Genomic DNA, 72,089 nt, shown 5'->3' with positions numbered 1-72,089 from the left:
CAATCCGGGTGAAGCGTCTTATCCCACTAAGCCACGAGGCGTCATGTGGTTATATGGTTACCACCCAACGTAGTAGTGGTTTATCCTCTGTCAACAACTTTCAGATTTGTTGTAGCTATGCAGAACCCACATCTTTTTCTTCTTTTTTTCCACAAACGATTCGACCTGTCTTTACGTAAAATACAAGCTGGCTCATATTCAACACTCACCATTCAATCCTCTGGGCGATATCTCATGCGTTGGGGGGACTGCACATTCAGCATTATCAGTGCTTATCCTGCATTGTTTTTTCGTTGCTACTTCCACAGCTACACCCACGCCCACACCAGCAGATATAGCCGTCCTTGTAACATAACGTTCCACCAGGTAATTTTTCTAGTGAAACGCTATTTAAGGACCCCCCCCTCCCCTCCGTATTATCATTATTATTGTTATTATTATTATTATTATTATTATTATTATTATTATTACAGGTATTATTATTTACTGTTGAAGGCTATTCTTAAGAATCTTCTATTTATAAAACAGCTTTATCTTTTCACCTTAACGTGGCCATGATTTTCGTCTTGTTGCCGTTCATATCGCAGAATATGATTACTACGGCTCTACATACTATCCATAGCACTTCTTCGTGATTAGCTTCATATTCTAATTACTCTTTTGGTACAACTCGGTACTAAAAATGTGGAGATGGCGAGATTAGGTTTGCTAAGTCTATAACTCCTTCCCACAGCACTTCTTCGTGACTAGCATTATATTCCAGTGTCTTTCTCCTGTCAGAATAAAGTGTTCAAGATGGAGATGTCAGTTTTAACAATGCTCCGGCTCCACATCCTTCACATAGCACTTCTTCGTGACTAGCTTCATATTGTTGTGTTGTACTCTTGTCACAGCTCAGAATTCAAGATGGAGAGGGCAATTTTAGGAATGTTACGACTATAAATCCTTCTTATAGCACTTCTTCAAGACTAGCATCATATTCTATTGTAACTACTCAATACTCTAAGATGAAGATATGACAGTTAGGGACCAGATTAAAGGTATAAAAAATGCCATAATCCCCTCATGCAAGAAGACTGGCGGAGAGAGAGAGAGAGAGAGAGATGCAATCAAGGTGAACTGAAAAGGAAACTGCTGCACAAACCTCATTTTTTACACTAGGCCAAGCCATACTTTGTAGCCTAGATTGGATACAGGGAAAGGATCGGGGTTTTTGTCGACGCTGTTCCTAGTACATTATCTCTCGTTGCTATAAGGTGGTGGTTTTTTTCCCCCGAGGGTCCAAATAGTGTAGATGGAAAGGGTAATGAGACCACCAGAGATTTTATTGTTTGTCTCTCATATTGGGGAAGGATGAACTTCTTTAGCTATGATATTCTTGGTACAAAATAACTCATGCTTCACGTTCTGTAAATTGGTGTTCCTTCTCTCGCACTTACATTTACCGTGGATGGAAAGTTAATGAGCAGATAAGAGTTACCAGACTTCGCGGTCCGGTTGGATGGTAGGAAAGTTATCGGTTTTTGCCTACAATGTTGCTAGTACAGATGTATATTTCCCGTTGCTAAAAAGTACCGTCCTTTCTCCCGAAGTTCCGTTTAGCGTAGATGGAGAGGCTAATGAGAGCAAAGTGTCTGTTAAAAGGGAAATACTGATCATATTAAAAATGCCATTTGTAATTTTCAGCATGAGACTCTAATTGTTTCTTTTTTTATTGTCTGTCTTTTTTGTCGTATATTGTTCTGAAATGGATTTTAGCAAGAAAACTGTTGAGTGAAATGAACTAAATCAGCCTAGCGTATTAATTGTGTGTGTGTGTGTGTGTGTGTGTGTGTGTGTGTGTGTGTGTGTGTGTGTGTGCGCGCGCGAATAATATAACATATTCGATCCGGATTAGACCAAACTTTGTGGAGTTGACGGTCAGCCCTGATTTTTTTTTCTTTTTTTTTTTCGTTTTTTTTTATTGGGCAAAGGACAAGGTCAAACGGTAAGGTCAGAGACATGGTTTTGAGCTGATTTAGTCCAACCATGACGGAAGTTTTGAAGGTAAGGAATTTGAGAACAATCAGTCAAAGGTCAGAGTCAAATGTTCTACCTCATAACTCAAGTTTTTATTTGATCTGGGTCAAACTATGCGTAGTGGTAAGTGTCAGTCATAGGTAGAAAAAAATAGGTTAAAGGTGAAGGTCAGAGGACAAGGTCAATATAAGCACTTTTAATCAGATTTGAACCAGACTTAGTGGAACTGTGGAGGGTCAGGCATTGGTGAATCATTCGAGTTAGAGAATACTCGGTCTAAAGTCAAGGGTCGACCCTTAAAGCAATTGTTGGAGGCGGAAATTGTACTGGCGGAGAGCATCTTGTCTTCATTTTTATTGTCTATTTGCAGACGATTTTATTCAGCTTCGGGCATACCTCTTGTTGTGAAGGAGATAACCGTGACTACCCCAGACCTCTCCTGCTGGAAATCTCTCCCTTGTCAAAAAAAAAAAAAAAATCGAGAGGAGATTCAAGAGTAAATAAAGCAATATGCATTCGAGTGTGAGGGGTTAAGATGAACAATGATGTTAATCTATCCTACAGTGACTAGACGTATGCATGGCAAGTTTTAAAATCATATACTACGACATGAGTTTTGGCATATAAAACCTAAAGCTGCAAAGTAAAATTTTTATTTAAAGGAAGGATGGAAATAAGAATATGCCGAACAAAATAGTTAGTGTGGGCACACACCAAAATTTCCTCTGAAAAATAAATATGCGAAATGTAAAGTGATCCAAATCCTTCATTCTATCATCCAGTCTTTTTTTGCTCCATCAGGAGCGTAGTGGCGGTGGGCTATGCTACTCAGTCCCGACACTTAGGCAAGGTTGACAAGGCTCACTTGCCCGAGTGGCAATATGTGAGCAGTAAACCACAGCTTCTAGATGGAAACCCTTATGGACTCCATCCGGTTGGAGCACCTTTACCCACCACCCAACGAGGTGTCATTTGGTTCTATAGCAATCACCCAGTGCGGTAAATGGTTACCTGGGTTACAGAAACCATTTGGCTTGTCACCCAGTGTACAGTCACCTAAAGGCAGCGCCACATGCAAGTGAATGGGTGGAAGACGCCCTCATTTACCACAGGTCATAATTTTCTTTTTTATAGAAGATAATGAGATTCCTTAAGCAGGTAAATATTTTGTATGAAAATTGAGGCGTATGTCACTCCCAAGACATCACGTTCAATAAGCATGCTCTGTCCACCTTCCCTTAACCTAATATTATTATGTCGCCATTTTGAATGCAGAACTGTTAAAAGAAATTGACACTGTAATATGATGTTAGTTATGAAGACATGGTATCATTGGAATGATGAGGATGCAGAGAGGAAGTATTTTTTTACTCTACAATTTGGCTTTGGGGAATAAGCAGCTAAAGGATGAAAATCTCTACCAAGCTGAAGTAGAGGGACTATAACTGATAATGTCACGAGAGACAGCTGGAGTGAACGAGGCATGTTTCACCAAACTGCTGCCTCGTGTTCAGCTGTCTTTTAGCTTGGTGACAGCACAAGGTTCTCTTATTGCTACAATGACTCGATTATAAGCGATACTAAATAACTTTATCTGAAGGTTGCAAGTGCGTAGTACTAGTAGTAATACCGGTAGAAGTAGTAGTAATAGTAGTAGTAGGTTCATTTGAAACGTGAACCTGGTGACTGCAATATTTAGTTGATTTTCTCACACAGTTCACCGTCCTTCTTTCGGGAGACAGGGAAGTTGTTGAGGGAAGATTGTATAACCAGGTAGTTGAGCGACCTGGTTATATCGGTGCCACCACATGAAGGCGTCCCTCTCCAGCACTGGTAGCAGACATAAATATGTCATCGGGTCTAAGAGTTTAAGGATCTGAACGCGTTAATACTGCGCCTTTAACTCCCCCATGTTTGGTACGTACAACGCTAGTATTTCAATTCCAGTTAGCGTGAAATTATGAGTGATGGAGGGTGACAGGCAAGCAGCTTTATTCACTTGAGATTATAACCTGAAAACCAGAAAGAGGTAAATAATGTAGCTATTAACTCTCTCGTTATCGTGGCAACTTTTGTATTTCAGTCCAGGCAAATGAAAACCATGCCTGTGGTGGAGGATAATAAGCATAATTTTATTCACCAGAGTACATCAGAATAACCCGAGTGTCAGTACTGTCTCTATTATACCTCTGTCATAGTCGGTACAACTCCAGCATTTCATTCCAGCCAGCGTGAAATCGTGAGTGTGGTGGAGGCAGCAGACAATCACCAGCGGACTGTACTCGTGCATGGGCGAGCACTGGACAAGCTGACAAGGCCCGGGCATCAGTGGCGGAATTTGCAGGACAAACGTCACTGGTTCTGCCCGATAATGGAAAACAGTGTAGTGTGTGGCGGTGTGCAAAGGGATACGGGAAATGTTAGCCCTTTCCCTGCGAGTACGCCCACCGTCCTTTCAATATACATAGCGCTGCCTATAGGTGATTCTACACTGAATGACAAACCAAATGGTTGTGCCTGTAACTCAGGAAACCTTTTGCTACATGGGTGGTGACCATGTAACCAAATGAAGTCAATAGTTCTTTCACTGTAAATTGGTTCAGACTTTCGTCCTTTTGCAGCTTATTTCACTCATTTCAACTGAAGATAAAGACAATGCTACGGCTCAATATCCATTTCCGTAACACTTCTTCGTGACCAGCATCATATTCTAACAGTAATCTATTGTCACAACAGCATTCAGCATGAAAAGATGGCAGTTTTAGGCCAGGTTAAAATAAAAACAGTTTAGTGGTCTAGTGGATTAAGGCAGCCTAAACTGACGGGGCTCGTAAAGATTGATATCCGAAGGAAGGGTGGGGTTTATTGCTCAAACAGTGCCACTCAGGGACGAGCGAGGCTGGTTACCCTTCCCTTTAATGTCGGGACAAGAGTGACCTAACCTTGGGGCCCATATGCTCCAACTGGATAAAAAAAAAGATTCAGTGATCGATAGCAGTTACATAAAAAGACAATTTTTATTTAAGCTTAGCGGAATGTCATCGAAGTGGAGAAATTTTCACGTTTTGTCCTCGTTCACTCCACTTTTTTGTGTTCAGCCTTTGTTCGCTTCTGTTCTTTACCCTTTTCAGCTTTGTTCATTATTACTCAGTTCTTTACGTTTCGTCTTCTTTAGCTTCATTGTTTTTCTTTGTTCGTTTGCTAATCTTCAATTTGTTATCGCTTGTCTTTACGTTTCATCTCTGTTCACTGTTTTTCCTTTTTAACGTTCTTTTTGTTCAGTTCTTTACGTTCTGTCTTTATTTATGCCCCCTAGATGTATCTTTCTTCACGTCTTTTCAGGTTTTCATGAGCTTTCTTTTTTCATTCGTTAAATTATGTTGTTTTGTTCAATTCTGTCCAGTTCTAAAGCGTTCCAAGATCACTGCTCAGAGTTCTTCTTGTGTCTTTGTTCACGTCTGTTCAATTCCTTATGTTTTGGTTCTGCTAACTTGTATAAAATAAAAGGGATGAAGTTTAAATAATACTCTTTTTACTCTAACTTTGCCTATAATTGTCATCTCTCAATCTCGAACGCTGAACTGAAACAAGAGATAAACAATAGAATGATACTTGTTGCGGGGAGGCGTTATGTATTGGATGTAGAGCTGTAGTGTTGTCTTCTGCCACTTAACTACGTGAAATAAACCAAATCAATGACGAAAATCTGGCTCAAGTTATAGAAAAAGGAGTATAGACAGAGAAGCTTAGTTTAGGTGTGGGGTAGAAGTGATCAGGATATCAACTGTGACGCCAGAGTGAAAATATCCGTCATATCACACTGCAGTCATCATTATCATTATCATCATCATCATCATTATCATCGTTATTTTTATACAGTGAGGAAAACCGTAAACGCATCAGTACGAGAATTATCTTCATCATTATCATCATCGTCATCATAGCTCCTGGGAAACTAATAAACACACTAATACGAGAATCGTTATCATCATCATCATCACTCTTGGGAAACTGTTAAACACGTTAATACGAGAATCATCACCATCGTCATCATCATCATCACCCTTACATCATGGTGAGGGCAGGATCCAGATACAGATAATAAAAACATTGTTCTAACACCACCATCAGCAGCAGCAGCTACTGTACATTCATCCTGTATAGGGTGGTGCAATCTAGAAAAAGTAAAAGTGAAAAACAAAAAGGATTCAGAACTATCATCAAAACTCCGGGTCAAAATAGGCCGCGTCTCCCATTCAATCATCGTTGAAGCCTTAAAATTTGTTCACCGCCGAAATAACAAACGCGGCCGGTGTTCTGGAAATATCTGAAATAACACGCTTCAACCCCTTCACAAAGATTTTTAATTTTTTTCATTTCTTCCAGCGTGCGATTTTATTTCAATAGGGGAGACTTCTGGGGGGATTAGATATAGCCTTGACTGACTCTGATGGCACTGATATACCTGGGAGGCTCCACTGGCTGGTTATACAAATGTCCCTAAGTTCCCTGATCCCCAGAAGAGGATGGGGGACTGCAGGAGAAAGGCAACTTTGGCCAGCTGTCCACTGGGTTCACGTCAAGTTAAGACGACATTATGATTGTTACTACTACTGCTACTACTACTACTACTGCTACAATTACTACCACCAACAGAGGTCTCCCCGCAGCTGGTTAATGCTTTTCAGTGGTAGCAATCATGCTCTTCCCCCCCCCCCCGCCTCCCCAAATCATGTGGGTAAAGGTAATACTGCGATCCGAGAATTAACACCTTCGAATTGGGTCCAGTTTGGTTAAAATAAGTATTTTAGGTAAAATTGGGTCTACTCGGGTCAAATTAAGAGCAGTTAGGTCAAATTTGTCCCAGTCATGATCATAGTAAGTCCAACTACATCATATTAAGTCCAAACAAGAAACGATGCCAAGGTACATCAAACCCGTCCCCTGCAGTCATTTTAGTACTAACGTATAAACACAACAGGATATCTACTCAGAGATGTCACATGTCAAATATGGAGTAAATCGAGTGTGTATTGACGATTTTGTGCCCACCCACCTGACACAGACCCTCCCTACCTCTAACTGAGGGGTGACCCCCCTGATGTAATGAGGCATGTTATAGGATGCAGATTTGAATGATGTACCTTTAGGTTTTGGTTTCATGTCGATATGACGAATTTGAAAGGAGTTATGGCGATTTTTTTTTTTTTTTTCACATTTTGGGGGACCTACAGCCTGGGTCTTGGCCCAGTTCGGCCTAATATTTAATCAGGTGATCAGATGGTCATAGCCCATCATCCCTGTAGTTTTAGTCAGAACTGTACCAGTATTTTTCGCTTAAAGTTGTTAAGAGACAAACAGACGGACAGACAGACAAACAAACAAACAGACAAACCGGGTGAAAACAATACCCGTCCCCGAGCCCCTCCGGGGCGGGGACGGGCAAGAAACCCAATCAGGTGTAGTTAGGTCAGTTTATGCCCAGTTAGGTCAATTCATGTCCAGTTAGGTCAGTTCATGTTCAGTTAGGTCAATTCATGCCCAGTTAGGTCAATACATGTTCAGTTAGGTCAATACAAGTTCAGTTCAGTTAGGTCAATACATGTTCAGTTCAGTTAGGTCAATACATGTTCAGTTCAGTTAGGTCAATACATGTTCAGTTAGGTGAATTCATGCCCAGTTAGGTCAATACATGTTCAGTTAGGTCAATACATGTTCAGTTCAGTTAGGTCAATACAAGTTCAGTTCAGTTGGGTCAATACATGTTCAGTTTGGTCAATTCATGCCCAGTTAGGTGAATTCATGCCCAGTTAGGTCAATTCATGTTCAGTTTGTTCAGTACATGTTAAGTCAATTCATGTTCAGTTAAGTCAATACATGTTTAGTTATGTCAATATATGTTCAGTTAGGTCAATACATGTTCAGTTAGGTCAATACAAGTTCAGTTCAGTTAGGTCAATACATGTTCAGTTAGGTCAATACATGTTCAGTTAGGTGAATTCATGCCCAGTTAGGTCAATACATATTCAGTTAGGTCAATACAAGTTCAGTTCAGTTAGGTCAATACAAGTTCAGTTCAGTTAGGACAATACATGTTCAGTTTGGTCAATTCATGCCCAGTTAGGTGAATTCATGCCCAGTTAGGTCAATTCATATTCAGTTTGTTCAGTACATGTTAAGTCAATTCATGTTCAGTTAAGTCATACATGTTCAGTTAGGTCAATTCATGTTCAGTTAGGTCAATTCATGTTCAGTTAGGACAGTTTATATCCACTTAGGTCAAGTGACCACTTGCGAGTTTTAAGCTACAATGAAGTTGTAAATATCGAGAGTAATAATATTCGCAATATCACAATAACTCACATCAATAATAAATAAAATTGTGTGAAAATAACTTTGATATAATGTTAAGTAGTTGCATCGATTTAGCGATAATTAAGGAAAACAGTAAAGGTTTGCTCAAACACTATGAAAAGATGGAGGGTCTTCGATATCGCATTTACTCATTTACGAACAAATAGAAGCATTATATTTTTCAGCCAGTACCTGATGTTATGTCTATTTAAGGAGATTTCTGCTAAAAATAAGAAAATTATCGTTACCGATAGTTTCGATTTTGTCCGTGCCCGAAACGCGCATGTGGTCAATTCAACATCCAGTCAGTTCGGATTAGTTCGGATTAGATTCGTTCATGTGTATTTGCATTAGTTTACAACCATACTAACCTCTTCAGCCCTAGGGCGCCTTTTGTATTATGTTCATGCTCTCCTCAGAAGATTTTCTTCAACGTTAAATATATTTTTCGGCCTGGAGAGGCTATATATAGCCTTGAACAACCCGCTTTAATCAAGTGCTTATATTTAATAAACTAGTCACGGAAAAGAAAGAATACAATGAAAAATTACGTCAATAACTTACCCAGGTCTTTCTGGCCTAGCAGACCTGTCTACCACAGGTAAGGAACTGCTACTGTGGGGCTGTCCAACAAGTAGAGCCGTGTAGGGATCCGGCGCCCCCTTATGGTAGACAGCACCTTACCAGGATCGAACCCGGGTCCTCATCCATGGAGAGATGCTGCGAAACATAAGGAAGATTGGCTCCTGGGTGGATGCCGCAGCAACTCCACCCAGGGTGCACAGTGTCATCACAAGTAGGCTCGTCGTCAGCGTTGCGTCATCGTAGTGAAGAGTGATGTCCGCCTACATACATTTCTCTTTCTTCCACGTTCAGACTTATGGCGCAGTTCAGGCTCATATATGTCAGTTCGATCAAATCCGGCCAATTTAAGGCCATTAACCCTTTTCCGTCCAGCGCCAGAAATATGAATCATTTGGGCACATTTTCAAAATTTCTTTCCTTTACTATTTTGTCTTTTATGTTTCATTTTTGGTTCTGTTAGACGATTTTTTTTTTCTTTTTATATTATGTGCGACTCTATGCATAGCCTTAACATCCCGTTCCCTGTTACCCAGTAGTCGTACCACGCCACACGCATCCACAAGCCACCACTTCGGCGCTAACGCCCACCTTTTACACTGAACACAAGCAAGAGGTGTCTCATATTGGACTGGTGTGTTGGTAGTGGTGATGCATTTACATGTCGGGGGGTGGTAGATCAGTAAAGGTTAGGTTAACGAAATTCAAACCCGTAAACTGTTCCCCGCTCCAGCCGGCATTCGAACCTTGGTCCTGTTGAGACTGCAGGCCACCTCTCTACCGACTCGGAAACGGCCTCCCCACATTTGATATATTTGCATCTTAACGGAAAGAATCCCCAGCATGTTAAGCTTTACTGGGTAATGTGGGGTTTAATAAGGATTTTATGGTAACCATTCTAATCCTATATAGTCTAATTTTTCTTCGGTTGGGGGGGGGGATGATGTATGTAGCAGGGCAGAAACTGAAAAAAAAAAAAAAAAAAAAAGGATTTCGATTAAACTTGGCAGGATGGATGCAACTGGGTCACAGATGGCGAGTTTCAGTTTCATGTCGATTAACACTTCCCAAATAGGGTTGTTTTGACCACTAATTGTGTCCTATCGCGCCTCGAAGCACTTGCTCCTGCGTCGATGCATAAATAGTTGGTTTCAAGTAAAACAAAGTATGATACAGAAACGGCACTCATTTAGGCAAGTGATGAACGGCCCGATAGGTCCGCGAACTGCCTGTAATGTATATAGCCAGACTCCTTTAGGACGTTAGAAGTGGCCACAAACAAATCGCCTTCATGTCACCCTGTCCCGTGCCACAAGGCTGCTCTACCTCCAACTCACGTTCCACTGTCATGTACTGTACCTCTCAACCCAACCTCCCATCCATATCTTGATCTTCCCCTATCCCTTCCCCCTCAACCTCTCTCAAATACAATTTTTAAGCCAATTTTTCATACTCTATTCTCTTTAATAAAGCTGTTGTTAAAAAAGGTCTGTGTACTCACCGACATAGTAAGCTTCAATGGGGAGGCATGAAACTCACCTAGGATTTCATGGTAATTTTTCTAATAATACAAAATAAATGTTAATGGTTCACCAACGTGATAAGCTTCATTGAGGTGATATGGAATTCATTATAGATACCTTGGTAACTGTTCTGGTAACTGTAGGGACATAGGAAGAGATGTACTGAGTTGAGGTTGTGTCAAGGAACACGAGTCAAAGTGTTCTTCCTGACCTGTTTCGCCACGAGAGTTCTTCAGAGGAATGACTTCACTCGGGCTAACTTAACCTCATATAGGTACCTGCCGCGACATGTGAATCCCTCCTAGTCAGTCCTGTTAACATTTCCTCATTCAGACGATAGCAAAATATTCATCGCGGAACATCGCGAGGTATAGATCATTTAAAATATTATCGGATCCTTCCCGTGCAATATTCTTTTTATTTCAGTCATTTTATCGTCTGTACGTGCTGAAGGTTTCAACCAAGGTCTTCTCCAAGAACAACAAGAAGGATAATGAAAGTAAGCACTAACTGATCTTATATACAATCAAGGACAAAAGCTAGCCTATTATTTCACACTATCTATTTCACACTTAGTGCGTGCCCGTCAGTTTCCTACCTGACGCATCATATCAAAGAGAATCCCCAATGGGCAGAGAAACATTCCAAGCCTCTCAAGTTAGGAATATTAGCTGGCACAGGAACGTGAGAAGTAGAAGGAAAGTGAGAAGCAGAAGAGATGAAATGTGAGGGAATTATACCAAAACTCTCTCCGCTTAGGAATATTAGCTAGCAAGGGAAATTGACGGTAGAAGAGAAAAATATGAGACGAAACAGCAAAAATCTCCCAGTATAATAATATTTGCCAGCGTTAGAAACTGAGGATAAGAACAAAGGAAATATGAAGCTAACTTTTTTTTTCCTTGTAGCACCTTATTCCACCTTATATGTTTGGACTGAGCAGCCTAGCGCAGGGCCCCCACGCTCCTGAAGGGACAGAAAAGGATTTGTTGTTGGATAGATGGATGGAAAAGGAAAACGCAGTAGAATTATCATCAAAGTGTCCCACAAGAAAGATCCACACACTCCCATTCACTCCACTCAAGCCTTGGAAACTGTTTTGTTGTAGAAGTAGTGGATGGACAAGGAAAATACAGACGTAGAATTATCATCAAAGTTCCCAGAAGAATGGACAAAACAGCTCCATGCACTCACCATTCAAGCCTCGGATTTTGTTCTGCGGTAGAATAACACAGTGCACGTCCAGCAAACAACAGAAAAACACTTTAATAATTCATTCGGGGTAAAACACTGTGGAAAATGAAAATCGAGACTGAGTAGCATTACTGCGACAAAAGTATTCGTGTAATGAGCCTGTTTTAGTACGATGATGTGTGTATTCGTTAAAATCCCGTAGGGGGTCCATACATTACGTCCCTCTTCCACTGCGATTGGCAGATTTTTTCTTTTGCGGGGATGGACCAGTGAGTATTATCAGTATCTACCCTACAATATTTATCTCCTATTCGCGCTGCGACACCCAGGCCCACACCAGCAGACTGCACCGTCCCTGCAACACACAAGATATCACCAGGCGGGTTTCTAGTGTTCGGTATTCATGACCCACCAAATTTTTCAGTCTTGCTACCTCCAGGCGATATTATTTAGCTGTAAGAAGTTCTCTCGTGCTACAGAGGATAAATAATACCTTCCATTACATATTTCAGCATGATGACTCCATTTCTTGAATTTAGTCTTGTCACCTTCCGACCATTTTATTCAGCTTTGGAAAGGCTTTCTTGCCAAAGTGTTAAAAAAAGTCATTAACGCTAAAACCTCGAGGAAGGAGTTATCTATTTTACTTTCAAGCTACACTTTTTATTTCTATTTTTATTTTTTTTTTTTAATTGCCACTGCGAGGAATCCCGATCCGAAGGTTATCTCTCTGAACACGGAGACGCCTCTTACACCCACGCTCGTGAAACAAGGCGAGAGGCTGGTATTGTGCTTTTAGCGGTGTGTGTGTGTGTGTGTGTGTGTGTGTGTGTGTGTGTGTGTGTGTGTGTGTGTGTGTGTGTGTGTGTGTGTGTCCTTTAATATAATCAAAGTTTTTGTCCGATTTTAACCATACTTTCTGGAAGGGTTGAGGGTCAGCCAATCAATAAACCTATTGTTATCGAGAACAGTAAGTCATTGGTCAGGTCACAGTGCTAGGTCAAACTCCCTGGTATTAAAAACAATCTTTAGCAAATTTTGGCCAAACTTAGGGAAGGCGATGATGATAAGACAGGAATGAAGTGGTTTAATATTGAGAACGATCAGTAGCGAGTCAGGGTTAAAGGGGAAGGTCAGACTTTGACGTGTGTGTGCATACTGAATGCTCTCTCTTGTCTTTAGTTTAATCTTGCCACCAATAGTCGACTTTATTCAATAAAATAATTCATCAAGTAAAAAGTGTAGCAAGGCAGTGTAATTTCGCGTCGTTAAGGAAACGTTTAAAGCCAGCGTTTTTCTTCCTAATCTTACGCACTCAGGGGCTCACACACGGTGCTTAAATGTTAGATAAGGAGCGCTCTGAATGTACATGTATATATAGTACATGACTCATATATGTAAAAGATCTTAGCCAATTTTCACCATAAACAATTGTCAGCATTAGTAAAGTCTATACATCTATCTAACAAACTATCTGTCCGTCTGTCTATCTTTCTGAAGCTAGACATACTCCATTAGGAGTGACTGGAAAGATCGCCCCCATGTCACCCTTTCTTCTGCCATTAAGCTGCCCTCTTTCCAGCTCACACTTGTTTCTCATCTCTCCACCCCATCCATCCTTCTCATCCTCAGTCTCCCCCTTCCTAGGCCATCATTCACCTCTCACACATGTACTCTTCTACTCAGTTTCTCATTTTCCCTCTCCTCCTAACGGCCAAAGCATCTCAAGACTATTTCTCTTAACGTTTTCAGTTTCATCTGTATCAACATCACAATGCTCTTTCACTCCCACATTTGTCTGGCTCTCCGTGTAACTCCAGATGCTCTTCTCAAATAACTCATTTTGTTACTTCTCTCACCCTAGATTTATGTCCTAACAGGGTAAAGTGTTATAAAGAAATACAATAGTTGGTCATATTATTCACTTCGACTTTCTCTCCAGTTTGGTTGCGAAGTTTTTAGTCGCTTGGAGATATAGAGTATAAATGATCAATCTTGAACGCTGATGTGCTAGAGGCGGACGCCTCCATGTAGTGACACAGACACAACCGAGCTGCTCTACTGCTCATAATACTAACATCCCTCAGCTTCCTCCCTGTCTCACGAAAAGATGATGGTGAACTGCAGGAAGAGGATAACTTTAGCCTGCAGTCCACCGGGTTCACATTTAAACGAATCTGAGGTTGCAGCTTCTACTACTATTACCACGACTACCATCATTGCTGCTACCACTGCAGCTACTGCTACTACTACTATAACCATTCCCACCACCACCACCACCACCACCACCACCACTACTACTACTACTACTACTACTACTATTACTATTGCTACTATTACTACTACTATTACTGCTGCTGCTGCCACCACCACCCTCACTACTGCCACTACTACTACTACTATCACAACTACTTCTACTGCACACCACCTATGTCCGGGAAACTTTATGTACATAGCCACAGCTCTGTGAGGAGAAACAGAGAGACCATTAAGCTGAAAAAAAGTAATGCAGGAACCGGGCAGATATTCTCGTTACATTAAAAGCAAGGGCGGGGGCGAGGCGGGTGGATGCTCATTTAAAGGACGCAGTGCACCACCTTGATGGCGCCATTGTTTGTGCAAATTGTAATAACCAACGGGAGAATGGAAGGCGAAGGACTAATTATTCGGGCCAGGCGCGTAATGACTTTGCTGTATTCTTTGTGGGTTGATACAGAGAGGAGATGTAGGAGGCAATACTATGCCCACACGCTCTCGCTTTGTGTGTGTGTGTGTGTGTGTGTGTGTGTGTGTGTGTGTGTAATATCATTCTCTGCTACTCTGCACGTGATAATTGTGGTACAATAGCATTTCTCTTCCCGCAACACAGAAAAGATCTTATTATCACATCAGCTGCCAAAGGTTTCCACAGCCCCATTCCAGCAACATGAGAAGCATCCAGTCCTTTTGTTTCTTCCCGTGTGTGTGTGTGGCCATTATCACATTGTTCCTTTGTGTGATTACCCCACAAACACAGGAATACTACACTTACGTAAGCTGTCACAGTGTTATTTCCTCTCTTATATATCATGCGCTACCTTAGTCGTGTGTGTGTGTGTGTGTGTGTGTGTGTGTGTGTGTACGCGCGCGTGCGCGGACTTGATTATCAATCCTTATTGTTATGCTAAATATGAAGACAGCTAGCAATGACTTCCGAAACACAGTATTGCGATCTTCATTGTCCAACTGACTTCTTAAAATAAATATTGTGTAAGGGATTCATTAGTGTGTAAGTTTCATAATTGTTCGCCCTAAACGTGGATCAATTTCTCTGTTCACAACTTCACAGTCAGAGGCAAAAGTTATTTCTGAGACCTTGTAGCAGAAGGGGTGCAGTCAGGGTAAGAAGTTGTGTTAGAGAGTCAGTGATGGTAGAAGATACCTACCCCTTATAACACAGCTTTTGACTCCGACTGTGCGTTAATTAGATACAACTATGAACCCAAGCTGAACCTCCTTCATACACAACTACTGACACCGACTGTACAGGCTAGTATTAAAGTCTATTTGCCTGGCCTGCCTCTGTTTTTGTCACTGGGTTAATAGACGTTTGAACATGGAGAAGGGGGTTGAATCGCGTATTCCCAGCTTTCTGTGAGTGTTAATATGCACGTTTTTCCAGTCCGTCTCATTCAAGCACCTATGAATTCGACAGTGAGAAAGAGACAGGAGAGGGGAAGGGACATTTATATTTAACTGTTCGTGACCCAGATTATTCATGACTGTTCAGGACGCTCCCTAACACTTTTTCCTAAGCGACTTATTTTGCTTATTACACCTATTCTATTCTCTGTGTTGCATAAATCATTCCAATATCGCCATTCCTTGCATAGACAGCGTGCAGGAGGATATTAACCAGCCGTATCCAAAAATAAATCGCTAAGGGAAAGGTGTTAGGGTCTTTTCTTACCCCACGAGGATACGGACCAAAGAGACTGACTTCTCACCTTTTCGGAAACAGCCAGTGACCTTTTTTTCCACCTATTGGTCACTATATCAGGCGCTGCAGGGGTGACCGTTGTGTTGCGTGTGTGTTATTGAGGTGCTTGGGTGTTGCAGTGTTTTGCGGTTGACAGAGGTGTGTGGGTGTTGTGCTGCGTGGGTGTTATTGTGTTGCATGGGTGTTTGTGTTGCGTAGGTTGTTACTGTGTTGCATGGGTGTTTGTGTTGCGTAGGTGTTACTGTGGTGCATGGATGTTTGTGTTGCTTAGGTCGTTACTGTGTTGCATGGGTGTTTGTGTTGCCTAGGTTGTTACTGTGTTGCACGGGCGTTTGTGTTGCGTAGGTGTCACTGTGTTGCATGGATGTTTGTGTTGCGTAGGTGTTATTGTTTTGCATGAGTTTTGTGTTGCATAGGTTGTTACTGTGCTGCATGGGTGTTTGTGTTGCGTAGGTTTTACTGTGTTGCATGAGTGTTTGTGTTGCGTAGATGTTATTGTTTTGCATGGGTGTTGCTGTGTTGTATGGATGATTCAGTTTTGACTATGATGACTGTGTTGCGTGGATGATGAAGTGTTGCGTGGGTGATACTCTTTTGTGTGGGTGTTACTGCGTACCGTGGGTGTTAGTGTTGTGTGGTGTTCCTGTGTGTTGCGTAAGTTTACTGTGTTGCGTTGGTATACGAGTATGTGTTGCGTGGATGTTTGTGCTTCGTAGGCGTTTTTGTGTTGCGTTGATGTATGTGTTGCGTGTGTATTTGTGCTTTGTAGGCGTTTTTGTGTTGCTTTGGTATATGTGTTACGTGGGTGTCCGTGCTGCGTAGGCGTTATTGTGTTGCGCTGGTGTTATTGAATTGCGTGAGTGTTAACCGTGCGTGGGTGTTACTCGATGAGGGTAATAGGCAGAGATTGCAAATATATAACAACAACAAAGATCTGAAGTGTTGAACAGTTTTTGAGTCTATGGGTATCACTTATTGTGTTGTATTTTCAGATCTGAACAAATAAATAAAAAAACATTGACTGAACGATTAATAAAAATGTTCTGTCTTTACTGTATTTTGCTGAACCACGAATCTCTCTCTCTCTCTCTCTCTCTCTCTCTCTCCTGCAGATCTCAGAAAACTTATATCTGAACAGTTATATAAGTAAATCAATAAACACAGACTGAACGATTAATAAGAGTGTTCTGTCTTTACTGTATTTTGTTGGACCACAACTGTCTCTCTCCTGCAGATCTCAGGAAACTCAAAATTTGCCGAAGCTTTAAAACTGATGCTTTATCCACACACTCATTCTTTCAGTTTTCTTCTATTCAATAATTCTTTGGTGCACTGAGTTGTAAAGAAATACGCATATTGTAAACTCTCTTTTTAAAATGTAAGTCTGAATATTCCTTTAATTGGGATACAAGACAGAGTCTACACATGATCCTGAGGGAACCCAGAGAGAGAGAGAGAGAGAGAGAGAGAAAGGTAAACAACAATTGATCCAGACTTTGATGAAACGGATCTAAAACTTTTTTATTATTTTCCAATGACCACGCACGTATTTAAAATATACAGTAACGATGACTCTGACTACATCTATCTGTCTATCTTCTATCTATCTGTTTACCTATCTACGTGTAGGCTTATCTCTCTGTCTGTGTGTCTCTTTGTCTATTTATCTATCTGTCTATCTATGAATACAGTAAGCGTTATACCTGTAATGATTTTAATGACAGCCATTGAGTACAAGGATTCATTAATATGATAAAAGTCATACAATAAAGAAATTTCAAATATTTACACCCGCTCGAACGATAGCACTGTGTTCGTAAAATATTGTTCGGCGAGAGCGGGCATGGTTGTGTGTGTGTGTGTGTGTGTGTGTGTGTGTGTGTGTGTGTGTGTGTGTGTGTGTGTTTAAACTCTGGACACAGGCCTAACAGCCCTTTCCTTAACATACAGCAGTCCTCCTACGTGCACACATCTTCACCTGTCACCTCATCGACACAAATGCCCACCGTCCGTACTAACCATATGCCAGCACTGTCTCATTTAGGACTAGTGCATTGGTGTTCGCGGGGGTAATTTTGTGTCGTGTCGATGCGTCTCGGTGGTGCAGTCGGTTAGAACGAAAACCAATTAATCAATCAGAGTCCTGCCCATGCCAGGGATTGGATTCACGTCACTTCATACAACAGACAGCCTCTCTAACCACGCAGGCAGCAGCTCCTCATCTTCTGTGTGAATATCTTGAACAACTTAGACCCAGTTATAACCTTGATTGTCGGAAATGTTGAGGGTCGGTTATTGATTTTTTATTTTTTATTTTATATATATATTTAATTATTTATTTATTGAACAGTAGGCCATAAGTCGGTGCGGCATGACCCGGACAACTTAAACAATTTTGATACTGTTTAAATAAAACTTCAGGGAAGGGTTAAGGTGAGGCAAGGATGAAGTGATTCGATTTTGAGGCCAACCAACCCAAGGTCAGGGACATTGAGTAAGGTCAGAGTTTCGCCCCAGTAACTAATACGGTTTTTATTTGAGTTGAAGAGAGTCAAGTGGAAGTACTATCGTTAGCTAAGGACGAAGAAATTCGATTTTAAGATTAACAAGCCAAAGATCAAGATTAACTCAGTGTTGATCCGAGTTGGGCCAATCTTTTTGGAAAAGATGAGTATCAGGAAATGGTGAAATAATTCCATTTTAAGAACAATCAGCCAAAGATCAAGGTTGCCGGGAAAAGTCAAATATTCCGCTATTGAACCAGCTGAAGGGTGCGGGCGTTGCGCTTTCTTATCACTGTTTGTAATACAATTATTCTACATAGCTGTTAGTAAGAAAACAGAGAGAGAGAGAAAAAAAAAGGGCAACGCCACGCTGTTGCAACCCTGCATCTGACCAAGCACATACCCTCCGCCTCCCTGAACACTTAACCAAGGGTACGGCGGCCCTCACCCCCAATCTTTTCTTTTAATGGAGGGTGTAAAGAGGACGCCTTGAGGACATATAACCTGGGCCCCTCAGATTCCTTGCGCAGGTTGCATTAAAATGTATGGAAAAATTATTTTTCTTTTTTGCTTTTTCATTTTTAAGAAAAAAAAAACTACTTAAGACACAACATTCTACCTATAAAAAGGGACCAGTTCACTATAAGACACATAACTATGTGATTTTTCATGACTCTAAAGCGAATACTTTCTGAGTTCTGGCCCGGCAACGAAGTCTCTGTGCACGGCCAGCCGCCCTGTCGCCGGACGGACACCTATTGATTCCAGTTATAACAACACCCTCCTCTGACTTCGTTAGGTGGAGGGTAAAAAGAGATGGAAACGTGGGTTGTGGACTCCCTGAACCCTACCTCTGGATCCGCCCCTGTGGGGAATGAGACAGAGATGTGCAGGTGTTTTAAAGATGAGTGGAGTGGAATATCACGACAGCTGACGTAACACAGTTGTGGGAGTCTTGAAGTGCCTGGAGTCAGTATGAATAATAATGACCAAAGTAATTAGCAAAGACACCACAGAATAATTACGTAACTTGAATTAATGCAGAGAGTTTAAGATCCTTTTAAGGTGGAGAGAGTATTATTTCTCTTTACAAAGGAGAGCTTCAGATCCCTTTACAATGGAGAGTCTCATTACCCTTTGCAATGGAGAATTTCAGATCCCTTTACAGTGGGGGTTTTTAGATCCCTTTACAATGGAGAGTTTCAGATATCTTTGCAATGGAGTTTTAAGTCTCTTTACAATGGAGAGTTTCAGATCCCATTACAACAGAGAGTTTCACATCCCTTTAAAACAAACCATCTCTCTCAATCCTCTCACCACAGTAGTGTACAATAATTTTTACTGTGTCTTTGATAGTTTCACACGATTATATATATATCTTTCTCTTCCTCTCCTGAAGGGTTAGATATAGCCCTTATTAACCCTTTGCTTTACTGCACTCTTTTTTATGTCTTGTCCTCATATTACCATCTCTCCGTCTTGAATGTTTGACAGTAGAGTAACACACACACACACACACACACACACACACACACACACACACACACACACACACACACACACACACACACACACACACACACACACACAAATTGTACTAGTTATGAAAAAGTGCTATGAAAAGGATGTACAACCGTAATACTGTTTCTTTCCTACCAATGAGCTACGTGAAATGAGGGGGAAAGAGATGAAAGTTTGGGCAAAGTCAAGGCAAAAGAAAAATATAAACATAATTTTCAGACTGAATATATTACTTATCCATTCAGCTCTCTCTGCTTTAGGGCATTTTAGTCAGCTTTAGATAGATTTTTCCAGTTGGAGGATTTACGTGTACCCATCATTTACTCCTTCCTTGTCTCCTGCAGTAACAAATTCAGCCAAGATCGAGAAATGACTGCATGTGTGTTTAAGGGACTGCAACTTTGTGATCAGCGTTCTGGTTAGCTCTTGTCCGTTACCTACGGTGTTGAGAAAGGCTTGCTGAAGTGAATCATTTCTGTTCTTCCTGCAAAAACCAAGTCCCTTTTCCCTGACCTTCCCCCAGAGACAAAGAAACAGGAATTCTTTATATTTTCCTTGTCCCTTCATTATACCATCTTTCTTAGTTTGTCTGTGTCCTTCTGTCTATCGCCAAATGTCCTTATCCCGTAGGTAGAGGCGGCAGACAAATCGCCTCCATGTCACCATGTCCTCTACCACCTGGCTGTCCTTCTCTCCAACTCACTCCACCCTCTCTCATATACTTCCTCACCCTATCTCCTCCATCCCAACCTCAGTCTCCCCCTCCCCCTCCTCCACTCCACCTCATTAACATACGCTCTCTGTCAGTTTTCCACTTTCCATCCTCTCCATGTGGCCAAACCAAACCGTCTCAGAAGTATCTCTCCAAATACTTTCTAACACATTCACATCAACACCACAGCGTTCTTTCACTTACACATTTGTCTGTCTGTTTGCCTGTCTATCCTCTCCATGTACGGTAACCGCACATGCTCCTCCCAGGGGAAAAAATGAGTCTGAATCAAAGAAAAAGGGAGCTCTTGTGCCTTTGTAGCCTTGATTAGGGCAGGTATATTGAAGAAAATAGTCTTGAGGAAAACAAATCTTAATTATTTCGTAGATTATTACCATCACCATTCATATCTATCGTCATCGTCATTTATAACTATTATCATCATCATTTACAACTATCATCATCATCATCATCATCATCATCATCATTCATAACTGTCATCATCATCATCATCATCATCATCATCATCATCATCATCATCATCATCATCACCATCATCCATACCTCTTTTCCTGCCCAAGGTTGGGATGAGGGATAGTCCAGAGATAAAGAAAAAAATAACTGACAGAAGGAGAAGCTAACCCAAAATTCCAAAGCTAAACGGGCCACACTGTCATTCATCTACCATTCTAAGCCACGGAATCCTGACTCTTTGTTCCGATAGTGAATTAAGCATGAGTGAAAATCAACGTGTTCCTGGTTAAACTGGAAAGAACCATTACCCTGTTCCTGGAGTGACAAGTCTTGACTGGCGATGGGAAGATTTTGCCCTCTCCTTTCCCTACCGATAATTCATTTTACAACAAATTTAGCTACAAGAGGGAGTCCGAGTACAATCATAAGCCTGTCTGAGGTAAAGTCCTCCTTGTCAGACTGTAGGGAACCATTGTCTTGATCATTCAGTAGCGATGTCTTGGTTGCTGTAGCTAAGATTTTGTATTCTTCTTTCCCTATCAATGATTTTTCAAACGACAGGTCTTAGTTACAGCGGAGAAATGATCATAAACTTGTCCGAATAAGCATCCTCCTGGTTAGATTGTAGGGAAACACTGTCTTGATCATCCAGTAAAAGTATCTTACATGCTCTAGGGAATATTTTGCATTTCCCTTTCCTTACTGATGCTTCCTCTAGCATCAGACTTCGTTATAACAGGGAAATGAATGTAAGCCTTTCTGAATTAGCGTCCTTCCTGGCAGAATTTAGGGACCCATCAGAATGTCCTTCTTGAAGCATGATATCTCAATCAGTCTGTGAATCAGCGTCAAGGTCAGCTTTTGTCATATTGTCTTTGTTATGCTGATGGTACTATGAACACCTTGCAGGAAATAAATCTTAGATAGCACAGGAAAGTGATAGTAAGTCTGTGTCTCTCCATTTTAGTTACGACCGGAATTTGATCGTAACTTCGTGATGTGTCCTGATGGTAAGTGTGTGTCCTTCCATTTTAGTTACGACCGGGATTTCATCGTAACTTCGTGATTCAGTGTCCTGGCCCGATCTCGTCCTCCGTATAGCCTTCACGACAACAGGCATATTGAGGGGTAACCATGGCAATAACACGGCCTGCTCACCACCTGATCTAATTGCGTCCCCTCTGCTCGCCCCTGTCGCCCACTTAGCCCCTCTATGGCCCACTTAGCCCCTGATTATGTACACTCCACACCAATAACTCCTCCACGTGTCTGGCCTTCACGGGTAATGAAACCACTCACAGACGCAGATGATTACTGATTATACGAAAGAATTATACCCTAACTGTGATGTCTATCTCTTTGTCGATATCTATATATGTCTGTATGTACTGATAGTTCTGTTCCTGTCCATTTATCTGTCTGTATGTATGTCAATCCATCTGTGTAAATAAGTCCTCTCAATGAAATTTTGTGGTAGGGCTGGCTAAGGGTCATGAGAGAATTGATCAAATTTGGGAGCGGATCTGGGACCTGATTCGGATCCTGCGTATCCCGCACAATATATCCAAAAGTTCTTCATCAATTTCAATGAAATTTTGTGCAAGAGTGAGCCATGGGTCAAAAAACAATTGATTAAATTTGAGGGCGTATCCGGATCGTATGTATTTTGCACAATATCTTTACGGATCCGGATCCTTCTTAATGACAATGACATTCGGAGGTATGCGCTCTCTGAATGCTTTTTATTTTTTTTATGTGACTGAGTTTGGCAATTGGATTGACAATCCTATCCCTAATGCCCAGCACAGACCTTCAATTGTCCACCATTTGGGCATTATTACATACCGTTCTCAGTGAAGATACACCAAGTCTGTCTCATTCAGGCCTGCTGTGATGGATTAGCAGGGACGATTTTGTGATGGGGTCAGTGTTGGAGGGTCGTGGAAAAATATTAATGTTTCTTCTAACGAAATTCATATTAACAAATTGTTCCTGACCCCAGCGTGGGATTGAACTCGCGTCCCTTCAAACAACAGATTACTCCTCTAACTATTATCTCTCGTAATACATTGAAAATGTTTATTCAATGAGGAGAAAGAAGCAACATTCAGAACTCTTTGATTATTATTCCGCTCTGTGCAAAATTAACACCCACATATTGGAAACGTGTTTACTGAGAGAGAGAGAGAGAGAAAGAGAAAGAGAGAGAGAGAGAGAGAGAGAGAGTTCAAACTATCGGACTGGAGGAAATAATAAAAAATAACAAATTACATTCATCTCTCTCTCTCTCTCTCTCTCTCTCTCTGTGTATATATATATATATATATATATATATATATATATATATATATATATATATATATATATATATATATATATATATATATATATATATATATATATATATATATATATATATATATATATATATATATGCAAACCTGTGGTTAGTTTGCATACATATCTTCACGGTGAGGTGAAGTCTCTGCATATATATATATATATATATATATATATATATATATATATATATATATATATATATATATATATTAGGGTGTCCAGAAAAATCGAACCTTCAGGAACTTGAAGGGCAAAGTGCTTATTCAGTTCTACTACTGAATCCTTTGCAATTTTTTTTTTTTTTTTTTTTTTTTTTTTGGCGTTATCAAACCCATGCCTCATTTCAACGCAAGTTCTAATGCAAGTGGTAACTCCAGCCTTGATCGCAGCAGGGCTTGACGTGGGGGAACTCACGTTGTCTGTCGGATCTCTCGACTCTGTTCGGAAGGAATCAAGGACTAAGATCGCTGAAAAGATCAAAAAAGAATTCCAGCCACAAACATCCTTGAGTCTCCATTTTGATGGAAAGCTCCTTGCCCAACATCGATGGTAGTGGTCGCAGTGATCGCCTGGCGATTGTTGTTACAGGGACTAGTACGGAGAAGATCCTGGCGATCCCTAAGATCCCTGCTGGAACGGGTGAAGCAATGGGAGCGGCAGTGCTAAGGACTCTAGATGAATGGCCGGAAGTGAAGCCCTGGATCGCAGGGCTCTGTTTTGATACTACAGCATCTAACACAGGGGTTCACAGAGGCGCTTGCTTTGTCAGTGAAAGAGGTCTCCAAGTCCCGCTGTTGTTCTTGGCATGCAGGCACCACATGTGTGAACTCATAGTGGCAGGAGTCTTTTGTCTCTTTTTCTCTTCTTCTGGTCCTGAAATTCCTCTCTTCGGTCGCTTCAAAGAGTTCTGGAGCAAAATTGACACAGATTCCTTCGATCCCTACAATGATGACCTCGATGAAAAATCTCAGTCGTGGATTGCCAACAGAGCCGAGGACATTGAACACTTCATACTCAGCCACATGGATCGTGCGCCACCCCGTGATGATTACCTTGAGCTCCTCCAGCTATCTTTGGCTTTCCTTGACAAGTAGCCAGCACAGATGACCATTCACCATCCAGTTGCCTATCACAGAGCATGTTAGGTGGCCATAGGCCTTTACTACCTCAAGCCCTTCCTTCTCAGAAATCAACTGAAGGATGCAACCTCCTTCCCCTTCGCATGGCATCAAAAGGAGGCCATTAAAAGCATCTGTGTCTTCCTCCTCACCATCTATGTGATGCATTGGTTTGAAGCCCCAAATGCTGTCGACGCTCCGATCAATGACCTCAATCTCCTGAAGATGATTGAAGAATTCAAAGAGGTGGATCCCGTTGTAACAAAGAAGGCACTGGACAAAGTCAAAAGCCACCTCTGGTACCTCATTGAGGACCTGGCTCCACTAGCCATGTATTCTGACAAAGTCTTTACTAAGGAAATGCTGAAAAATATGACCACAGCACTGCCGAGGAAGAAGAGTCTGCACCGTTTGAACATGGAGACGATTGATAATGCATCAGATCTGAGAATCTCTAAGTTTGTCACCCAGAAGTCGAAAAACCTCTTCCAGTGTTTGAAACTGGATACTCCGACAAGCATCAATGACCTCTGCCCCATTCTTGATGTCGTGGCCCACCTCAAAGTGGTCAATGACGTTGCTGAGCGGGCAGTCAAACTGGCAATGGACTACAACAGCGGTCTGATGAAGAATGAAGAAGAACGACAGCTGATCTTCCATGCTGTGCAGCACCACAGTGCCCTCTACGACTCGACCAAAAAATCCCACATGTAATAAACTGATTATGCTTGTTGTATAGCTCAAAAATATTGTTTCTTTTTGTACCACATTGTTTATTTTTACCTTTCTTCTCGCTACCCTTCACGTACTCAGATCATTTAGATTTACAGAATACAGGGGTAGTAAGGCACGACTTTGCATTGATAAAAAAACATTTTTTTTTGCTTGAATGCTTTGTTTGTAAAGTGGAATCGATTGCATATTTTGCCCACCTAAATATCCTTTTTTTTTTTTTTCTCCCTATAAGTGCTGAGCATCCTATATAATATAATATATATATAAATATATATATATATATATATATATATATATATATATATATATATATATATATATATATACAATACCGGTATATATACTAGCGGGGGTACCCGGCGTTGCCGGGCCAAAAAGGCAAACACTCAAATCCTATTAATTTGTTCAATCTTTCTTTCTACTCCAGAAAGACCATGTACCTCTAATGCCTTTGAAGAGGGATTATTAGAGGTCCAGAAACTTTTTATTTCAGCTTTCGCAGACTAACGCACAGTATTTATGCGCAATTGTTTACTATTCCCGGTGACCTCAAATGACCTCCGACCGATGACCTGAAGTGACCTCGGAGGTCAACCTCACGTAGCCTGTGTCCGAACTGGAGGTCACGTGAGTCTCCATGCCAAAAAATAGGCTGCAAGAGTACCCGGCGTTGACCGGGCCAAAAAGGGGAGAACACTCTACAGGTGACGTTTAATGACCCAGATCTGAGTTTTGACCCGCCTAAAACTATCCTTGGGTCACCCTGAATCAGAATATATATGGGTCTGGGGGCCTTCGGCCCTTGGTTTGAGACATCAAAGGCAAGGCTGTAATGAATCGACTAATAATATTTCTTCGCATCCCTAAATGATTTTATTCAGTGTAGATGAAACTTGTAGAAATGAAGGGGTTAAGATGCAGCCTTCACCAACACTTCTCACTACTGGGATCTCTCCTAAGCTTAATTAAATCGTCTTCTTGTAGCGGGAATAAAAAACTAAAAACTAAAAATACTGAAGGTGTTAAAATCTCATCACCCACTGCTACGGTTTAAGTGTAAAAGAACTTCTGACCACCACCGTACAAAGGGGATCAGAGCTGAATAAAAGGGTGGTAAGTTCCAGAAAAATGCTTCGTTATTCTAGATTTAACACTGTGTCATCCGCTTTTGCCACGGTACAGGAATCACTGACTCCAGTTTACAGAGGGATAGATGGATAGATAGATAGATGGATAGACAGATAGACATATAGATAGGTATATAGATAGATGGATAGATAGATGAATCCATTGGTAATAGGAAAAATAGCGAGATAGCAGATAATACATAAATAGATAAATAGACACGTACATGAGTTGATAGCTGGCTGAGGTTACGGTTAGTGTGAATGGATGAATGGGTTGCCTCTACGATATCACCCCATTAGCCATTGAGCGCGAGTGGGGGGGCCCTTCCAGTCACCTGCGCGAGCCTACATAAGGTTCCAGCTCGTCCGGTCGTCCCCCTAGGCTTCAGTTGCCCTCCTGACACAGTGGAAGGTGTACGTCGATTGCTTCGGTGATGCAGGTTCCGAGATCTCTTGGTTGAAAGAATGCAAACTACAGCTAAAAATACACTTGTCACGAGTTGTTCGTGTGATATTAGAGGAACATATCATTAATAGCTGAGAATGGAGATTTAACCAGTTTGATAGTCCAGAAAAGTATATAGAAACACACTAAGTGCAATATTGTGGGCGCAAGCACTATAATCGCTTTGCTGTCACGATTACACCGATAGACAGCGTCGCACGGATAAGTTTTAGAGGTGGAATGTAGAAGTTGGAATACTGAACACTTGCACATCTGAAAAGCTACCGTGATATATTACTGCTTCCGTAGTAAATAAATGTAACCGTAATAAATGAATGTAGCTTCAAAACAAATGATGCTGTATAAAATTAAGAAATGCATGAAAATATTAGGCTTCTGTACTAAGTGAATGCACCCGGAGGAAATGTTACTGCACTAAATAAATAGTTATACAATATCTACGCTGTCCCACTGAAGGAACATTATGAAATATTGAACGAAATGATACAGTAGATAATAACTGCTGAACGAAATGAATGTGACTTAAGGAAACATTACTGTTCGAAATGGCCCTGTTACAATTTGTGCGAAGTAATGTTAGTATGTTAAGTATGTGTCAACGTATAAATTATATACTAAAAATACGATACGGTAGGAAAAAGGAGCAGTAGGCGGGTTTATCCACACTAGGCGCATTTGTCCAAGGGCACGACTGAACATTGAGAATGAGACAAATATAGCAAACCTAAGCACCGGATCCGTAATCGTTCAGTACGGGAGTCGCTGCGGGGCTGAATAAAATCGTCCGGAGGTAGAAAAGACCAACTAAGACAAGAAATTAGACGTTTTTGAAGTTTAAGAGTTACTGGCGATCTCGTCTATCTTATTTAAAACCTATAATTTTTCAAGAGTTAAATAAAATCTTCTGAAAACCATGAACAATATAGTAAAATAAAAATAATAGCAATTTAAGAGTTAATGAAAACTGTCTCACACGTGTTCAGACCGAGAGACCATTCTGAAGCAGAAATAAGTAAAAGAAAAAAAAAAAAAGTAACTTTCAGAGCTCTGGAAAGCAGGCTGATGGAAATGACGTCAACTCCTTCACAACAATGAGATCTTTACTAAACAGAGTAAAATCGCCTGTAGGCAGGACAAATTATAAAGGAAATAGATGTCTGCTAAGCTAAATTAAATCGTCTGGAGGTAACAGAAATAAAAATATTAAGACTGGAGCGACAGTTGCTGGAGTGTGTATAACCTCTTCCAAACAAGGGATGTTTCCAGTGCCTGAATTAAATCGTCTGAAAGAGTATATAAGCGTCGTCTGTGGTGGCAGAAAATCGTCTGAAATGCTGAAAAATCGTCTGAAGGTGTAAACGAGAAAAACCAGTGAAAGGATAATTGATAATCGTCTGAAAAATCGTCTGAAATAAAAAAAATCGTCTTAAATGAAAAACCTGAAGTGAAAAAATCGTCTGAAATATAAATAGCCTGAAATAAAAATCGTCTGAAATAAAAATCTGGGGAAAATCGTCTGAATGAATAAAATAGTCGGAAAGAATAAAATCGTCTGAAGGAATAAAATCGTCTGAAAGAATAAAATCGTCTGAAAGTGAAAGAAAGTCGTCTGAAAGTAAGAAAATAAAAATAATCTGAAAAGGCCAAGGAATATTTTGTTTAAACTGAGAACGAGATCTCTCTCTGAAACTGAAGGAAATCGTCTGATGGTAACGAGACGAAACTAAAAGACACAAAACTTTGCTGAGAGTATGAGGTAACAGTGGAAGGTGCAAGGAGGGGGTGTGGGTAGGAAGATGAGATGTCCTTCAGATGAACAAAATCGTCTTGTGTGATTGAATCGTCGCAAGTATCCAATAAATCGTAGGGGTAACTCGTGATACATATACGATCTTTGTCAACTAAGAATTCTCGGCTGAATAAAAGCGTCTGGTGTCAGGCTGAACAAATGCCTAAAGTGTCTGAAACAAATAAATCTGATCTTTGTGGTGGCCAAAGGATCGTCTCAAATGTGAACACTGGACTGCAGACGTAACATCGCCCACCTACAGCTCACCTTCCTCCTTTCGTGTACAGGGAGGGAGATTAGGGACGTTTGTGTAACTAGGCAGTGACACGCCCAGCTATATCGACACGACCACCTGAAGGCATCCTAGTGAAGGTTAATCTCTCACAGCCATGATTTCACTTAGTTGAACAAAATCATCCTATGTGGGACTAAGTATAAGGCCTAAGTGTGTCTACTAGATCGAAATGGTTAATCAGTGACTACCTTCATTTCTCTCAGTTGAGCAAAATCGTTCGGAACTGGACGAACTGTAAGGGTTATGGGTGGGTGCCAGGTCGAAATGGTTAATGTGTGAGAAGTAGGGTTCCTCTGAACTGATCAAAATCGTCTGGTGCTAGGCAGAATTTAAGGCCTAAGTGAGTCTACAACATCAGAATGATTACGCTTGTAAGCTAGACATCTTCTCAGCCGAACAAAATCGTCCGGTCTTAGTCTAAATAAATGCCTAATGTCTGGGAAATCAGTACGGTTAATTTTTCAAAGTTATTATTCCTTAGCTTAACAGAATCGTCTGATAGTGGACAAAATACTAACTGAACTAAATTGTCTGAGAGTGGACAAAATTCCAGCCGAGCAAAATCATCCGATGGACAAAATATAAGTCGAATAAAATCATCCGATGCTGGACTAAATAGAACGCCTAAGTGTGCCTACTTGAATGTTTAATACTGTTAACCAGCATTCCTTTCAGCTTAACCAAATCGTTTGGCGTTTGCGTGATAATATACCTTAATGTGTCTCCTTAATCGAAAAGGTTAATTTAGACTACTTCTAACCCCTCCACTATCAGATGGAATCGAAATGTGAACCTCTGACAACTAGGATACCTCTCAACAAAATCGTTTGGTGTTAGTCTGAATAAAATGCCGATATATGTCTGTTAAATCGAAAGAGTTAATACTGAATTCATCTAACCCCATTACTAATAGAAGTCTCTCTAAGCTGAGTAAAACCGTCTGGTGGAAGAAAGGAGGAGAACATCAAGGTGACTCAATAGCAAAAGCATTTAGTAAATACATCTAATATACTTATCCAATAACCACACAACATTTAAGTCTTTGTTCATTTCGTTCGTTTACAGATTCCCTGCACCTATAGTTCAGACCGGGCCATACATTAGCCCAGTCAGTGGGGTATGGGCTGATTAGAAAAATAATAAGGGGAGAGAACAGGGGCTGGGGATTGCCCAGCACACACGCCCTGTCTCCTGGCTGGCTTTGTGGTGTGTGTAAGTCTTTGTATTCGGTGACGTCTTTTCTAAAGCATTTCTGCTACCTCGAGAGTGTTCTGTTCACATGAGAGATTTAAAGAAAATGAAAGGGGACACGCTCAGTATGCTTTGCAGTAGTACAGGTCCTTTCTAAATTGTATTAGATCACTGGGAGGTAAACTGGTACAAAATGAAAAAATCGACATCGTAGTGAAGGGGTTAATGTTCACCCTATCTAACTCTTTCATTACTAGACGTCTTCTTTGAACTGAATCAAGAGACCTGATGGAAGCAAAAATATAGTAAAAAAAAAAAAGTCCTCAGTTGGCTCACTTGGAAGAACAGAATAAGAAAGTTGCCAACCTACCGAAAGTTTAAACCAGGTAAATACAGTCTTGTGGAGGAATCAAGAATAAGTGAATAGACAGATTCCTAAATTAACCTACTGGAAGAAAGTTGCGTGGAAGGAAGACCAATGAATTATACAGAAAGCTTTATGTTGAAAGATATGGAGATAAAGAAAGGATAGCATAAATAACCATCGTACTGAAAGCATTAAGTTAAAAATATTGTCAGTTGGAGTGAGTAATAAACCAAAATGAAACACCACCATACTGAAAGTATATGAAGAGTGCTCCAGTGAAAGCAATAATAGAAAAATAAAGAATCTGGCGCAATGAAAGCCGTAAATTGAAAAAAAAAAAATTGTCAGGAGGAAGAAAAAAAAAATAACTGTTGAACTGACAGATATTAAAAATGACTGGTGGAAACAGGAATAAAGAGCATAATAAAACGTACATAGAATACAGAGACGAAACAAGAACAGAAGCTATCGCACCGAAGGGGATGCAGAGTGCGGTAGAAGGCTTGGGATTGTAGTCTGTCAAATACAAGGGTCACTTAAGCGGGCAATCAGTCTTTGTGAAGTCCTAATCTAGACTGGGACACATAACAAACTTATTTACATGCAGGTCCAAAATTACTGTTCTGAGCTAATGAGGCCAAGAGAGATACTATAAACTTTATCCAGGAGTCTGACAAACGCAGAAAGTGAGACAGCTTTGGCGTAACGTACAAAGACCGACAGTGGAAGAGTGAGTTGCAGTGAGTGAGCGAGTTCGACAGGCAAGGGGCCACTACAAACTTTGTTCAGCATTCTGACCTGCCAGAGAAAGTTAGACAACAGTGGCGTAATGCAGACAGGCAGGAGGTGGAAGAAGCGAGTTGCTGTGCCTGAACGAGTGAGCCAGTGATAAAGAAGGATAAAACATTACCATAAAATTTTGTTGGCCCGAGAAAATAAGGCAGCAGTAGCATTATGTAGAGAGACAAGCAAAGGAACGGGTTAGCTGTAGTGAGTGCGTGTGTGAGACATGGCAGGCGAATCTTCGAACCAACGTGCGAGCATGGCGGTATTGCTACTACTCACGCTGCTCCTACCCCAACCCACACTGCTGAAGAACGTACAGCCCAAGAAGGGTCTAGAGACAAGTAAGGATTTTTTTAGAGTAATAAATGCATTTAACTTTTCACTCCATGTTTCTGGACTCTGCTCCCCCTCGATCAGTAGGTGGGAAACAGGTAAATATGATGGTGATGATGATGGTTTAATAATTTACATGTATATTTCTGAGCCATAGTTTCTGCATCCCCTCTACTCTTACTCCCAGCAGTGCAGAGATGGCAGACTGAACCTTGCTAGACTGTATGAGTAACATTGTCAGCATGGACTGTTTCCTCATACAGTCTAGCAAAGCTTTGACCTCACACCGTAACTCATGATGGTTTTAGCTTTGACAGGAAACTGTGGTTGCATTTTCCTCCAGTTAGTGATGGGGATTGAGAGTGAACAGATTCTACGGTGTATGAGTGTACCTGTCCAGTATGTTAAATTTCATATCTTTCGGGCACTTAAACTGGCTCGGTTTCAGTTTTGCTAAGGTGATGACAGTCCTAAATTTTTATGGGATGGAATAACTGACACTTCGTCAGGGTGATGTCACTGACAAGCTGGACTAGGTACATTTTTTACATTTTTAAGCTAAGCATAATTAGATAGATAGATAGATAGATAGATAGGTAGATAGATAATACGAGTTAGTAGACATAATATGTAACTGATGTGATGAGAGTCTCTGAAACCGCAAAGTTTAACAGCCCATTGTGAACGTTGGAAGTAACCACAATACATTGTAGTCTTTAAAACAACCAGTACGAGAAAACCCTTAACCCAGTTTAACCAGTCCTAACGTATCTTGAATCTGCAAAGCTGTCCTAACCATACCTGCCATGAAGATAATCTAATATACCAAAAGTTATGTTATCCTAACTTGTCATTATCAAAAATATCCTAGTCTATCTTTTAAGGTTTGGTTAGGTAGAGCTGGCCTAATTTAGGCTGAGTTATGTGAGTTCAGTTAACATAGACAGAGTTAGGTTAGTCCTGTGTATTTCAAATCTTGATTTACGATTTACGTGACTGATCACCTCCAGGTCAGAATAGTATTACCTCTTTTTTTTTTTTTTTTTTTTTTTTTTTTTTTTTTTTGAAAAGGCCCGGTTGGTCTACCACCTAAGCTGAGTTGCTCTTCGGAATATGCACGCGAAGACAAACAATACTAGCTGATCATCTGAATTCCTCAGCTCACTTAAAAATAGGAGATCTGGGACATAAGCCTATTTGATACTTAAATAGATACCGGTACATTACAGGCAGTTACTGTTGCATTTATATTATTAACATTTTCTTCATGATAATCTTTCATTGGTATGCTGTACACTGACTGTTAGGAAGAATATCGCGATGAAAGCACTCATCATGCCTCTGTGCAGTGTCTTTTGCTACATATTAGACATCTAAAAAAAAAAAAAAAAAATGCTTCACACTAGATTTATGCACTTTTCTTTACAAGATGACCCTCCCATAACGAAATACCAACGATGTATTATTATTTGTTCTGTGTTATTGTTCACAGTTGCAAAATAACAGTAAGTTGGTTTGATGCAACACAACCACAGACTTTTGTTGGTGCATTCAACCTGACAAATCATCACTTCGTATCGGATTTTTTTTAATGCAAGGAAGAAGGTACCAAAGGCCAGGAGCACGCAAACCTTTCCTTCCAAGAAAAAGGCAAAAACAATACAAAAGAGAGCCAAATTCAAGATCCGTTCATTTCGAGATGCTTGGACACATTGCGTTTGAAACAATGGAGACCATAGGAAGTAGGAAATACAGACAGAGGGAAACAGTTCCTGAGTTGTATCACTGTTGCCTTTATCTCCTGACGTGGAATGGAAGATCGCGTCCAACCTACCATTATGATGTCTAAAGCTCACAGAGTCAACTTCAGTAGTATTTTCGTTGTCACAAAACTGCATTATCTTATTTACTTATTTAGCCCAAAGGTGTTAACACATTTGTAAATAAAACTGACGGAATAAACAGGTAATTTTGATAAATAAGGCACAGTTGGAAATATTTAGTCGTTTTACATGCTTTTTTGGCTATATTGTGAATGGAAGCAGGTGAAATATCACAGTAAGTACTGATATACTCAGTTTCTTTTCTCTCTCTCTCTCTCTTTTTTTTTTTTTTTTTTTTTGTTATCAAGGCGAAGATGCACTTGACAGGTTAGTGATGATTGGCTGAATGCAACGTGTCCGAAAAACATCTTTGTATTTGGGTTAATTAATAAGTTTCGATTCACATTACAGGCAATTATTTGAAATATAACGATGTTATTCGGACATGTTGCATTCAGCCAATCATCACCAACCTGTCAAGTGTACCTGTACCTTGATATATATATATATATATATATATATAAACGCACTCAACTGTGGCTGCCGAACGAGTGAGGGATCCAGCCCCCACTGCCATCCTCCAGTAGCCTATAGTGATAAAATTTGTTCCACGTTTCCAAATTTTGGGAATTGTACAGTGTGCATATGAGTAGCTTGCAGATGTATATGAGGGCCTGGATGCCATGTGGTTTTAAATGTTTCAAGGTGTTATTGTCATCCGACCTTGTGCTTGTAGAATTCTTCTTTTTCGTGTCTGTTCTGGAGTGGAGGGGGTTCCAGATGTAGAGATTATTAAAAAATATGGAATAATGAAGTACGCTGATTAAAGGGCAGAGGAGCGAGTCTGTACATAGTGTTGTTGCATAAGAGAGAGTTATTTGATTGGGGTAGTGAACAGCGTATCATAAGTGAGTGTGAAAGTCAGATGAGGTGTGGAATGCCAAGACGCTGAGTGGAGTACGTTAAAGCGTGAGAATGAGAAGTATGAATAGCGATGTCTAGAGGAAGCAAAGACCTGATGGAAGACAGAACTAATACACGAAGAATAAACGGAAAGAAACCAAACAAGGGCTCCACTCCTTTTTAAAATCGCAGTCGACAGAAACATCTCCACCTCACAAGCAATGCAAAATCGACTTAACCGTTAGAAAGGAAATTTTTGAGTGTAAGACGTGCCAGTCGTGTGGACCCAAGAATTCCGAGTGAATGCTGAGTAAATGAATGCGTAGACTCTTCCAATGATACACCATTTACAAGTATTTTTTGTGTTCCATACTCGTCCTGGATCTCCCTCCCCCCCCCTCCATCGTCTACTGTATTTGAGATGTAGAGCTAAAATGATTATATATTTTTAACAGGCAATTCATGGAGTCTCAGCAAACATGACAAGGTAAACAAGGTAGCAAAGAAGGAAAATAGGAATGCAAACAGAGTAAAAAGACTAATTTACTCTTTGTCTTAAAAGAATTGTACACACTCGGGGCCGAGGGCGTGTGTGTGTGTGTGTGTGTGTGTGTGTGTGTGTGTGTGTGTGTGTGTGTGTGGTGGAGGAGCAGAAGGCTGGTGTGCAATGTAACCCCTTCATTACAAGAGACCTTCCATGAAATCTTGATTAAATTACGTGGGGGTTGCAATATAATACGAAAATCATCACGCGGGGTTCATTCTGCTTGTCGTCACTAATTACACTGTCACTCTGTTCATCAGCCGCCTCCTCGCATATTAATTTCTGAACTTTACCAAAATCCAAGTCTGAATTAACGTACATATATCTTTGGCACCAGTCCCATTATTCCTGAACTGAGTCTGATAATACCTTAATAATTGTGTTTCCTTTTTCTTGTTTTATGCTCCTAATAGCCCATTGCAATACTAGAAATTGCGATGATTATGATGATGATGTCTTTTTGGGCACTAGGATTCGTTGCTTCTCATTATTGATAAGTCTGCATAATCTTAACATAGTCTTGACTGTTATTTAAAACGCATAAATATAATATACCTTGCACTGATAATAGATTTCGCTGTGACCCCAAGTTCATCTGGTACTGAACTCGGTGGACTGAAAGAAATCGGCCACTTCAGTTAGTTGCTCCATGAGATCTTTTCTTGAGGCTAAGTTGAAAGATTGTCTGTTCTATGATTATGTTGAGATTAATAACGTAAAAGAGAACAAGGTGTAATGTGCGGAGGAAATAGTTAAGGAACAGGTGCTGCAAATCTCCCTATTCAGTTACAATACGAACCTTTATGTGGAGTAGTGGTACCGGCTTGTGAAACTTGGGAAAGAATGTTTGTGGAAAGAGTAATCATAACACACACCCACCCACACACACTCTCTCTCTCTCTCTCTCTCTCTCTGGTTTTGAGGTGTAGCCGCTTCAGCATAAACAGACAAGATGGCAGACAAACAAAACAGACAAGGAAGGAGTCAGGGACAGACAAATACTCTAAATGAAAAGACATATATACCTTCCATCCTCAGGCTAATAATAATACCTCCAACTTAAGACGAAGAAAGAGTGGAGAGAAAAATACAGTTGATGAAAATATTATACTTGAGACTGCTGTAGAGACATTTGTTCTTGCAGTGATGGTGGTGGTTGTTGTGATGTTGGTTGATGTTGTGAAGGTGATGTTGCTGTGGTAGTAATGATGGTGGTTGTTGTAGTGCTGTTGATTGCTTTAGTGGTTGCAATGAGGATAGTTGTTTTAGTAATTGTGGTTGCTGTGCTATCAAGGCCGGATCAAACACCCTGAAAAGGGTTGGGTTGGGTGGGGAAACGTAATTCCTAGCGGAATTTCCACAATTTTGAATTCATGCTGGGTCATTATAAAATCTCTCAAAATTTATTACCAAATTACTCTTTTCATTTATTTAAACCTATTCTGACATTTATGTAAGTTTAGCAATTTTTTTTTTTTCGTAAATAACATTGTTTTGGTATTATAAGTAATCATTGTTCCCCCGAAAATGGAGGAGGTCCCCCCCCCCGGAAAAAAAAAATCCGTGCTTGATATAGTGGCTATTGTAGTGGTAGTGATGGTAATTATTATTGTAGTGATACTGATTGTTACAGAGGTTGTAGTAGAGGTGGTGATGGTTGTTTAGTTGTGGAGATGGTGGTGATCGTTTTAATTGTAGTGATGGTAGGGGTTGCTGTGGTTGTAGTGATGGTGGTTGTAGGGACTGGTTGTTGTAGTAATAGTGGTTGCTGTAGTTACATTAGCTTTACAAATATTAAATGCAGTTTATAAAATTTCCCACGAGATGAGATAGTACATTGCTGCTGGAGCCACAAACACTATTACCATCAATTCCATGTCGTAATTCAAGTTTGTTTTTGCAGTAAGAGTAGAAGACACGGGAGGCTTCCGCACTGTCCTCTCCTGGCTAATCCTGCAACACAAAATACAATCCTCTTACCTTAATGAGGCCCAATTTTTTTTTAATCTATTGCAATCTGTTTCACGTAGCTCAGCAGCAGAATATGGCAGTGTTATGGCTGTACATCCTTTCTGCAACACTTCTTCGTGACTAGCATCATTCTTTAAGGTTAACCTTTTATTACAGCTCATTATTCAATATTAAGACATGGCAATTTTGGATCAGGTTAGAGCCAAAAATGTCATATCAACAGCACAATATTTCTCACATAACAAAATTCCTCCCCATTTTTTTTTTCTTTCAGGAACATCAGACATGGAAATATTCTACATTAATTGTCCTTTATTTCGAAAAAAAACGTAACACATTTAAGACAGGGAGTGGATTATATGTTTCTTTGTGAACCAAGACATCATTTTGGCGCTGGAGAGGGGCGCCTTCTCGTAGTGGCACCAATATACCTGGGCAAAGGGTCTGCCTCGATGCAGCAAGGTGACTCAGGTGCCCCGCCTTCCAAAAGTAGGATGTGTGCTGCAGCATGAGTTACTTGCAGTCCACTAGGTTCTCGTCTAGATGAATTTGGGTTGCAGCTACAGTAACAACAACGACAACAACAACTACAGCAACTACTACTACTACTACTACTACTACTACTACTACTACTACCACTACCACTACTACTATTACTACTACTACTACTACTACTACTGCTACTATTACTACTACCGCTACTACTACTACTACTACTACTATTGCCGCTGCAACAACCGTCAGCATTGTTATTAAACCCTTCCAATGACTGCAGTACATAACTAACTTAATAAATGTATTCAGTTTGTCGCAAATGATTTAATTCAGCTGAAGGGAACTTCAATAATTTTTCCAAGATTTGCTATACAAGTAATGTGAGAACTTGCTTAAGTACTACTGGAGATAAGAAATGATACTCTGCGATAGTATTAATCACTCTATTGGTACACAAACTATAAGCCTTGTAATAATGTAATCATTAAATATAACTTCAACCAATGAAGCCATTCCCAATAGAAAATTAAAATATTTTCCTTAACTCTTTCATCAGGATGACATTTCTTTTAAAAATCTTGCGTCCACCAAGCGATTTTCCTAAGCTAAGGAAAGGTACCGTGCACTGAAGTAGTTAATGCTGGCTGTTATTAATCTGTAAGAACCTAAGCTCAATAAAATCGTCTGTTTGTAGCAACAATATATTTTATAAGACGTCATTAATGTTAAGGGATAAATATCCCACCATCACGAATCAGTATATGCAATATATCAGAGTGGTCGTTAAAATTTTTTATCGATGCAGCATCGGTGGCACGGTGGGGGTGAGGGAGGGAGGGAGTCTGTCCCTTGTATGGTGTGCTGGCACACAGCAGAAGCTGGTCATATCCGCCCATGACATACAATAGATACAGTCAACAACGCACGCTAGGAACTATGGCACGTTGGAAGTGTTTATGTAGCGTGAAGGCCAACGCAAAACTAGGCCATCTTAGATAGGGAATGATGGAATTCAACATCCTCACGCTGGCGAAGTACGAAATTGGAAGGGGTTTTTGTAATGATAGCAGTCTGTTTGTCTCCCTGTCTATCGCAAAATGCCTTAATCACGTCAGGGACTGCAGCAGACAAATCATTTGCACGTTATCCTGTCCTCTTCCATGTGGCTGCCTTTTCTCCAGTCCACATCCCTTCCTCTCATGCACAGTACCTCTCCACTCCATTCCTACATTTAACCGTCAGCTTCCTGTTTCCCCTGCCCCTCCTCCACATCTCTCACATACCTTTTCCTTGGCAATCTCTCACTACTCCGTACTCTTTATATAGGCAGATCATCTCGAAGTATTTGTCCAAATGCATCCTAGCAAATCCATATCAACACCAAACCGCTCTTTCACTTCCTCCTTTGTCTGTATATCTTTTCGAGTAACTCTACAGACTTCTTTCAGATGACTTCCATTGCCCTTACTCTTGACTTGTGTCCCTCCAACACGGCCCAGGTTTCACATAAAGAGTGGGGCTTACAATACGGTCATGCAACGACCTATTTTACCTCCATGCTCACCTCCCTATTCCTTATCACTGCTCTCAGTGCAACAAAAACCATCCTTTCCTGCTGTACACTTTCATGCACTTCATCCTCTAAATTCCCATCCTTACTCACCACACTACTTAAATATTTGAAGGCACTCAAATTCTTCATTACCTGACCATTCGGGCTGACTTTGCTCTCCGTAGCTTCATTTCCCATGTGAATTGGGTGGTATAATGGCGGTGCTTGTGCTTGTGTCAGAGTCTGCTTCTATCATCAGTAGAAATAAGCAGGATGCGCACATATGCTATCATCTAAAAGGACATACTATCATAATCCACTTAAAATATCTGAGATCGCTGGATCTAAGTTCAAATAACCACTAAGTCAATGTATATGTGCTGGAAAGTGTAATCACATTTAACTATCCTTTATCGATAAGGCTATGTATCGGCGTGTATCAGGATGTATACATAACTTATATGAGGGAGGGGGACATGACAGTTAATTAATCCTCCCCGCAGCTCATGCTTACCATGTATGACAGGATATTGATCTAAAACAGAGGTGCTTGACCAGCAGCTGACAAGCTGAACGTGGCTTTCCAGCAACGTCAGCCATCTTTATCACAACCCATTCTATATATATATATATATATATATATATATATATATATATATATATATATATATTTATATACAGTATATATATATATATATATATATATATATATATATATATATATATATATATTTATATACGGTATATATATATATATATATATATATATATATATATATATATATATTATATATATATATATATATATATATATATATATATATATATATATATATATATATATATATTTATATATATTTATATATATATATATATATATATATATATATATATATATATATATATATATATATATATATTCTGTTTTTTCTGTAATATCTAAGGATTCATATATCATTAATTCCACTGTGACCGGTGATGCCATATGTCCCTGATTCACCACTGGTGATTAAACAACTATCAGTGTTAAAGAAAGTGCGTTAGAAATGGTGCGTTGCCTCGTCCAGTTTAATTACTCTCCTCCCCCATCCCCCTTCCCCGTGGACATCATATGATATAAGCTGTGCGAGGGAGGTCATATGACGCAAGAGATTTCCCACATAAGTGGATGGGCCAGTTATCACTAACAACCCTCTCCTACACCACCTAGAACTAACTTTTTTTCTCTCTCTTGCAATACACCCGTGTTTGTGCTGGTAGACCTGGCCAAATGGAGTTTTATACGAGACGCTTCTGTTTTGCTTGTTTTCACTGTGACCTTACGTATAGCAGCGATGCTCGCTACTCTAGTAGGAAAGACAGAAAATCATCATGCATATCGTAACGATTTACATAACATTTTTCCGTCATGAAACTTCATCATTGATGTTATGGTTTTCTACATAATCTTTCTCTTCATGGAATGCTTCCGAGTAGAATATGAATAATAATTTTCTAGGAAACAAATTCTCGATTGCTAGGGAATGCTGTATATCCTATGCCTGGGATGTAGAGGTTAATACTGTATTGAAGCCCACAAGTCCTGTTTCATATAAAGTTCAGCTTTTTGAGAAAAGTTTGAGTGTCCCTGATCTAGAAATGTAGGTTTATATCCAATGCGCTTATAAGAATGTTAAGAATTGTTACTGATTTCATATCTGAACTGCATCTCTCAGAAGTGTTGGTAGGGGAGATGGATTCATCAGTATCATCTTCCGTCTTTATATATCCCAAGTGGTTGTGGTATTGTTTATTTAACCATTTGGCTGCGATGGGTTGTCTTCACGTGAATCATGTCGTCGGGTTTCAGTTCAGGATTTCATTACATCCAGTGTATACAAATGGGCCTTGAACAATTTGTGAGTAGTGATGTATTGATAGAGAACTTTCCGACCATATGCAATGTAATTGAACAACGCCAAGTGTCGGTAATCGAGTTTATTTCTTTGATTTTAGAACGAGGGCAGTGATATATTAATCTAACAAAATCGGGTTCTTTGTTAACAGTGCCCTGGAAGTGTTGGAAAGTCAAGCTAAAATATCAGATAATGGTACATAAGAATACTAACAGTTTTACTCTCGGTTTTTGAGGCCAGTTCTTAGAAATTTGCAAGACTGCATTGTCTAGCCGATCACGCAAGTACTAGTTCTTTTCGACAAGGAGAGTATGTTTTCAGGCCTGTTTGTTTGTTTGTTTGTTTGTTAGCACGATTACCGCAAAACTAAAAGAGAGATCTGGACCAAATTTGGTAGGTAGATAGAACATGTCCCGGAGAACAATCTATTAACTTTTTGGACCGATCTGGGTCTTATTACAAATTCTGGATCAGGAATTACGTTGCCCATGTCGGAGAGATGCTCTCCACTGAGTGCCCATTTAGTTGGGCATTTGTTGTTTCCCGAGTCATGGTCAGAGTAAAATATGGCTGAAATCAGATTTACAAAGAGAACTGTCCCGAGGAAAGGAAAAAAGTATAGCACACTAGTGAGTTGACCTGGATGAACACATTGATCTGCCAAAAAAGGAGAAATTCCACAACGATTAATCCAGCCGTTAAAAAAAAAAAAAATCTGTCTATGGATAACACAGATTTTTCTTGCTAGTGCTGGGAACAAATACAGGAAGATGATGGCATACACTATCATTCCTTGTGAAGCGCATTTTTCCCAATATTACATAACTTTCCATGGCGAAGCAAGAATAACTGAAATCCCACTGAAGCCTACAATTCAGCTCTGAAAGGAAGAGAAGATCCAGGCAATTGCTTTTATTCTATGGACTTTGAGTGACTGTAAAGGGAGATCTGTTTAACTTTGCCACAGGTTTTCATGACTGTTAAAGTAATGGGCGTTATAATATGTTAGTATGGATTCGCGTATCGATGAAAGTGTCCGTGTGTTTACTTTCGGCAGGTGGAGACGCCGCGGTGGACGATATATCACACACGGTTAAATTAATGATAAATATTGACATGGTAGGTAAATATGTCACGTTTCAAGACCATCATCAATTATCATCCTTTCTCCTCAGACCACGATACCTTTTTAGAGCCCCTTCTGTTTGAGGACATCATTTTCATTTTTTAATCTGCAACCACATGACTGTTTTGAGCTAATTAGATTTTATTATTATTATTATTATTATATGACTAGTGGAGCAATATACAGACCTAACACTTACTACTGGTACTAGTGATGGTGATGTGGAAAGACGCCTTTATGTGGGAATGGATATTACTTGACGGCCCCATCACCTGTCTATATACAGTAATCGTCCCGCAAATCCTTTCCTCTCCGCTGAAAGGAGGATAATGGGTCACAGGAGGACAGCTTCAGCTTGCGGTCCCCAGGGTTCTCATTTCAGATGAGCTTGGACGACAACAACAGCAACAACAATTACTATTACTACAACTTCTGCCACAACAACTACTACTACAACTACTACTACTACTACTACTACTACAGCAGCAGCAGCAACAGCAACAACACCAATAACTACTACTACTACTACTACTACTACCACCACTACTGCTAATACTACTACTACTACCACCTTAAGTTGACAAATATAATCTTAAGGTAATATATACAGACTAAAAAAAGTAATCGTCATGAAGGAATTAATTTGGGAATTGAGTTTACTGGTGTTAATAATATCATCCGAGGAGTTAAATTAATATAAATAACTTCATTTCCCCGGTGAGGGCATACTGTGACAATGAACAAAGAAGAATCAGATGCGGTAAGGGGAGTCATGGCTCGAGGGACACTGAGATTCAGATGGTGTGGAGCGAGATATGATGAAGGGATGGTGTGGAGCGAGATAAGAAAGGACTGATGGAGATATGGTGTGGAGCGAGGCGAGAGAACTGATGGAGAGATGGTGTGGAGCAAGATATGGGGGAACTGATGGAGATATGGTGTGGAGCGAGACGAGAAAACTGGTGGAGAGATGGTGTGGAGCGAGATAGGAGAGAATGGATGTGCTGGAGGACACGGCAGACAGAAGACTGTGGAAGAGATGCACAAGAGAGGCCATCTATAACTAAGAATAATAATACAAAAGGTTTGCAATATGTATTTATATTGTAGCAGGACATCTGAAATCCACAGCAAGACCTGACCATTTCTTTTTGAGAAGGTGGTCGCCAAAATTACCTAGTATGAGCTGGAAAAGGCTGTCTGTTCAGAGAACAGTCCTATGATATATATATATATATATATATATATATATATATATATATATATATATATATATATATATATATATATATATATATCCTCGCTGTTCCAGACAGCAGTGCAATTACTTTAGCAGTCACGAAATGAGGCTATTTCGCACCTCGTTTCTGACTTTAATATTGTATATGATTAGGGCAAAATAAATCGGGTTATTTTTTATGCATCAGTAAAATCAATTCCTCTATCTGTCAACTCGCCCAAAAAAACGTAAGAATATCTCTTAATATACAACAGTACACGAAATAATCCTTCATCATGTTTTGATATCCGTGGGATATCTTTGCCTTAGAACTTATCATGGGAAAAAAAAAAAAAAATCACGTTACTTCCCTCGCAGAGTCTGCTTCTCTGACACTGGGTGTGCTAAACCGACTACATATTTTCTTTACCCAGCACAGTTACCAACTTTGTACAACGTTCTTAATTATCCATGTGTGAGATACACCTCTAACGTGTGAGTAAGTTTTTCATATACAGCTCTTTTTAACACGGTAAAGGCAAGTGCGTTTTGTCTCATCCACTTCCCTTCTCTTACTGACTTTCATCAACATCACTCCCCTAAAAGCAGTGTTGCATCACTTTCTCATTTTTATCGTTATTTCAGTGGAAACGGCTTTTCTGAACTGTCTGCTTATAACTCTCTCAGATTATTACGAGTGCGCAGCGCCCATATACTGTAATAACGTACTCTCGCCTCTATTGTCTCTACTGGAAGAGTTAACCAGGTCCAGTACTTTCAATCCTTCATGGATGCAACTGATCAGCTCTGAACTGTCCTTTTCAATCCGTATTTCCCTCATGCTGTGACATCCAGTCATTTAGACGCAGTGTGTCAAGCCATCTCAAAATGAATGAATCTTGATTTTTAGGTCTTTTGCTCAGTCGTTCTCTGGGAGTAACAAAGTTTTTGCTAGCTTTCGGTTGTTAGTTCATTGTTGTCTGCATAAAACATACGTTTTTATTTAGCTTTGGGAAATTTTTCGAACCAGATGTATTAGATGAGGCCATAAGTGAACTGACTAGTACGAAAAAAAAAAAAAAAAAAAATCCGGTAATGGTAAAAATGGAATGCAAAAAAGTCACCGTATTGAAAGTCATACCAATATGAATAGTATTACATACTATTTTATTCTTGCTATATCCAGGCGTTTTTACTGATCTTAGGGAGATTTCTAAATGGATGGATCAGCTATAGCCCTTTTTAGCCACCTGACAGCTAGAAATCCCCTCGAGAATTGATAAGAATTGTCTGGAGGTAGCTTCACTAAAAATGAAAATGCCTCGTTAAGTGGAAGGGGTCAGGGGGCATATTATTAAAACTGCGTACACGAATGTTTAATGAAGCTTCTTATTTATAACTCAAATTAAAACATTGTTTGGAAAAGAAAAACTTAGACTGCCTTCCAATTTACATAACATAATCAGCAACGGGGTAGAGTGGTCATACTTTTTATGCATTCCTTCCTTCTCTCTTTCTTTTCTTTCTTTTTACCAGCCGCGATAGCGAAGCTGGTATGGTATTCAATTTGTGTGTGTGTGTGTGTGTGTGTGTGTGTGTGTGTGTGTGTGTGTGTGTGTGTTACCATGATAACTTCGCAACCACTCAAAATACCATCACAAAATTTTACAGGTGTATAGTAGGGAAAAAATAGATTGAGTTCGAAATTGGTGAAAGTAGGTCAAGGTCTGTGTATCTGTTACCACGATAACTTCGCAACCGCTCAAGATGTCATCACAAAATTTTACAGGTGTGTAGTCGGGCTGAAAATCTCCCACGTGTTTGAAATTGGTCAAAGTAGGTCAAGATCAAGGTCATATTCCGAGCCGAGCTCGATATGTATCGACTCGCAGCTGGTGTGATTCCTCCCTAGGGGGAACCTTTAGTTTTATTCTATTATTTCTTCCAGTAATAAGATCAATATTGGGTGATTTTTTTCCCCTGTCGAGATCTCACATACCGGTACATCCTCTTCAGTGTACTGATGTAGCTGCAGTAGTAGTAGTAGTAGTAGTACTAGTACTAGTAGTAGTAGTAGCAGTTGTAGTAGAAGCAGTTGCACCCTTAGGCTCGTCTGAAAGTAAACCCAATGGACTGCAATCTGAAGTTGCCCACTCCCTGCAGCTCACCATCTCCCTTTTGGGGGATAGGGAAGAAGCTGAGGGACGTTTGTATGACCAGACAATGGTGCAGCTCGGCTATATTGGTGCCACCATATGAAGGCGTCCCTCTCCAGCACCAGTCTGATGACGTGTTTTATGCTTGCTGCTGTAAGACGATATTATTTAGTAGTGGTGCGCCTTTACGTGGTGGTACGGATATAATTAGGTGGTGGAGCTGCCCAGTAAAACAAACGTCTCTTAAGTCCCTCCCTGTCCTCTCCAGATGTAGGAAGGTGGGCTTTAGGAGAGGGACAACACTTTAGCCTGCAGTTCACTGGGTTCCAGTTCAAATGAACCTGGGTTGAACTGCTGCTACTACTACTACTACTACACTGGTTAGATAAAATGAGCTATGTCTAACTCCCCCCCCCCCTTGTTCGAAAAGCCTCTCCTAAGCCAAGTAGATTAATATAGGAGCAGCCTACATAGGAAGTACTGTTAGTTAATTTTCATAGCGGAGAGAGAAGAAAACCAAGTATGCACCATATCTTTTGGAGATGGCATGACTGAAGTGAAAAAAGGCATTATCGGATTGAAGAGATTGCTCATATGACGTGTGTGTGTGTGTGTGTGTGTGTGTGTGTGTGTGTGTGTGTGTGTGTGTGTGTGTGTGTGTGTCTGTGTGTCAGAGTCGGTGGGAATTAAAAAAAAAAAAAGTGTAAACATGTTCTTGCCTACAGTGAAAATACTTACATAATCCTTTAAAACCAATCAGTGGCAGGGTTTAACTGGGTGGCTTCACTACTCAGTTACACAAACTTTCCACATTGCCCTCCCAATCCCCTAAAAGGAGGAGGGTGGACAGCAGGAGTAGGACAGTTTCAGCCTGCAGTCTGTTGGGTTCACATTTCAGACGAACCTGGGGCTATAACTACTACCACGTGGTTCCAATAGTTCAATTCCATAACGTTTCAAACCCTCCTGGATGTCCATAACTTGGTCTCCTCTATCCATACACTGCCTTTCATCCAGTTAGTATAATCTATCAATCCCACATGACTCATTCTTTATATTTAGCCATAGCACTTGAATACACCTCGGTCAGCCCTCTCCCACACACTGCGTTTATAATTCATTCAGTACCCGATAGCTGCTACATACTTCATATGATGGAAATCGTGTAGCTGCTACATACATCACATGAGAAGGTTTTTTATTTTTTTAATGGGTGCGTTTCTAATGCCGTTTGGCATCTCAGCCGAGCTATTTTCGTCACCACCTGTATGTCCTGCCACCAACCACGCATCTTCAGTATTTCCCTATTAGTAGTATGGAGATGCACAACTTCATTACTTCACCACAGCTGAACTAAGGTAATTAATAAACTCATATATGTTTTTCCTGTACCTTTCCATGCACACTTTCATCTCATGTGAGCAAAAAAATTTTCAGAGAAAAATTTTTTCCGTGTTCTTTTGTTGCACATGGGGGGGTAGACCAGGAAACCTAATGCAGCAGTTGTCAGGTTAACTCGGTGGATAATTTCTTTCTTTCACATCTTGTTTCTCGTAGCTTGGTGACAGAATAAGACAATACTACGGCTCACCATCCTTTCCGAAGAACTTCTTCGTGACTATCAATATTTATTAGTTGTTATCCCTTGCTGCAGCTCTGAATTTAAAATGGGAATATGACAGTTTTATGCCTGCTATTCATTCATTATTACTAGGAGGAGGTTTTCGTCCTTTCACAGTGTTGCCACAAGTACGATAATTATCGTATATGTACGATAATATTGCCTCTAGTATGGTGTATGATACCATTTTCTATCAGCGTATGGATTGAACGATAATTTTGGGTTGAAAGCTAGCATGGCAATAAATTTTGTGGCACGCAATGCTAATCATGCACAGTTGTTTCACAGTTTGACAGATGAGGTTCATAAGGGCTAATATAATGGTGATCACTTATAATATTTTTTTTTTAATGGTCCTACTGAGTTATTATCTGCAAGAGTAAGCATATTTCTATGAATTATATATTTAAGTTCTGTGGACTGCATTCTGCTGTTAGTCTGATTGATTTTCTAGAGTGGCACAAAAGCTATTTCTTTTCCTTGTAATATTTTTGTAATAATCGATATTTTTATATTATTGTAATGCTGAGTAGAATTTGGCTCGACCTCTCGTTCCAAATCAACTCAACACTGAGCAGGGTCCTCTTTCGAGACCGGAGCTAGTGCAATGAAGAGAGGCAGGACATAAAAACTTTCGGCAACACCATACACGTATATTATTTCAGTTAGACACAAGACATTTCAGTAGACATTACATCACAATATAGAGCAATACAAAACCTTATCTAAAATATTGTGTATCTCGCAGGATACTAGCTTCTTAGATATTAATGACAATACAACAAATCTTAGTACTAGGAGTACAGTAAATACCCGCGCGCGCGGAGCGCGGGAGGAGAGAGGGGGGGGGTTTGTGATTTACCAGGAAGGGAAGGGGGAGGTAGGGAGACACGGAGAGTGACTTAGAACGGCGAGGGAGAAGTTATGGTAATACTTAATGAGGCCCGATATTAACAAGGGAGTTTAGGTGTTTTCTATTGGCAAGAATTCTTTGATAATTAACTCTGGTTCTTATTTGGACTTCAAGAGCGGGGGTGAGGAGTGGGGAGGGTTTTCAGGGATAGCGTGCAGAACAAGGGAGTACAGTTATCACTCGCAGTCCTCGTAGTTTTGGCAACACTAGATTTCCGTCAGCACAACTTATATACTACACATCTCCCTGGTAGGTTATGTAGGCTCGCACTTCCCAACGCGTAACAAAGTCGGAACCCTCGTAATTTCTATTCCACTGTATTACTCAGAGTTTAACCAATAGCACTCTAATGATGTATTATCCTTTCCTTGGGCTCTAGAGAGAAGTCCTTAGTAAACTCGGGATGACACTCGCACGTATCTTCACTTGAGGTCTCTACCCCTATTCTCGCCCGTTAATGTAGCATTATGTCCTGGGTTACCGCAATGGAAATTACATGAAATCACTGCACTAGTCTTATTCTAAGAAAAAAGGAGTCACACTTAACCTACTTCACAATTGCGGATCCTCGTATCTCTGGTGGAGAGAAACACAGTTACCTCAGCGATGATCCGGTCGGGCTGAGGGTGTCGCCAGGGTAGGGCGAGCCGGGAGGGCACGGGGCGACTCACTAGGGCGTCCTCTCACGTCCGGGGGCTTCCGGACTGGGCTCCGGACTGGGGCCGAAGAGGGCTAGGAACCTCTGGGTCAGGTCCCGGCGTCGCGGGGGCGTGGTGAGGTCTCGCCCGGGTGTCCTGGGGCGGGCCGGAAGAGGCAACGGACTGCGGTCTCCTATGGGCAGGGGCGCCGGCAGGGAAGGACTGCGGCAGCGGCTGTCACGGGAGCCCGACAGGTGGGTCTTCTCAAGGGCCTCGCGCAGGGAACAGAGGCCGGGGGAGACAGGGAGGTCTTTCCTCCTCACTATACCCTGGGAGCGACCATCGATCGTCTCCACCGGGGTGCTGAGGGAGCGACCGTTGATCGTCTCTACCTTAGCTTGCAGGGAGCGACCATTGATCGTCTCTACCTGATTTTGTTGTGAGCGACCATAGATCGTCTCTGTCTTTTTTATATGGGAGCGACCATTGATCGTCTCTACCAGTGTGCTGAGGGAGCGACCATTGATCGTCTCTACCTTAGCTTTCAGGGAGCGACCGTTGATCGTCTCTACCTGATTTTGTTGTGAGTGACCATAGATTGTCTCTGTCTTTTCTTTAGGGGAGCGACCACTGATCGTCTCTACCTTGTTGTGGAGGGAGCGACCGCTGATCGTCTCTACCTTGCCACTGTTAGAGCGACCATAGATCGTCTCTACCTTAGGGGTGCTGTCTGGAGTACAGTTTCTGACTCCACCCCTAGCTAACTCGGTGATTCCGCCACACGAAGGTAGTGTCTTTTGCCTACGGTGGCGGCGGCGCGGTGGTTGCGTCTTACAAGGGCGCATGGCCCAGGCTGACGTGCGCCGCTGTTGCCCGGAGTGGTGGTGGCTGGCGGCGGCTACCCCGGGGAGTCCGAGTGGGGGTCCGAGTGGGGGTGTCGGCATTTTTGAGGGCAGACTCCACTGCTCCTGGTCCGCCTTGATGTCGGGGAGACTGCGGTATTCTCCGGAATATTCCGGAGAATCGATGTGGTCAAAACCACGCATTTCAATTATTATAGCTTTAGTATTATGATATTTTCATGGTATGCCTTAATTCTGATACAAAATAAAAAGTGATTAATATACGCATGAGTATACGTCAGCACCTTACAAAACTGTGGTTCTGGGGAAAAAAATGCAATGAGTAAGTTCTCAGTAAATACACCAAGGTATAATTTTAAAAAAATTGTGTAAGTATAAAAAAATTAATAGTGTACGATAATTCCAACGAAAAATCGATAATTTTAAAGAGCTGGTACGATAATTCCTATCTAAAAGTGAGGCAACATTGCTTTCATAGCTTTATTTACTGTAACTTGGCAGCAGAGAGAGAGGGAGGGCTACAGCTCTACATCTCGACAACCTTTCTTTGTGATTAACACCATATTTCAGTGTTTTTCATTTGCTGCATCTCAACATTCAACATGGCATGATGGCAATTTTACGGCAGGCTAAAGCAAATGGAGTATACAGCAGTTGCACACCTCCCTCTTACCGTGTTAGTTCTCACACTATCAAACTATCTTATACTACACGTTGTTTTTATGCACAAGTATCAAGCACCTCACCCTTCCATGTTACATAGTGTAGTAATAAGGGCCTATGACCCGAATTCACGTGGGCTTTGCAAGCTTCCTAAATTAACTGTTTTGCATATTACAACTTAAATTCGTTTGTATTCATTTTCACATTATTTATGTTACACAGGGAGGTTTGTAAGTAGCTCTCCATCAAAAGTTCGGTCTGGGATAACGTGTGAGGATGGCTTAGTCTGCTGGTGTGGGCGTGAGTTTGGCAACAGGAAGTGAATAAATGATGAAGGACAGACATTGGTAACGTCTGAATCGTCCCAGTAAAACACGAGAATTTGCACAACAGATTGGATGATGAGCACTATTTATGAACCACTCTGTAGACTTGTTTTACGGAAATATACTGGACATTACTGCTGGCAAGGAAGAGGTGCTACAATTCGTTCATCTTCAAACCTGGTGCAGATTTTCGTATTTTTACAGCTTGTTTCATCTAGTTTTGAAGCACACACACACACACACACAAATGCTGCAGCTCAACATCCTTTTCTTACTGACTGGTTCCAAATTCTAATTGTAATCTTTTTACAACTTAGCATTCAAGATGAAGAGATGGAAGTTCTAGGCTAAGTTAGTTCACTAGCAGAAAAAGATAGTGCTACAGGGGTCGGTAAGGGGTATTAAAGTTATAGGGAACGAAGAGTGTACAGCAACACAAATTACTGATACGTGACATTGTACTTAACCCATCTCGTCCGGGGGTTGTTTTCACCACCCAAACCACCAGCATATGTTTTTTCTGAAAAATCACTTATTTAAACCATAATCTCTGAGCTAAAACTATAATATAATATTATAGTATAATATAATATTATAACAGAGTGCTATAACCATAATAATAATACAGTAGCAATAATACTACAAAACACTAGTATCATGATTATGTTACCCGGACGTCCTCAGATCATCATGTATACATGTCACCCGGATGGGATGGTTTAAGACGTGGGTGGTGAAGAAGAGGACCTACAGTGTGCACCAAGAAGGAAAATATGGTAGTAACCAAGCCGTAAGAGATTCCTTCTGTACCTAGAATAGTAGAGTGGTGGCTGAACAGGGAGCTGTTGACCGAAGTGTTAATGAACAGTACAGAGCTCTCAACAACAATCTCCTGAGCCTTCCTGGTTCAGTGTGATGATGAAAAGGGGCCCTCCAAGTTATAAGGTAATGTGGTCGGGGGATGAGGGTGTAGAAGCCGCAGTTAAGGAGAAAAGAAGTCTTTTCTGGGAATGGACAAGGTCTGGTAAAGGAGAATACTTAGCTGCCATGCGTAGGGCTAGAAAGGAGGCATACTAGAGAAAAATCTGAGTCTTGGAAAGTTTACTGGATAATCTAAGTAGCACTGTAAGGAAGAATGTGGTATTTAAGGTGGCAAATCAGATGAAGAGGGTAAACAGGGATGTCATAGGTGGGCAGTGTGTGAAGAATGCTGAAGGAAGGGCATTAGTGGTGTAGGACTACATAATAGATAGATAGATAAATAGATAGATAGAAGCAGGGAGTCAGATGATGAGAAGGTGTTGTATCTGCGAGAATCGAGCAGTGCTAAACATGCTTACACACTCTTAACACTGAGGAAAGCTGACGACAGCGGCCAGTAAGGAGATGATGCAGTTAGCTGTCAGCAGTCCTCTCGTGAACAAAGATCTGGTAACCATGCACACACATATACACACATACTCACACACAGGCTCCTTAAGCTTTCCATCCACGAGGAACACACGTGACACACCCCTGCTACACCAGATTTTAGGAAAGAGAGAGTAGAAGGAGACAAGCGACCCTAGAGACAGGTCACGAAAGAAGGGCTTAGCGATTTGAGAGAGACAGACAGATAGCGAGACAGGGAGGTAGCTACCCGGGACTTATATTCGTTCCGTGTGAGAGACTTGTTAATATTTCCAAGACAAATAAAAATAGTCCCATACTATTCTTTACCTCTCCTGTCACTACATGACATTTGGTGGGGAAGCTACTACAAGATATAAAAGCCGCTCGACCACAAGTCTAAAATATACTTCTCTACAAGTAACTACAAAGTCTTTATGACAGTGGGCAGTGAGAATATTAAAGACTCCTGGAGAGAGCATTATAACCGGTAGCTGAATGAGGAGTTTAACTGGAACAGGAAAGGTTTGGAGTCAGTACAGCCATTGTTTGACCCTTGACCTTTGACTGATGCTGCTACTGTGAACAGGGCAATAGGCAGGATGTAGATGGAGAAGGTGGCAGGTGTCTGGGTTGACTGCTGAAATGCTGAATGCTTCATGAGATATAGGAGTGGGGTTTAGTTACTGGTTTCATAAATACAATTTATATGAGTGTGTTGTCCCAGATGACTGGCTGAAGAGTTGATTGTAAATGTATACAAGGGGAAAGATGATCCCCTGGAAAGAGAAAATTAAAGAGGCATAAACTTTTGGACCAGATAATGAAGGTAATGGAGAGAGTCCTAGGTTTGATCAGGGAAAGAGTAGATATTGATGAGATGCAGTTTGGGTTTATGCGAGGCAGGGGAACCAGTAATGTCATATTTATTGTCCGACAGCTTCAGGAAAAATATAAAGGAAAGAAAAAGATGTACTTTATTTTGGTTGATTTGGAGAAGGCCTTTGACAGAGTCCCTTGGCGGGTGGGAAGGTGGGCAATGAGAAATCTTGTGGGTTGTGGAGTGGGTGGTTAGAGTGGTTATGGCTATGTATGTGGTTGCACGCACCCAGGTGAGACTGAGTGGAGATTTGAGTGATGAGTTTTCCGTACATGTTGGTGTGCATCAGGAGTCAGCTTTGAGCGTCTTATTGTTTGTCATGGTGCTTGCAGCTCTTACAAGTGAATTAAAGAAATAGACTCCCATGGGACATGTATGCTGGTGGCTTGGTGTTAACTGCAGAGAATGAAAGGGGGGCAGAAGAAAGACCTAGGAAATGGAGAGATGGAATCAGTCACAAGGGTTTGAAAGTAAATGTGGATTATAAAAAAGTGATGAAATCTAGGGATGGTGGCAGTACTGCCAAAGCAGAGAGAGTATGGCCAAGTGCAGTTTGCCACAAGGGTGTGGGAAGTAACTCCTTCTAGTGCAGTATTTGTGATAAATGGGTGCATAAGAGATGAAGTGGTATTATAGGTAGACTGCGAGGTAAGGTTGACTTCATGTGTGCCGTGTGCTGGGGAGAGCATGTAGAGATTGTCAGTCAAGAAAGGAATTATCTTGCTGGTGTGTCTCTTGAGTTGTGGAAGAATTTTGTTATTTGGGGGACATGTTACGTGCTGGAGATGGGGCTGGAGCTAACTCAGTGGCTAGGGTAAGGAGTGATTGGAGGTAGTTCAGGGAGCTGTTGTCTCTTCTGATTAAAAGGGGTCTCCCTCTGTGCTAAGGGATCCTTGTATGCGGCATGTGTTAGAAGTGTAATGCTGTAGGGTAGTGAGAGCTGGGGAGTAAAGAAAGAGGATATTCGTAGGCTTAAACGCAAAGAAACGACAATGATTCGATGAATGTGTAATCCATCGATGAATGCGGGGCCTTGCGGGACTAGGGGAACGACTGAAGGGTTGAGAGGAAGTGTGGTACTGGAGTGCACCAGTGTTGTGATGAGGGGTAGATTGAAACGATATGGCATGTGAAGAGGGGGGAGGATGACAAATGTGTGTGGAGGGTGAGAAGTGTGAATGTCGGAGGTATGGTTACTTGAGGCAGGCCAAAGAAAAACTTGGATGTCATAGAATGTGACCTCAGGGATAAGGGACTGAACAGAGAGGTTGCCAGAGATCGAGCAGCGTGGAGAGCCGCTATTACGTGACCAGATCAGATGCATGCATGAATGTTGGAGCCTTTATGAACGATACGATACGATGCTATACTTGTAGGGACCTACTGTATTTTAGATGCAATATATTTTTATAATGCAGCATTGAAGATGGTGAGATTGGAATTGAAGGCCATGTTAGAGTAAATGGATTATCACTAGCCAACTTTTCAAACTTGCTGCACAGTTGACCATATAGCACAGGTGATACCATTACCTTCTTATCTTCCTTCTCCTTAACATTATAGTCTCCATTTACATTTACATTTTAAAGTTGCAGTGAAACGTTCGTATATATCTTTGCTTTCCTGAGTGAGTATTAGTAATTGTAGTAGTAGTAGTAGTAGTAGTTGTGGTTGTTGTTGTTGTTGTTGGTGGTGGTGGTGGTGGTAGTGGTGGTGGTGGTGGTGTAGCCTCAGGTTTATTTGAAATGTGAACCCAGTGGATTACAGGCTGAAGCTGCCCTTCTGCAGTCCACCATCCTCCCTTTTTAAAGGGGATAGGGAGGGAGTTAAGGAAGTTTTGTATAACTAGACGGCTCCACCACTTGTTTATATCAGTTCCACCTCATGAAGTTGTCCCCCCGTAGCACAAATTTTCTTAATGAAAGTATGTTTAACGCGGAGTTGAGTTGTAGACAGACTGCAACGCACATTCTATATAATTTTGTGTGTGTCCGAATCTGGGCATAGGCTTAACAATCCGTTCCCTGAGCCTCAGCAGTCCTTCTACGTACATACACCTTCTCATGTTACCAATTCGGTACTAACACTCACCGTCTATATTGAATACATGCTAGAGCTGTCTCACTCAGGACTATTGCAGTGATTTTAGCGGGGGAATATTTGTGACATATCGGTGGTTTTGTGGAAGATCAGTAAAGACATCGAAATTCAATTAATCTAATTGAGCCGTGCCCCAGCAGGGAATCGATTACACCTCACTTTCAAACAACAAACGACCTCTGTAATCACTCGACCAGCACACCCCGAAGAACAGTCTTTTTACAAGTCGTCACTTCTGATAATATACAACTGTCAATTTCAGCAGTATTGACGTCCCAAGCTTCATAATGCCGGTAGGTGTTGTGTGAATCAAGTTGTGATAGCATGAACCACCTCTCTCACTTACACTGAAGCAAGTCTGTCTACACAAAGGGCAGCAACACTCCCTTCACATCTCCACACCGTAGCGGCTTCAACTTCCCCCGCAAGCCTCCTTATCAGACCCAACTTTTGCAATATCCGAGGAGTGACAGCCAGTTGATGGAGGTGTCACAGCTAAAGGAATATGTTACTTGACGTTAACGGTAACCATTTCTGTATGATGTTAACCAATTCTGTAATATATATATATATATATATATATTGGAGAGAGAGAGAGAGAGAGAGAGAGAGATGGATAGGTATGTATGTAGGTAGATAGATAGATAGACAGATGGATAGGTATGTATTTTGTATGTATGTAGATAGATAGATAGATAGAAGACACAGATAGACAAATGGATTGGTATGTAGGTAGATAGATAGATAGATAGATAGACATAGGTAGATGAATTTGCGCCTGTCTGTCTTTGTTATAAGTTTGTGATGTGCATCACGCTTAACGGTAAGAGATGTCAACAGTTTCCTAAAGCAAAAAGCTGTTACGAGTCCATTGAAGTGTGGTATACCCCTCCCCCCTCCCCCCAAAAAAGTCGCCTGAGTACATATGTCGTGACAGGATGGCCGGAATATGACACAAAGGAACAGGGCAATATGTTACATACATACATACCTTCATTATGCCTCCGTCCACCTGTGATGGAGGAGGCATTATGTGATTGGTCTGTCTGTCCGTGCATGTTTGCGTGCGTGAGTCCGTCATTTGAGCACGATATCTCCTGAACCCATCGACGGATTTCCACCAAACTTTTGCCAGTGGAGCAGTACGAGGAGATGATGACCTGATTAGTTCAGCTAGATAAAGGGGTCAAGGGTCAAGGTCATATGGGGTCAACTTAGTTAATCATTGTGGGCGCGATATCTCCTGAACCCCTTGAAGGATTTCAACCAGACTTTTGTCAGTGATACAGTATGAAGGGACGATGAACTGATTAGGTCAACAAAGTCAAGGAGTCAAAGCTCAAGATCATTCGACATAGTTTATCCTTGTGGGTAGGATATCACTTGAACCCCTTGATGTATGTATAGTAATTTTGTCAATGGTACAATATACAGTACAAGGACGATAAACTCATTAGGTCAGCGAGGCCAAGGAGTTAAAGCCCAAGGTCATATACTGTATGTGTGGACGCGATATCTCCTGAACCCCTAGACAGATTTCAACCAAACTTTTATCAGTGACACATTATGAAGGGACAATGACCTGATTGGGTCAACAGGGTCAAGGGATAAAAGGCCAAGGTCATATGGGTGTGGGTGCGATATCTCCTGAATCTCTCGACGGATATCGACCAAATTTTTGTCAGTGACACAGTATGAAGGACATTGAACTGTTTAGGTCAGCAAGGTCAAGGGGTCAAAGGTCAAGGTCATATGGGGTAGACTTAGTTTATCTTTAGTCTCATTTCAACCCACAATGAACACTGCCATGGAGTTTGTATGGCGAGTCCGTGAGCAAAGGTTGATGGAGGCATACCGAGCGACGCGTTACACCGTCAGTTTGGGGCCCGTGTTCTCTATGTTTCATATAATTCTAGCGACATTGGAGAAGCAAACTTTATTCAAGAATATAACAGGCCCAAAAATCGAACTCGTTATTCTAGTTGAAGATGAATATGCTAACCAGTGCATCACCAGCTCTCCCTTGTTTCTACTTCCCTCACTATGGTCAGGTTGTTTTCATCTGAGGGAACTGGGCTCCTCTCACATCCTGAATACAAAATCGTCGTTGCGTGAAATACGATGATCATTAGACGTGAGGTAGAAACCTGTCTCCTTCATTACTAGCCAAATCAGACCTCCATTATGACTAAACCTGGCCAGCAAATGAACTGAAAGGGGTTAGGGATCTTTGTTATACTGAAACAAACCAACTATAACCACTTATGTCTCTCAAGCGTCATCCAAGGTTCTTTTGCCGCTTCCCCCTTGTCGTGCATCCTTTCACAGTGTTCATTGTTCATGCAACCATTTTTTGCTCACAACACTGAACAATTATTTGAACATCCTCACGGTCTCCATTTACATATCATTACCAGTCTCGTGAGTCTCTATCATTCCAGTCTTTCCTGCTACACTCTCTTCACGTTAACTTAGTCCAGTTTTCTTCCTTTTGCAGCTTATTTCACGCAGCTGAGAGGCAGAAAACGACAATCCCACGACCCTACAGCCTTTCCATATCACTTCTTCGCGACTAGCATTATATTCTGTTGTAAATCCCTTGCTACGGCTCAGCATATAAGATGGAAATATGACAAATTTCGGCCGTCTGAGTAAAAAAGGGTAGAGTAATTTTTAACTCTTTGACTGCGGTAATGTATCGTTTCACTTGTCTTTTTTCTCTTCTTTTTTTTTATGTCTGACTCTGAGCAAAGGCTTCAGGGCCTATTTCTCGGGGGCAATGGCCTATCCCAAGGTCCAGTAGTCCTCCTACACCTCCACATGTCACCACTTCGGCGCTAACACCCACCGTCCATACTGAATACATGCTAGGGCTATCTCATAAAGGACTGATGTATTGATATTAGGAGGGGTATTTTTACGACATGTTGGCGGGTCTTTTGGTAAATCAGGAAAGTCTGCTTTTCATGAAATTCAAATCCTTAAACTGTTCCCTGTCCCAGCGGGGATTCGAACCTCTGTCCACTGGGACTGAAAGCCGCCTCTCTACGATTCAGCCACCGCCTCCCCTTCTTTATTTAAAGAGAAGCTTCACAAACAGGAGAGGTCAAATATAGCCTCCATTAACCCCAAGATATGATTCCTAAGCTGAATAAAATCATGCTGCAATAGCAAGAACAAAATCGAAAATGCGTGATTGGAGTGAAGGGAGTGAAGACTGCAACTTACAGCTCTATTCAAATATCCAGAAATGTCCTCAGCTAGGATTCTGAGTGGTAGACGTCAAATGCTACTGTCGCCAGCTCCACATCTCTCCCATCGTGACACATGCCTACTAATGGATCCTGTATATTCTCTCAGATACGTTTAGTGTTATTTTTGCCAAGATAGTGCTTTGGTATGCATGTGTGCCAGTTTCACAATATCACACACAAGTTTGTTGGTGTTTGTCCGTCTATCCATCATCCAGTCTTTCTCTGCCTCATCCGAATCGTACGGATCCTGATTTAGGCTACTTAGTCCCGACATTTACAAAGGGGATGACCAGCATTGCCCTCCCATGAGTGGTATTATGTACGCAATATACCCCAACCTTCCTTTAGATGCAAACCCTTGTAGGCCCCATCCAGTTAGAGTGCCTTAACCCACTACGCCGCCATGCGTCACTTGATTATATGTTTAACACCCAACGTAGTTAGTGGTTTCCAGGAATACAGCAAACCATTTCGTATGTCATTCAGTGTTGGGTCTCCTGAAAGCAGCGTTACATCGAGTGAGTTGATGGGTGGGTGCTACAATCATTAAATTCTCTTTCCCTGCAAATATCACAACGCGTATGGTATTTTATGTATTTGCTAATGCCAAAGGATTTCATTCGCCAGTGGAAGGAATTCACTCCATAGAAAAATCTAATAATTTTTCCCAGGTAAATCCATTCAAAAGATTTCTCATCCTTTTTTCCGATGAATCTCCATAGCCATGTGAAATTACAATCTGAAATGCTACGTATGCATACCAGTAATCACCAAAGTGTGCCTGTTATCTATAAACGATGAGAGAACAAGAATGTGTCCAGGCAGTGGCTCATTCTGAAGTGTCACACATTTTCCCCCCAGTAATCCGCTTTGGATGAAGTAATTAAGCACAGCACTCTAAGTTCCATCGTGTTTTTCCTTGTTTTATTTATCACAGTTACCGCTAGAATATAAAACTGCGAAGCAAAATACTACTAAATATACGGATTTTTAGTACCCCGTTGTGGATGATACAGAAGCATAAAACATTATTATGCACAAGTACTGAAATAACAAAACTTTTTCGTATATTTTTCCATTATGCCGCCCTAGATAAAACACGGGAACGGTCACTATGTTATATAATGCATTTTTCAAAAACATTCCGTAGTGGATACACATACAATATTATTGACCAATATATTGTACTGGATGAAACAGCAAAAAAGAGGCAAACACAATATATTTACAACACATTTTATGCAATATTTCCCACTGAAAGAAACAACAAAACAAATAACACAGTTTTAAATTGAGTTGCACACCAGTCGATGAATAAAAACTGAAAACCAATACATTGCCTACGACATACCAAAGTGAATGGTAGGTGAATAAGCAAATGAGATCACAGTAAATAAATCACAACTTTTTTTTTTTACCATAAAGGGTAGTGATTTAAAATGTAATCCTATACAGTACTTACTATTTACCCATTCACCGAAGTATGTATGTATATGTATGTTTAAATCCTAGACATCTATACACATGAACACACACCGAACATCTACACGCATATACACACACTCAACATATACACAGAAGCTCACTAAACACTTACATACATGGACATACACAAAACATGCATACATACAAGCACAATAAGCCTCAATACACGGATACACACTTATCATCAGCACACATATTGTCAACATCTATACGCATCACCACACAAATTAACTACACACACACACACACAAACAAACAAAATCCTCCCCCACACACTCATTACCTACACACATACACACCTACGCACACCAGCAAAACCCACCCACCATCGTCCCCATTTTCCAACGCTGAAATTAAAACAGCGAGCAATGAAACAGAAAAGCAAAGTAGGGAATAAATTAGGAGTGAAAAAACGTGTGAGCCTCTCCTCTTTAATCCGGCCAACCTAACGGGAATATTGGTGGTGCAGCATTTTACACGCCGCAATATATAGCTTTAGGTTTTTTGCTAAATTAAGTTGCTGCTGCTGGTGCTCTAATTTGCATGTGGGATTTTTTTTAGTATTTGGATTTCTATATTCTGGACCCGATATGTTGAGGGCAAAATATGGTTAGTAAGTTTATTATTATTATTATTATTATTATTAGTAGTAGTAGTAGTAGTATCGTTATTATTATTATTTATTATTATCATTATTATTATTATTATCATTATTATTATATTATTATTATTTCTTATTTTTACTACTACTTCCGCTACTACTACTATTACTACTTCTACTACTACTACTACTACTACTACTACTAGTACTACTATTATTATTATTATTATTATTATTATTATTATTATTATTTCTTGTACACCAGGAAACCATTTACTACGTTGGGTGGTAACCATATAACCAAATTTTGGCGCCTGGTGGTTTAGTGGGTAATTATTGCGTTCCAATCGGATTGAGCCGGTGAAGGTTTATATCCAAGGGATGGTTGGGGTTGATTGCTCATGTAATGCCACTCAGGCATGAGTGAGACTGGTCACTCTCATCTTAAATGTCGGGATCAACTGCCTAGCCCCGGGCTCCTACGCTCCTCATGGGGCAAAGTAGGATTGGATGATGGATGGATGGATGGATGGATTGTTATTATTATTATTATTATTATCATTATTATTATTTTTATTATTATTATTATTATTATTATTATTATTATTGTTATTATTATCATCATTACCACCATAATTTTTACTACTGCTACTACTACTATTGTTATTATTACTATTATTGTGTTGCTGTAATATGCATGTGCGATTTTGTATATTTTCTCTGGATTTCCCCAGTATGGTTCGATTTGCTGCAGGCTCACAATAATTAATATTTTGCAGAGAATGACGTATACCTTATTCAGTTACAGTATTTATTCATTTTATTTTTCCTGCTTAGATTTATACATAATGGTCTGCTATGTTGAGGGCAATAATAGTTAATATTTTGAGCAGAACCAGGTATTTCTTTACTATTTTTCTTCCTATTTTTTCCTCTGAATGTTGGGCTGATTTGCATGTGGGATTTTTAGTTTTCTGTTTGTGTCTCTACATTAGTGTCGTATATGTTGTGGGCAAATAATTATGAATATTATTAGGAGGAGGACTTATATCTTCTTTCTTATTTTCTGGTTTAATGTTTTTATTTTATGCTTTTTTTTCGGATTTTCGCATAAGGGCCAATACGCTGAGAATAAATTGATTACCGGAATGGGATGATGATGGCCTCTTTGTTTTGCTATTCCCAGACCATTTTATAAAGCTTAGGAGAGTCGTGTGTGTGTGTGTGTGCGTGTGTGTGTGTGTGTGTGTGTGTGTGTGTGTGTGTGTGTGTGTGTGTGTGTTTGCATTTTTACTTCAAGGTCTGATTTGTTGATGGCAGAGGTTGATTAATCGTGTCTGTTGGATTATGCATGTTTTATTACGCATTTCTATTCCCGCACAGTTTTATTCATCTTAGAGGAGTCGTGTTTCTTTATGTATGTGTATGTTTTTTCCTGTTTTTTTTTTCTATTTTGTCTTTATTTCTTCATTATGCGTATGTTGAAGGCAATGAATGAATAATCTTTTGAACAGGATCCTTTTTTTTTTTTTTTTTTTTTTTTGTGCCGCTGTAATTTCCTTGTGGATTTTTTCTGCATTTCTGGATTTCAGCATTGTGACTCTGTGCTGAGGGCAAAGAATTATATACATGTTGAGTACGATAACACCTTTATTTACCTATTTATTTATTTATTGAATTATTAGTGATCTTCAGACGATGTTTTTAGTTTAGGAGCGCAATGTGTGTGTGTGTGTGTGTGTGTGTGTGTGTTTATGTGTGTGTGTGTGTGTGTGTGTGTGTGTGTGTGTGTGTGTGTGTGTGTGTGTGTGTGTGTGTGTGAGTTCTTTCTGGAATCCTACGTTATTGTTCCTACGTTCAGATCAGTGAATATTTTAATCTTTCGAATAGGGTATAAGGATATGTGTTTTTCGCTCTTTCTCGACGATTTTACTCAGTTGTAAGAAAGCTCCTTAATACAGAAGGAATTATTGGCGTCTATACCTAACCCCTCCAGTTGCAAAAAAAAAAAAAAGTTAATTCTATGCTAAATAAAATCGTCTGGAGACAGCAAGAATATAAAAGGCAGCATCGCAGTGAAAATCTTTAATATACTGGTCCTTTCTCCATTGTATTTTTTCCCCACTTGATTCCTACATTTTGGTTTCTAATGTTACGATAGAGTGACGGATTGTTAGTAGTTTGTTCTTTGCTGCCTCCAGACGATTTTATTCAGCTTTGTAATGATCTTTTCGTAGTGAATGCTTTAATGAAGGCAATATCCAACCCCTCCAAGTTCGTTAAGACTATGGACTAGATAATATAGTTGGAGTAAAGAGAGACGTGATTGTGGTTAATGTGCTGCTCTCTCTCTCTCTCTCTCTCTCTCTCTCTCTCTCTCTCTCTCTCCAATATTGCTCGATATGTTATAGTTATTGAACTACCAATGGCCGCGTGTGTAATGTTTCGTTATAAATGTGCGCATTCGGAGTTTTTTTTTTACATACATAGGCCTACAAACTCTGCGCGCATAGTATACATTTTTATGTGTCCGACTCTGGGCATAGACTTCAAAGCCCTTTCCCTGAGGCCCAAGCGTCCTGGTACGAGTCAGTCACACTCATTTACCCACTTTAGCACCAATACCTACCGTCCATACTCAAAACATGCAGAGGCTTTCTTATTTAGGACTGACGCACTGGTATTGATGGGGGGGTGTTTTATGACGTGCTTGTGGAGTCTGTGGTAGATCAGCAAAGTCTGCATTAGTTAAACTCAGTTCATCAAGTTGCTCCCTGTCCCACCCAAGACTCCAATTCACGTCATTTCAAGAAACAGACAACCTTTCTAAAAATCTCCCCCCCCTCCCTTTTTTTTTTTCATTCCTTTTTTGCCACCACCAGACGATTTTATTCACCTTAGGAGTTATACATAGTTGTTTTTCACCGTGTACAAGAGAGCTTCCCTAAAAATATACAGTCGTCTGGATGGTGAGTGAGAGACTGACAAGGAGAGTGTAAGTGAGTGAGGTGTAGGGGGGAAGGGGGAGATCGATGATGAGGTGGAGGAATAAAAGGGGTGAATGTGAGCTGGAGAAAGGGCAGACAAATAGCAAGAGGACAAGGTGACGTGGAGGCGACACGTTTATGGTCACCCCTTACGTGTTTAAGGCATCCGGAGATAGATAGACGGACAGACAGAGAGACAATTAGATAGATAGGTAGATAGATACGGTAGATAGATAGCTGGAGGTGAAAAGAATAACTGCATCTGCGGGCTGACAGGTTAATATTAAAAAGTTAAGGATGACTTATTAAAACTCTCCAATAGCCTGGTTTATAAATCCCATGTGTACGAGAGCTCTCTTAAGCTGAAAAACAATCAGTCTCCCTGTCTGTCTGTCTGTCTGTCTGTCCGTCTCTCTCTCTCTCTCTCTCTCTCTCTCTCTCTCTCTCTCTCTCTCTCTCTCTCTCTCTCTCTCTCTCTCTCTCTCTCTCTCACGACTGATGCCGCCTACGTGTCGCTTTATCCTCGACCATTTGCCTGCTCTCCCTAAAACACACGCCTCCATCTCTCATATATCTCTCTACTCCATCTCTCTATCTCATCCTCTGTCTCCTTCTCCCTCAGCTTCACCTCACCCACATACACTCCTAATCAGTCTCTCATTCCTTATCCTTTCCACACGCCCAAACCATCTCAGAGTAACTATCTAAGAATAACAAAGAAAGGGATATCGGAAAGTGTTAATGGGTAGTAGTGTTTAAAAATTCATGTTACGACGTTAGGCCAGCGCTGTTTATAATGACATCAGTAAAGATTGGTGATAATAATGACCAGTAGAATTCGAAAAACTTTGCATCAGCTGTCTTCGATATGAAAGTTAAAATATGGATGAATGGATTACCGACTCAGACATGGGATAAAAAGGAATCGGAATTCCTGCATAAAACCTTTTTGCAAGACGATAAGTATTTAATTTTTTCTAGCTATTCCCATTTTGCTCTCAAGTTCAACATAAGGATAAATCACTGTAGTGTTTTTCAGGCAGTGAAGAGCCTAGAAACATTCCCTCAACTCCTTCCATAGCAAGGTGCCTTTGTGTTTCATTTTTGATACCACCTGTCGTGGCTCTGGTAGTGAAAGGGTCAACTAAGTGCATTATAGCCAAGATATCTCATAATAGTAAACAATGATCTGTTGATAATTAGATACCTGCCTCAGTTATCCCCTTCAAAGTATTTCCCTTCTCCATCTGCCCACTTTCCAATGTTCCTGCCACTGATGGATAGAACATTGGAACTTGTCGCTTCATATTTTGTGTCTCCATTCGGGTCAAAACGATGTCATTTCTCTACGAACTTCAATTTCAGGAACATCATAAGTTGCTTGGTGCTAGTCAGTTCAGTTAGATGGATGCGGGATTATTTTTCATGCCAGAACTTGTTATTTAACGAGCACTGCGTGGCTGGGCACATTGTCACGGTGAAGTAGCCACACGCCATTTCATTTCTCGTTTCGTTTTCGTTCCACTTCTATACACAAACATTTCAGAACTTCTGGGAAGAAAGCTGCATTATCACTAGTAGATCTGAGAAGAAATACTATGTTGCTGTGTTCCTCTGTTTTAACATGTAAATGCGAGTAGCACGATTTTTGCTTGCGATCTCAGTTGAGAAATTTTCAGTCTTCGTGACTTAGTGTCTGTGTTTTAGCCTATGGGTTATATCCATACATATGATTTTCATCCCATTATCATTTTGGATAGGACTCTTCATCCAGTATACATTGACCAGTCAGACCGGGAGAAAAAATGACATGATTCTCCTTTTCGTTATCTGCGAGGATTTTCTCTTCACAACTGCTATGAAATAACGAAGGGGATGGCTAATATAACCCTAATTTTGCCTTTCCCACAGTGCAGTGGCGTGTTGAATCTAGATGTCTGGTGACATAATTAAAGGAATGGTTGATGTACGACGGGCAATGGCATAAAGCACTGGCCGCTCTTACAGATTGGTGAGATCGTTAATATCAGATCATAATTCACATCTAGTCATTGTTTACCTGATGTGCAGACGAAAACAATAAAAAAATAGTAAGGTGGTTGGAATAATTAATTGACGCATAATTAAGCCATACATTACAAACATGGCTACAGTCAATGGACATCGACACGGCATTAAAACAGGAAGACTTGATTAATGCCTGTCAGCTACGCGAGGGGCACTAGGAAAGGTAGTAGTAAGAGCAGTAGTAGTAGTAGCAGCAGCAGCAGCAGTAGAAGTAGTAGTAGAAGTAGTGGTATTGTAGTAGTAGTAGTAGTAGTAGAAGTAGTAGTAGTAGTAGTAGTAGTAGTAGTAGTAGTAGTAGTAGTAGTAGTAGTGGTAGCAGTAGTAGTAGTAGTTGTTGTTGTTGTTGTCGCCCCGGGTTCATCCTAAATGTGAACCCAGTGGACCACAGGCTTAAATTACCCTTCTGCAGTCCACCATCCTCCTTTTGGGGAACAAGGAAGTAATTGAGGGAGGTTTGGATATCCAGGTAGTTGAGCCGCCTGATTATATCGGTGCCACCACGTGAAGGCGTCCCTGTCTAGGATCACAAATGTCATTAAAAGTTTTTTTTTTTTTTAATTGTTCAACTTTCCCCTCGAATACGACACGCAACCATCGATCTTACAACCAGGTCCCCAGTTGTACTGCAGGGCAAACAGACTTTGTCCAATAGTCTGACCAGTCCAAGGACGGCATTCTTGTCGATCAAGGAAGCTCCCTAACGCCTTTTCCTAAGCGACTTAGTTTATCACATCTACTGCTCGCTTCTGTTAAACAAGTCATTAAGATATTCCCATCCCCAACAAATATAATGTAGAGAAGGATACTAACCATTCATAGCCGAAAATTAATTGCCAAGGAAGAGGTGTTAGGGAGCTTCCTTCCCCGACGAGAATCCCGACTCAAGACTCGAACTACACGGCATGAAGACATCCAAGACACCTGTATGTCATGGAATACTGGACCCAGTTCATCTTAACTTGGCTCAGATTTTCGTCCTTTTGCAGATTATTCCACGTAGCTCAATGGCGGCAAAAGACAGTGTTACGGCTCTACATCCTTTCCATTGCACTTCTTCGTGACTAGCATCATATTCCAGTGTTAATGTGTTGCTACAGCTAAGAATTCGAGCCGGATAGATGGCACTTTTAGGCCTTGCTAAAGTAGAGTATACTGCTCGCTGTCCTTTTCATATCACTTCTTCATGACTAGCATCATATTATCTAGTGTTAATCTATTGTTACAAATGGGCATTCCAGACGGAGAGATGGTAATTTCAGGCCATCTTAACGTAAAAACAGTTTACTACTTTGCATCCTTTCCATTGCACCTCTTCATGACTAGCATCATATTCTTGTGTAATCTGTTGTTAGAAATGATCATTCAAGATGGAGACATGGCAGTTTTAGGCTGTTAAAGTAGAAAGAATATAGTGCTCGCCATCCTTTCCGTAGCACTTCTTCATGACTAGCATCATATAGGCCTACTAGTTTTAATCTGTTGTTACAATTGAGCATTCAAGACGGAGAGATGGCAATTTTAAGCTAAGATGAAGTAAAAGGAGTATATCTGTAACAATGCGACGGCTGCCTTGCCTTCAGATCTAAAAAATTAAACCCCTGAATTCTGTGAGGCGATTTCTTGCCTTATTATTGCATCCTTCAGACTATTCTGTCAAGTTTAGGGGAGACGCCCTGTAGTAGTAGTAGTAGTGGTGGTGGTGGTGGTGGTGGTGGTAGTGTAGTAGTAGTAGTAGTAGTGTAGTAGTAGTAGTAGTAGTAGTAGTGTAGTAGTAGTAGTAGTAGTAGTAGTGTAGTAGTAGTAGTAGTCGCTGTTGTTCTTGCTGCTGCAGCCTCAGGTTCATTGATACGTAAACCCAGTGGACTGCAGACTAAAGTTGCCCATTTCCCGCAGTCCACCATCCTCCTTTGGGGAGACCGGGGGAGATGAGGATCGTTTCTATAACCGGGCAGAGGAGTTGCTTGGTTACATCAGTGCCACCAAATGAAGGCGTCCCTCTCCAGCACCCTTCTTAGAGTGATGGGATTAACGGAGGCTAAATCTCTCATCTAAAAAAAAAAAAAAAAAAAAAAAAAGTCGACGGTGGCAGTATGATGCACAATAGTCTGCTTTTACTGTGCAGACTTCGTTGTTTGCCAAGAATAGTCAGATTCAAGACTGACTAGTAACCATGGAGACTCATTCGTACCTCATAACTAAGGCTTACTAAATTTCATGCATTCGCGACTGGTATTCAAGATTAGAGAGTGACCTAGTTCCCTCAGATAATAACAGCAACGTTAGGACTGAAGGGGTTATATGCGGCATATGATCACAACTCCCACACTTGGACCCGCTGTTGACAAATTACTCTATGTAAATTATATTTCTGTCCAAACAATTCATATCTCATTCATAGTTCGTGACATATATAAATTAACTGTTATTTGCATGGCCGTACACATCAGTTGCAAACAGATTTTATAAGCATTACTGTCACTAACACACATTTCCCCCTGTCATGAAATGTTTTAGGGCATACACCTACGTTTACGTAAATACAGGACATACTAACATACATACATACATAGACATACATATACATTTTACACCACAGGCCTCAGTATACTTTTGGCTTTGCTGTGGATCACTACTATTATAAACAATGGAATTTCGAGTCATTTGTCTAAAAGGATTTTTTTTTTCTTTTTTTTACTGCAGGTAGGAGGTAACGTGGGATGGTTTCCGAAAATAATTATGGTTTAAAGAACGTCCAAAGGGCTCTGAACAGCTTCTGCTTTTGTAGTCTGTTGATATCTCATACTGTTTTTCGCATGATGCTCCTAAGAGGTTACGTAACAGATTGACAGACAGACGAGCATACAGATGTAAACTTAAGATTATAGACTGAGATGTAGGTGTACGTATGTAATGTTTTTGCCTTGCCCTTCTGTGTCATGTTAATGGCTGTTCTGGCCCAATGCAGGTACAGTACACAGTCGACTTTTCCGAAACTGCTATTTTGCTTAAAACACACTGCAAGGGGTCCATGACAACTTTTGATTTTGGAGTTTGCTGATAATCTTCATGGTTTTGCATGATGCTCCTTACAACATTTGCGATACAGACTGACAGACGTGAATATAACTTCTTAGGAATAGACATAAAACCAAACTTTCCCCCTGAAATTCCACTGACGTAATGATACAAGACGTTCTTAGCAAAGCGGAGAGAGGCAGAAGTCTTAAAGGATCATAAACAGTTGCCACTAAGCAATGTCGTACTCCTTTTACTCTGACTTGTCTCAAAACTGCCATCTTTCTATCCTGAGCATTGAGTTTTAACAAACCATTAGCTGTAGAATATGATGCTAGTCACGAACAAATGCTATGGGATGGATGTAGAGCCGTAGCATGATCTTTCTCTCAGTACCAGTGAGCTACATGAAATAACCTGTAATAGAAAAAAAAATCTGGGCCGAGTTTAGGTGGACAGGGTATATAGCTTAGTCGGACTTTAGCTTCTTGCCAGTGGGTAAGGTAATGATGTTGCTCTTTCATACTATGGTACTTATATTTCTTCATATGTAACCTTTTGTGTACCTCTATGTTTCTGTTACATGTTTCACTATATTTCCATGATTCTTAACACTTTATTCTTTCTATTACTGTACTCGTATTCTGTATTTCAGTTACATTCCATTAGATTTGGGGTTTTGTCTCTCTCTCTCTCTCTCTCTCTCTCTCTCTCTCTCTCTCTCTCTCTCTCTCTCTCTCTCTCTCAACCCATTCAGGGATCACCATTAAGGCAAGAGGCATAAGTTCGTACTCTCGTCGACTTAGAGCCTGTGTAGCACCTCCCCCTAAGCGATTTATTTTACACCTTTCACCAATTCATTCTCTTGCATATAGAGGGCGAGTTCTCGTGTGTTGCGGGGACGGCACGGGCAGCGTAATCAATATCCTGCAGCCTTTATTCATTTTCTACTTCCACTGCGACACCCAAGCCCACACCAGCAGAGTGACCCATTCCCACAACACATACAGTACCACCAGTTGGATTCCTTGTGAAGCGCTATTTATGGACCACCCTGTATATCTTTCAAATTAATACCACAAACTAATACTTAAACACCAGGGAAAAAATCATCGTTATCATCATCCTCCGGACCTTCCTTCCCACCCTAGGGCAGGGCGAGAAGTAGCAACGTCCAGACAGCCCAAGTTTGTCTAATTCTTTTTTTTTATTTTTTTTTTATTTTATATGACCGACTCTGGGCATAGGCTTCACAGCCTGCTATCAAGGCCCAGGAGTCCTCCTATATACCATGCACCTCTACATGTCACCACTTCGGCGCTAACACCCACCGTCCATATTGAATACATGCTAGGGCTGTCTCATACAGGACTGGTGTATTGGTATTAGCGAGGGTATTTTTACGACATGTCGGCGGGGCTTCTGGTAGATCAGTAAATCCTGATTTAATGTAATTCAAATCCTTAAACTGTTCCCTGCCCCAGCGGGGATTTGAACCTGTATCCCTTGGGACTGTAGCCCACCTCTCTACCGATTGAATTCAGCCACGCTTCCACTCACTGATCATTCAGGTCCTGGAATCCTGGCTCTATCTGATGAAAAATATATAGATGAAAAAAATAAACTGTCGCGGAAGAGGTGGCAAAGAATTTTCGTAACGATCAGTTTTACATATTACACCTTACTCGCTGCCACCTTCAGCCGCCTCCGCTCGATGTCAAGTCACTTCCTATCTTCAGAAATGAGTCATAACTCGGGAACCGGTGGCCTGATTGGCCTGGACATTAGTCCATTCTTCAAATCAGCGCATTTAAACAGTGCCTTCCTCCTGAAAAAAAAAAAAAAAAAAAAAAAAATGCGCTGCATTCGCCGTTTTTGCTGTTACTGTAACACACAGAATCGAGAAATGAGTCATAACACGGGAACCGGTGGCCCGATTGGCCTGGAAATTGTTTTATTCATCAAGTTAGGACATTTTAACTGTACCTTGCTCTAATAAAAATTTGCGCTACATGCGCCGTTTTTGCTGTGATACGGTCACAAACAGACCAACAAACAAACAAACAATCATACAGAAATAGGACCATTATAATGTAAATCATTGTCTTGTAGTTCAGTTGTCTTTTATATATTTACATAGATAAAATAAATAGCAACAGAGAATATTAAGTAACCCTACCGATTTCGTTACACATTACACCTTATCATTGTTTATAGGTCATTCATATCTTTCTTATATCAGATTAAATAAATGAATAGCAAACGAATACATACTAATGTACCAGATGAAATAAATAAATATGTAACGAATAAATGAATAAATATATGAAGGAAAAGCATTCGGGAGCCGAATGCTAATCGCCCGCCAGAATATGCTGTTGGCCTGGTTACAAGCTACTACTTACAAACCGAATGTGAAGAAAATTAGTAAAGCTCTACGGAATTCAGTCACCTCGTTTCACAAAAAAACTAGTCCATATTGAAAAACTAGTTGACCTCTGGCGGCCATGCTGGTAACGTTGACCTTGATACCGAGTGCCCATTTTCGAACTCGTCCAAGTTTTTGGCCATTTCTTGATACCCTGAAGGTTTCATGTTGGCAGTCCAAGCCATTCATGAGATATAATGGGAACACACACACACACACACACACACACACGCACAGGCAGGCAAAAACATTATCGCTCCTTGGAAAAGGCGGACGATAATAAATTGGTGGGGAAGAGGTGCAAGGCAAGTAACTTAAGTGAGGGGAATTCCTGCCTTGGTGTAGTTAGGGTAAGTTGAAATGAATGGCGCCTACCTGAGGACGCACAGGAATGGGTGGAGGCAGGAAGTGGCCCCCTCCTGCCCCTTTACAACCACTGACCTCTTTACCCCTGACACTGTGAGCACGTCTGGTGTTTTTTTATTCGTGTTTTTGGTACTTTATTTCTCCTGTGCTTTATTCCCTTGTCTTTGATTCGTCTTCCTGTACTTTATTCGTGTTTTGTACTTTATTTCATTCGTACTTGTTTCGCCTTTTTGTACTTTATTCGTCTTTTTGTACTTTATTTGTAATTTGTACTGTATTCACTTTTTGTACTTTATTTGTCTTTTGTACTTTATTTCTTTTGTACTTTATTTGTCTTTCATACTCTGTCTTTTGTACTGTATTCGTCATTGTATACTTTATTAGCCTTTTTGTACTTTGTCTTTTGTACTTTATTCTTCCTCTGGACTTTATTCGTCCTCTGAACTCGGCCGTTGTACTTTATTTGTCTTTTGTAGTTTATTAGGCTTTGTAATTTACTCGCCCTTTTTACTGTGTCCGTGCTGTTACGACGCTAGAAAATAAATAAAAAATAAGTTTGAGGAGAAGGTTTTTAACTCTAAGGAATATTTACGACCTTCCGATACGCCTTCACATGGTGGCACAGTTAAAACCGGGCGGTGGATCTGCCTGATTATGCATACGTCCCTCAGTCCCCTCCCTATCCTCCTAAAGGAAGATGATGGAGTGCACATGAATACAGTGGGTTGTCGTCGAAATAAGCTTGGGGTTGCAATTCGTACTTCATTTACTCGTACTTCTGCTACTACTACTACAACTACTACTACTACTACTATTACTACTACTGCTACTACTACTACTATTGCTACCATTACTACTATTACTATTGCCACTACTACTACTACTACTACTACTATAATTTCTAATATACAGGTGTTATATTCTTTTATTGGATCAGACCATTTACCAATGGTTGTATGTATGTACATAAATTGCCCTGAAGAATGCCTTGGTACATTTTGCCAGGGAGAAACAAGTGTTAGTGAGGACTTTTTAAATTGGAACAGCCTAAGTGCTGATGATATTAAAACAATAGAAAAAGATGTTAATAATGATTTGACAAGGTTAATTGCTCTTGAAACATTAAGTTGCCAGGTTACTGGATGCCAACGTAAGCAGCATATACAAGAACTTGATATTTTTTATGAGCATCTGATTTCTTCATTATCATCTCGTACTAAGAAATATAAGGGTATGAGGGTAAGAAAAAATAAACACAGAATTATTCCTGGTTGGAATAGAAATGTTAAAACACTGTATGAGAGATCACGCTGTGACTACATGGAATGGTTGAAAAAGGGAAAGAAGAAGAAATTCAAAGGAGTACATGAAGATGGTTGGTAGTAGGAAAGAATTTA

Source organism: Coenobita brevimanus, chromosome 107, assembly GCF_032717465.1.
Source record: "Coenobita brevimanus isolate Jiangsu-jjx chromosome 107, ASM3271746v2, whole genome shotgun sequence".
In the NCBI taxonomy this organism is placed as follows: Eukaryota; Metazoa; Arthropoda; class Malacostraca; order Decapoda; family Coenobitidae; genus Coenobita; species Coenobita brevimanus.
Note: the sequence above shows the minus strand (reverse complement) of the source record.